The sequence below is a fragment of the Punica granatum genome, chromosome 2 (genome assembly GCF_007655135.1).
Source record: "Punica granatum isolate Tunisia-2019 chromosome 2, ASM765513v2, whole genome shotgun sequence".
Lineage (NCBI taxonomy): Eukaryota > Viridiplantae > Streptophyta > Magnoliopsida > Myrtales > Lythraceae > Punica > Punica granatum.
Window position 1 is genome coordinate 9270563 of NC_045128.1, and position 71773 is coordinate 9342335.

The 71773-nt window shown below is 36.7% G+C and overlaps 6 protein-coding genes across 11 annotated transcripts in view; 3 read left to right on the forward strand and 3 right to left on the reverse strand.

The window, feature by feature from the left end:
* Positions 1-682, forward strand: part of LOC116195678 (ubiquitin carboxyl-terminal hydrolase 23) — a 6431-nt gene extending 5749 nt beyond the window's left edge. The window contains exon 11 of the mRNA XM_031524975.1: positions 173-682. Within this exon, the coding sequence (XP_031380835.1) occupies positions 173-329 (157 nt within the window). The 3' untranslated portion in view covers positions 330-682. The remainder of the gene's footprint in view (positions 1-172) is intronic.
* A 15512-nt stretch (positions 683-16194) lies between these two features.
* On the forward strand, positions 16195-19599 carry LOC116197517 (probable LRR receptor-like serine/threonine-protein kinase At2g24230). The gene has a single exon (XM_031527685.1). It carries the CDS (start codon positions 16726-16728, stop codon positions 19300-19302), a length of 2577 nt encoding a protein of 858 aa, XP_031383545.1. The 5' UTR covers positions 16195-16725; the 3' UTR covers positions 19303-19599.
* A 2813-nt stretch (positions 19600-22412) lies between these two features.
* On the reverse strand, positions 22413-24139 carry LOC116198148 (60S ribosomal protein L6). The gene is made up of 4 exons (XM_031528500.1): positions 23827-24139; positions 23518-23624; positions 22906-23087; positions 22413-22801 (listed from the first exon to the last, which is right to left on the reverse strand). The coding sequence occupies exons 1-4, from the start codon at positions 24075-24077 to the stop codon at positions 22646-22648; spliced, it is 696 nt and encodes a 231-aa protein (XP_031384360.1). The 5' UTR covers positions 24078-24139; the 3' UTR covers positions 22413-22645.
* A 6390-nt stretch (positions 24140-30529) lies between these two features.
* On the forward strand, positions 30530-32840 carry LOC116195871 (eukaryotic translation initiation factor 5A-like). The gene is made up of 5 exons (XM_031525259.1): positions 30530-30774; positions 31390-31512; positions 31952-32008; positions 32219-32293; positions 32438-32840. Exons 1-5 carry the CDS (start codon positions 30652-30654, stop codon positions 32540-32542), a joined length of 483 nt encoding a protein of 160 aa, XP_031381119.1. The 5' UTR covers positions 30530-30651; the 3' UTR covers positions 32543-32840.
* A 311-nt stretch (positions 32841-33151) lies between these two features.
* LOC116195870 (probable purine permease 5) lies at positions 33152-36246 on the reverse strand. Of its 5 annotated transcripts, XM_031525254.1 has the most exons (3): positions 36113-36217; positions 34863-34941; positions 33152-34287 (listed from the first exon to the last, which is right to left on the reverse strand). In XM_031525254.1, the coding sequence occupies exons 2-3, from the start codon at positions 34870-34872 to the stop codon at positions 33194-33196; spliced, it is 1104 nt and encodes a 367-aa protein (XP_031381114.1). In that variant the 5' UTR covers positions 34873-34941; positions 36113-36217; the 3' UTR covers positions 33152-33193. The 5 variants fall into 5 exon arrangements, with proteins under 5 accessions (XP_031381114.1, XP_031381115.1, XP_031381118.1 ...); XM_031525255.1 differs by lacking the exon at positions 34863-34941 and having other exon boundaries at positions 36113-36246; XM_031525258.1 differs by lacking the exons at positions 34863-34941; positions 36113-36217 and adding an exon at positions 35983-36106.
* A 6260-nt stretch (positions 36247-42506) lies between these two features.
* On the reverse strand, positions 42507-48552 carry LOC116196241 (eukaryotic translation initiation factor 3 subunit A-like). Of its 2 annotated transcripts, XM_031525871.1 has the most exons (15): positions 48337-48552; positions 47830-47874; positions 47618-47683; positions 46964-47445; positions 46207-46422; positions 45737-46105; positions 45624-45653; positions 45268-45495; positions 44989-45150; positions 44640-44861; positions 44331-44534; positions 44038-44244; positions 43743-43823; positions 43283-43484; positions 42507-43180 (listed from the first exon to the last, which is right to left on the reverse strand). In XM_031525871.1, the coding sequence occupies exons 3-15, from the start codon at positions 47661-47663 to the stop codon at positions 42747-42749; spliced, it is 2883 nt and encodes a 960-aa protein (XP_031381731.1). In that variant the 5' UTR covers positions 47664-47683; positions 47830-47874; positions 48337-48552; the 3' UTR covers positions 42507-42746. The 2 variants fall into 2 exon arrangements, with proteins under 2 accessions (XP_031381731.1, XP_031381729.1); XM_031525869.1 differs by lacking the exon at positions 47830-47874 and having other exon boundaries at positions 48337-48551.
* Positions 48553-71773: the final 23221 nt, after the last annotated feature.

Consider the following 71773-nt stretch of genomic DNA (forward strand, 5'->3'; position numbering starts at 1 on the left):
CGCTGGATCATGCTGCTTGAGCCTTAAAATTCCATCCTATGTGTAAATAAATCTTTGAAACTGAGAAATTACTGCCAATGTTGGCGGGTGATTTTAGTTCGATTAGCTGCTTCTGAAGCAGAGCTTTTTTTTCCTGTTGATATCTGTCATAAATGTTTGCTGCCCTTTACAGGGACGAAGAATACGATCGAGGAAAAAGGAAGAAAGTAAGACACTCGAAGCATGATTTCGGTGGCCCGAACTACTTCCAGGAAATTGCATCACAGAAAATAAAGTCGAAGGAGGCGAGGTTCGACCAATTTGCTGGGAACCGACCTTTGAGGATATGAGGCAAACGAGGAAAGTAAATGCCCAATAAGAACCCATTTCCAGGTGTAGCTTCTGATCAAAGTGGATTTGTTGCTTATTCCTGTTTGTACGAGGCAGTGTTTGTCTTTTTCGAGTCTTAAATTTATCTCTATCCATGTTTTTTCATATGAGGCAGAGGTGAGTGTGTGGTGGGAATTATTATTATGTATTTTCACTTGTTTTTTTGTTAGTCTTTTTTTACTGAGAACAGAGTTTCCGTGTATTAGAGAAAATGTAGCGAGCCTTGGAGAATTATTGAAGACCAAGTGATCATTATTCTTTATGAGATTGGTGTAACATCAATGTCAGAATATCGAGCTGATGTTTCGATTGCCGGGTGGTTTTTGCGATGATTTCGAGTGATTTGCTAACTTAACATGGACGCTTGTATACCGATGCGACCTCCAGGTGTTCTGTTGTGCAACGGGTCATTGTACAACTGCGTGGAAGGCCCGATTCGGTCGAGCTGATGCCCATGTTTGATGTTTCTAATTTTCTTGAACTAACATGCCACCTTATGTACTGAAAATCTTCATTAGTTATACGACTTCTACCTTGTTATAAGGATAAAATGTGCATATACATATACATCTATATATACATACATACATATATATATATAGTTGCATGAAAAAGTTCAATATTGTGGTGATGGTTGAAATTGGTAAAATGTTGTGGGTGGAGAGGTTGATGAGTTCTTTTTTGCTGTATAAGGGAGTGATGATTTCATCTGATGAGAGGGTTGCCCGTGTCAAGGGAACATGATTGTTTGTGTCGACAAAATTATTAATAATTCCCCTTTTATAATTTGGGTTCCATATATTTTCAATCATTCGGGTCGAATACATTTTGGGTCATACTAACATCGAGGACAAGGTGGTCGAGGCTCGACTACTTTACTATATGTCGTATAATCAGTGAGAGTGCGACCTGCACTTCAAGATGTTTCACAGCAAAGATCGAGATTGACCTCTACCGTTAGGCCGGGATGACGCTTCGTCGGTCTGTCTTTGCCTTCAGTTACATGTCATATTTTTCTGTTATTTGTTAAGCTTCACAAACAGCTTCAGTCAAATGTTATGAAATTGAGAATTTTTTTTCATAATTTGAACATAATTTTATAGTTTAATAAATATGTACTCAGCCAATTGGGCTCCAACTGGATGGGAATCATCTGGAAAACTCATCCAACTAACTTAAGGAATCTATTCTCGTTTAGTGTACTTTAATATTGTCGAGCTTCAATCAACAATTTTGTCTCTTGCATGCATGAAATTTAATATTCACACTATATAAATCTACCATAATTTTGAGATGTCTCTTTTTTTTTTCTCTGAATACCTAATCCATGTGATAATTACAGAATAAATGTTTTAATTGTCGTCTCAGTAAATATAGAACTTCACATAATTTTGCGATTTTATTATCTCTGTGGTTTCTAATCAGGCATGCTGTAAGGTCACATTAGTCATAACAATGATAATTAATTATTGACTCAATTAAGGAAAGAATCAGGACAATTGACCTTTGCAAAAGCATACTGACTAGGTAGGTCCTGTGTTTACATGGCCACTGTCAATTGGAGACACAAAATCTAATGCAAAATTATGAGATTCTCCAACTAAGAAAAATGCATTATACATACTTACATCTATATATATATATATATACATTTTATTGTTAGTGGATAAAAAAATAACATTTATGTCATTCAATCTCCCCCATGGTCTTACCCACTAGCAATATAACTACCCCGTTGAGGACAAGCACATCCTCCCCATGGTCATGCAAATATCTTATAATATACAATTTAAGATAATTTGGTCCATTGATTATTAGCCTCATAGAGAATGACATTCTCACGCAATTAATATGGACAGAAACGTAAGTCAATCTTGACGCTATATATCTATATCTAGCGTTGCAGTGGTACCGTGATATTACAATAACTTGGTGTTGGATAAATTAAGTGCTTAAAAATTAAGCACTCAATTAGTTAAATAAAGAAATGTATTGGAAGAGAGAATGAATGATAATGATGAGAAAGTGTTGTGTGAGGAGAAAATAGTATCAATAAGTGAAAAAATAACTTATTTTATTAAGTTAAATTTTTTTACTTACTCATTAAGTGGTTTTTGACTAAATGAATAAGTAAATGACTAATTTTTTACCACTAAGTATGTGACTGTATCTTTTATATATAAGTGTGACCCATGCATCTTATAATGAAAATCGACATGATTTGACCGTGATTGAGTGAATTTCGACGCCAGAATTTTTTTCCTTCGAACAAATTAAGGAAGTTGTTTATTCCATCTTATATATGTGTCGGCTTCTATTGCCCTTTACGATTTTTCTAGGCTAAAAAATCTAAAATACTTCTATCCCAAATAATATGGCGAGGAAAGACAACAAATTTGTTGGAAACTAATATAAATGAGTATCACTACAACGCTATAGAATTCTTTATGAAAAAACTGGAAAGGTAAATAGATCGAACATAAAAGGTAAACAGTAAAATAAAATCAAACTTTCATGTTCGGTCGCTTTTCTCGTTACTATGTTCGGCCGATTTTATTTTCCAGCTTTTAATGAGAAAATTCTATGGGAAACGAATCCTATATCACAGTCCCCCAAACATAAATTGATTTATATGAAAAGATATATAAGAAAAACAACTAATTTAGTTGCTATAGAAATTGGAAGAAAAAAAGAAGAAGAGAACCTTAGATCATGAACTTCGATCTCCGTATATATTTTTTTGTCAATCGTCATGAGATATATTAAACAATTCATTAAAGTATCTCAAGTGAAACTAATACTTACATACAAGGGAAATATCCAATAAATTATATCAAAAATTATAATAATTGGATTTAAAGTGATAGAACATTTTCAACATCTTTAGTTTTTAGATGATTATTGTTATGAGCAATTATGCAGTGATTATTATGCATAAATGAGCTCTAAAAAAGATTTTACTTACACATTACATAAATTTTCAAAATTTTTGTTAAAAGTGTGAATAAATAATTGAAGTGATGTTTATGATTGTTTGGTAATAATTAATAAGTTCAGATCATATTCTACCGAAGGTTAATCGCACTTGAGCAAGTAGAGAGGTTATAATTCATTTGCATTGAATATGACACGAATAATATTATGTACATCTTTATATTTTATGTTCTTTAGTAAGACTTTATTTTATTTTAATTTTTTTCGTTACATAGTAAGACTTTATTTTTCTTCACGAGGAATTCTACAATAAGCTGGCAAAGCTATTAATTTCACTCGTCCTGATAAAATGGTTACATAAATAACCTTTCATTGAAGTTTAACTTTTGCCCAAGTATTTATCATTTTCTTATTTTATACCTGATATAATGACATTTAGATTTATTTATTCATATAACGAGAATTTATTTATCGTAGGTTCATATATGTGCTACTTTATATGTATAAATAACAAGAATTTATTTACCGTTATGTAACGTTGCAATAGATTTGAGACTAAAACTAAAGGTTGTGTTTTTTTGTGTTATTTTCGAAAACTCGCGCTAAAATTGAGAATTTGAGCAAATATCGTAATTTTTTTTATGTAATTAGCCCTAAAATTAATTATGAAACACAAATGAGTTGCTTCCCAGGTATTATACTGCTAACTCTTATGACCAAAATAATATTTTGAAATATTCTACAAATGAAATATATAAACTAAGAGGTAATTATGATATTATTTTTATTATTTCACTCCGTTGTGGTTTACAAGCAATTTACATGGATTGCACGGGTTATTTTCTCTAGGGTTGCGGATATTTAAATGGTGTGTTTGGTTTAAGAATTAAATAGAGTTGAATTTTGATTTTAATTGGGTTATAATGATTGTGTTGTTGAATTATGAGAAAAAGTATGCAAAGTAATGAATAGTTAAGAGAAAGTGATGATTGTGTTGTTGAATTGTTGAAAAAGTAATAAATAGTTGAGAGAATTTAGTATTAAAAATTATGGCAAATTACACAAAAAAACCTAAATTTTATAAAACGTCTCAGTTTTGTCCTAAATTTTATTTTGTAACAAAACAAACCATAAGTTTTCTAAATTGTATCAAAAATTACCTCTATTATAAATTCCGTCAATTTTGCATATGTGGACTGTTAACTTCAAACATAAATCAATAAACAAATAAGATAAGTTAAATAAAAAATTCAAATTTTTAAAAGTCTCAATTTCATCATAAATTTGGTTTGTAATGAAAAAAATCATATGTTTTTGCTCCTAAAGTCGGCCTCAGCTATCATCTCCTCTCATGGATCATTTCTGAGAAAATTTTAAAATACGTATTTTTTAAAATTATAAATCAAAATTTGAAACAAAACTGAGACTTTTCTAAAAACTTAAGTTATTTTTGTAAAGATAATAGAAGATGATCAGATAATGTGTAAATTTTGTGGGTCTCGTGAAGTCTACGTAGGCAAATAGACGGCAAACTTAACATAATGGTAGCGGGAGGTCAAATCCGAGACGATTCTCAAAACATGTGATTTTTTTTGTTACAAAATAAAATTTAGGATAAAACTGAGATGTTTTACAAAACTTATGTTTTTTTTGTATAATTTGCCTTAAAAATTAAATTGAGTATAATTGAATTGTATGTGGGTTTATATATGGGGCTCACCTTTTTGAATTGAAAGAGTTGATTTTTATTGTGTAGTGAGTAGAATTAAAGTTATAGTTAAAATCTTAAAATCAGATTGTAAAACCAAATGGAGGATTAGTCTTTCTCTCAGTTCTAATAAGGCCACGTTGCTTCTTCTATATATATATATATGTATATAATGTATAATATATGAACACTATTTTCTAAAACATTTATTTCCCTAAATCTTTAGTCCGTCGCAATCTCAGAATTACATTTTGTCCATCTATATTTTTATATTCCAATTAATTATCTAAAAGGTTGGTATGAACTCCTACGTCCATATATATAAATGATGGGATTAATTACTCCAGTGGTACTAAATATTTGTTCGATTTTTTGGTAACAATTTGATACAAAATGTTTCAATTTGTTTCAATTAAATACATTCCGTCAAGTGCCCTTCTAACACCGTTAGCTTCCGGTGACGTGGTAGATGATGTTTCAAATTGTATCCAACGTGGCATAAATTTTAAAATAAAAAATTCATTCTTTTAAATTTTAATTAAGCTAAGATAATAAAAAACTCCTGTGCCTAGTCCCCCTCTCTCTTGTTGTGCTCTCTCTCCACGAGTCCAGTGATTGTTCGAACTCCAAGTCCAGTGATCGTTGAAACTCTGAGTCCAGCGATCAGTCTGGTAACCCATCAATCGTCGGAGGCTAGCTGGAACCCTCTCTCTCATCCTTTTCCCACCTCCTCCGTCTCTCTCTCTTTTTAATTTTCACAATCCAGGGTGAGGGCGCCCTCGCTGGACCTCGAACGATGAGAGAGAGAGACGGAGGAGGTGGAAAAAGGATGAGAGAGAGGGTTCCGGCCAGCTTCCAACGATCGATGGGGTTGCCGGAGCGATCACTGGACTCGGAGTTTCGACGATCACTGGACTTGGAGTTCGAACAATTACTGGACTCGTGGAGAGAGAGCGCAGCAAGAGAGAGGGGGGACTGGACATAAGAGTTTTTTTTTTAATTATCTTAGCTTCATTAAATTTAAAAGAATGAATTTTTTATTTAAAATTTATGCCACGTCAGATACAATTTAAAATATCATATGCCACGTCACCGGAAGTTGACGGCATTAGAGGGGCACTTGACGGAATGTACTTAATTGAAACAAATTGGAACATGTCGTATCAAATTGTTACCAAAAATTCCTTTTGTACTAAAATGTTACATTGAGCAAACATTTTGCATCGCTGGAGTAATTAACTCATAAATGATGATACATCAATAATGTTCATTATGAAAAATCCATGTCATATTTACTGAAATCTTAAGCCTAAGTATAATGCCAAAAAATATGTATTTATTATAAATTTGTGCCAATGTGAGGGTAAAGAATTCAGCTGACAGGAATTGAAAATGATACTATAGGAGGTAATAATCAGAATTCATCTTTCAAAAGATTATTGATCAGTAAAAAAAAGTCATTCACGAAACTTGTGCGTATGATGATTTTGCTACCTAGATCGATACATAAGAGATATGCCAAATCATTCCTTCTTTTTTCTTTTTTTTTTCAGTGTTCAATATATTATATTAGGAAATTCTATGGATTCGACTAATTCAAGTTCAAGCCGATCAATCCACTAAGGGATAAAACCCTTTTAATTGTAAATTTGTTAAATTCATAAGACTCGATCTCAAAGTCTTATTAAGAGGAAATATGCACTTATTCACCTGAATTAACCAGGTTAGCTGAATGATTCCTTTTTATGGAAGACTAGCCGGGAATATATATATATATATATTCAGACAGACTGATTCTATATATTGTACGTAAAAGAAAACGTAAATAGCAAGGATCAATTAGTGTGTTTTTTCTTTTCTTTTATTTCTATTTCAGGTAATAATTATATTTTTTTTCCTTTCATCTAATATAAACCTCTGCAAATGCATGAGATCATTATTATCATATCCACTTGCTATGCAAAGTAGATTTCAATATCGCATCATGTCCCCTCATAATCGTTTCACCCACGACATGAATTTAAACAGGGAAATGGGGAAAAAGACTTCCAATAAAGAAAACATAGATGAAGGATCAAATTCCATATATATGAGAATCACGAAACTCTAGCTAAGCTTATAAGGGCAGTGCTTTACCAAGAGGAGTGAATTATGTACAAACAAAATTCCACGTACCCATTGTATTGTGCTCGTTGAGAAAATTCTAAATGATAATAATGTCGCAAAAAAAGAATCAATAAAATTGTTATCTATTTATATACATTACTCGGTATTTGCAAATCAATAGATCCCGACTAATTCAGGTTCGAGTCAAGTTGGCTCAAATAAGAGGTAAAACTCTTCCAATTATAAATTTTCTTCATTGACACAAGACTTAACCTGAACTTTCCTTAAAGGAAAGAAGTTTCGAACCACTTGAACTAATCCATATTAGTAATAAATGAGATTGTTATGATCAATAAAAAGAAGTACAACGATTCATTTAATCGGGTCGCTAATACTCTTTTTTTTTAATGAATAATACTCATTTATATACTTGTAATATGGGTCACGATTGTGGTCATTATTATGTATAAGGTTGCATATATTAATACACACACACATATCATAACATGTATGGTTAAGTCGTCATCGGCACTCCAAAGAGAACCATCCAAGTTTTGATAATGAAGGTTGATTTGGTGCTTTATACTGTGTACACTGTACATCTTTAATCTTAACCAAAAAAAAAAGGATTGAACTGATCTAATTATTCTGTCAAACCTTTTCATGCGAAAGCAAGTGATGACATCATTATGTGTATTAATGTAGCAACGTCCACTTGACTAGAAGAGCTGAACTGATACTTTATATATTTAGAGATAAACGGCAACTCTTTCGGACGTCGAAGAATTAAATTTTCTGCAGATATATAATTATAATGTACACCCAGCTGATATTTGCTAAAAAGTTAAAATAATTCAATACTTATTTTTACTGACATTAAGATATAATGTACTACCTAGATAAATTAATAAAAGTAAGGAAAAACTATACATTTGATCCTCTAAGTTTGATTACTTTTTTGTTTAAGTCATTTTTCTATTTTTTTTATCGTATACATCATATGCTTGTGAATGCTTTTTAATTTTAATTATTTGCATTTTTCTTGATTCGATTTCGTCCAATACCTTTAATTTTGTTTCTGTTTAGATCCTCTTATCAAAATAATTATTAAGAAAAAATTTAATTTTGATCCTCAAACTTTTTTTACTATTCTTTTTGTCCTAATTCTTGTTTGTTCATCAAATATTGCCTTAATGTTAAACTTCTTACCAACATGACATATATTGAAATAAAAATTACTTTTTCATTCCTTTTAGTCCACCAAAAATAATTAATTTTTAAAATTAAAAAAATTAATAATAAATTAAAATAAAATGTGAAGTATATGAATCTACTCGAAGCCTGAGGGATACGTAACCTCAACTTGGGTGGTGCTAACCATTAAACGAATGATGATAACTTGAGAAGGAGAGAGGCAATGGTAGGGGGCAATTGTCGAGTGCCACCGTCCTAGCAGAGGTCACCATAGGCCTATAGATCTATCAACGTTTCTTTTTATTATTGCGCTTTACGACATCATTCATTGTATCACGAGCATGATTGGTGGCTATCGAGGTACAATTGCTTCTATTTTTTTTCTATATTTTTCCATTTCTTTGCTTGCAAATTCGGGTACTAATGGTTCCAACGCAAATTGCACCTGCCAAGATTGCTTACAACTTAAACGGTCGCTCCCTCTCATTAACTCGAATAGGTTCATGATTTGGCTTTTATAATTTTAATTTATTTTAAGAATATTTTAACAATATTTTATTTCTAAAGTGTTGTGTGAGCATTTTTATGGAAAATTAAGCAGTAGAATTATAAGAATAAAACTTCTAATATTAAGAAAAAGATGAACTAAACAAAAGAATAGGATAAAAAAGTAGCTACAAAAGGTTAAGGACTAAAATTAAAAATTTCTCCAATAAAAATTTGATAAAATGATGAAAATAGAAAAGTAAGCAAATGAATTGGATGAAAATAAACCAAAAAAAAGGAAAAAAGGACTGTAATAGAAAAAATCAAAAACTATAGGATGTAAGCGATAAAAAAATAGAAAAAAGACTAAAATAGAAAAGCAACAAAACTTAAATGACGAAATGTATAATTTTCTCTTTATTTTAATTATTTCACAAATAGTGTAGCGTATGCCAGAAAGCAAATCCGCTCTTCACCACGGGGAAATAGATCGATATTATAAATATTATTATTATTTTTTATTTTCATGTATGTTTTATCTTTTGCATGACCACTGATTTTTTCATACTATTGGCTTTGATTAAACAGCTTTATATATGTCTTATTATTTATTAGTTTCATTACTCGTTAGCTTATATAATGCACATATTTTGGTGGCATAGACATAACGAAAAATTGTCCGGTTCACACTAAATATGTATAATATAGCCAAATTTATTCATTCAAAACTCAAACTCAAATTTAGTCATACTTATAGAACTTCCGATCCAATTATCCATGAGTCAATGTTCTCAATACCCACATGACACTGGAAGTGCTTTTTACTATTACAAGAGAAAAGTTAAAGTTTTTTCTTATGCACCATTTAATTAGCTGACAATAATATTACAAGTAAATATAAAAATTTATGCAAATCCAATTTTCTAGTTATGATAATAATCATGAAAATCATAAATTCTCAATTTACAATTTATTTTAGATTTTATATAAAATATCATAAGATGATTGTCACGTCCTGAATTACACATTCATTTTGCAAAGGTGAGATCTTGGATTTATATGTGCAATAACAGCTGATACTACCACTACTATTATTATTATTATTATTATTGTTGTTGTTGTTGTTGTTGTTAATGTTATTATTATTATTACTACTACTACTGTTATTGTTATTATTATTATTAATTAATTAATAATTAATTTATCAAATAAACTAATTAAAGCTTGCAGCATGGATAAGTACAATATATATATATAAGGAAAAGAATCGAAAAGAAGTTAGAAAAAAATAATGAGTTGACATGTGCTAATATGTGCAAGAGTTTTAGTTATATAAGATGAGATTTCTAGTTTCGTACTAGACTTGAAAACTCGAATCAATAATTACTACATGGGATGTCCTACTAATGTTCAAAAGCTAAATAAATTTGACAGGAAAAAGAGTTTCTTCACTGACTGTTTCACACTTTAGCTAGTGTTTGCTTCTTCATTTTCGATTGCGTTTTCTACCCCAATAGAGGAAATAATGATTTCAATAGATGTTGTATTATAATAATGTAATTATTTCTTTTCACAAACATGTCATGTACATATCTATATATTTCAATACAATATACCTCAAACATCAAGTTGAGGTTTCAGCTAAAATTCAATAATCTTTGATACCCCATGATTAATTAAAGTAATTAGGTCAATTTCTTTATATTTTTACGTATACATATTAGGGCAAGTGTTATAATATTTGCATTTATACGAACTCTTCTTACCTTATGATTAGCCCTATTATAAATATATACTAACTTCCCTACTACATTATTTTTCAACAATAAATTAAAGCTAAGGAACAATAAATTGTATAATAATATACTTTTTCTTTCGACCGTTTAACAATATACTTGTTAGTGGTATATATCAATTCCTCGAAAGCTATACAGTTTATTGTCTATATAGTATCAATTTGATTAAGAGAAACAAATAATGCTTTTAATTGGGACGGAGTTGGCAATCTACCTATAAATCTACCTATATTTTCAATTTTTTTTTCAGTGTGCACCACTTGATATAACTAAAAATTTTAAAAAGTCGTAATATAAATTTGAGCTAAGTCAGCTCACTAAAATACTATTCTAATCGTAATTTTTTTTTTAATTCAAAAGTTCAAACTCGAAATTTTATTTTAAAAAAACTGAGTTAATCACATCGGGATATATATGTCAATGTTTTTGGGGGAGAAAGTACGTATCCTGGAGTATTGAGTTCATTAGAGGCGTAACTTTTATTAAAAAAAAAAAAGAGTTCATTAATGGGACGGTTAAATTACTGGCGACTCCTCCCCCCCTCAATCAATGCAAATCATTAATGAAGCCCTCTCTCTCTCTCTCTCTCTCTCTATCATCAAGAGGACCACTGGCAGCCCGTGCATCCAGCTTGGTTCTTTTTTGTTTTTTGTTTTTTTTTAAGAGCGAGTAAAAAGTAATTAAGCTGAAGTCCAGCAAGAAGCAAAAGTTCATTCTTAGAAGGCACACCCAAAAAAAAATGAAGATATTGATGGCCATCTCGCTTCACAGAATATGATTAATTGTATACAAAACTTTTAACGTCTCTATATTGCATCAGAAAATATGCAACTAAGAATGTTGAGCAAATCCATATGGGCCTCGTTTGATACACGAATATGAATGTAGAGAAAAATAGTGATAACTACATTGAACTAGATATATGAAGGAGTGATCTATTTAATTGGATAAATTTAGTTTTAAAAATATCATTCTAGACATTGTATTTTTAAATATATAAAAATAAAAGAAAACATATGATGCATGTAAAATTGAATGGAAATGATGAAATGGATATCTCTTAAATTTTTTGAAGAAATGATCATTTCATCAAATTAAACGGAGTGAAAAGGAAGTGATTATAACTCATGAAAAATGTCACCATATAAGCAAAATGGAGTGAAAAGGAAGTGATTTTCGTTCCATTTAATTCTTGTTTATCGAATGGGACCATATATAAATAGAGTAAAATCATCTTCTACATATAATTGGTGGTATCATCATTATCTGTATATATCGCCTTAGCCATGTAATTATCCAGAGAATTACAACTCGTTAGCATGTTTTATAGTGGATGATGCTTGTACATATAGCGTTCATGTTATTGTTTACCTAAAAGAAATGCATTGCTATGACTAAAATAAGATATTATTAACAGAAATAAAGTTTAATTTACTCGATAATTTAAAAATAGTTCTCTGAGTTGAGAATCATTTCCGCTGTAATTTAAGTCTCAAATTCGCTCAAAATTCTGCAAAATATAACTTTTCATCGCAGATTAAGCAGGCAAAAGTTTATTTTCCACATTTTCTCTCTTTTCTTCCAATCTTTCCTGGTCATCGCACCTCCTTTCCCGTTTGAATTAGATTTATATCATGTAGATGCATCATAAACCTGCAAGGATGGTGTATTTGTTTATCTAATAAGTGATTATATCTACTGGTAATGTTCCTTCGTATCCGAAGTTTTTGGTATATTAATTAAAAGAAAATCTTCACCACTATGCGTCCCTTAGTGTGAAGGTAAATTAACACTTCCATGTATGGATGGGCGTCCAGGGGATATATAAGTATAATACGTACCATGCATCGATGGATGCATGTATAATTTTTTTTTTTAGTAATTCACCATATTGATATTTGATATTCTCAAAAAATTAAAACGCGTATAATTACAATCGAAATATCCATATTGATAGATGGACTTTCTCTTTATTTCTTGTTGAATCTTAGAAAAAAAATTATTATTCGTAATTTTTTTGGGTTATACGGAAGGTCTGTAATCCTAACACAATGAAATAAAAATTCTAATAATTAATAGTGGAGTATGGAAAGTCCCACAATGAATATTGAACTTAAAATCTTTTAATTACAAGACGAAAGTGCGCGTAATCATTGATACTCTTAATTAATTCATATGGCCTTGCAAGTTGCAACGTCTCGGGGAAGCTGGTTCTCTCGTTCATAACCAACATGCAATGTCACAATTAAAAGGATTAATCATTTATCAGGTGGCAATTATTACCCTCCCCCCATGCATTTTAATATTTATGAGTGTGCAAGATATACTGACTGGTGGAAGAGTGTGGGCTTGGTCCCACAACACAAACCTACGCCATGCATAATAGTAATATGAAATAATTTTGTGTAATATAATCTAATGTAATATATGTATATTTATACATGCCTACACATGATATAGACGATGGAGTCTAGCATGAGTCTAAATTATTACGTGAATGTGAAGATCTTCCCTTAAAAAGCTGGCTATAATTATATATTATAATAAATTTATAGGGATGAGGATTAAGACTATTTTTTAAAAAATAAGCGGTGAAAGGTGAATTATATAGTGAAGAATAATCAATCAATTATATGCTAAAAGACTATTTTTGATTAAACGAAAGCGGTTCGATTGTTGATTTCTTAACTTTTTGAAGCAAGACGGAAGCTCTCAACCTAGTGTCTATTGTCCGGGTTGTGTCCCTTACATCATGTTAAGTGGAGACATATAATTCAAGCTTGTTTTAATTTTATATCAAGCATGTTATATAAGATCTCAACTTCGGACCTTGTTTTATTTGAAGAAATAAAAGAAAAAAACATGAAATGAAAGGAAAATATCCCGATTTATGACTACTTTTATATGACCATGAAAATAGGAATGGGTGACTTGAAATCAAGACATCTCCACAATCAACCCACGCGGTTACCATCCGGTCTCTAGACCGTTGTGGTGGGGATTGACTAATTGACTTATAAGATTTCTAGCCGTAATAAAAGGGGCAAAAGGAAAGAAGAATTCCTTTTCTGGGGATATGAAGTTGGTTTGGTCTTTGGACACGTTTTCGGTTGACGTTTTATAGATGACCTTTTAACTAACCATAAAGTAAAAAGCACAAGCTTGTGGGATAATAATAATAATAATAATAATAATAATATACCATAGCCTACATCTGTTTTAAAAAAAAAGATTAATAATGAAAATACTAATACCATTTAGTAAAATTTAAAATGTATATGTTATACTTAATAGTTGTCGGATCAACTTTTAAAAATATGAATTTTGGTTGCTTCTTTGTGCATATTTTTTGGAGTTAATAACAAAAAAAAAGTATAAACTTTTCACATATAATTTTAGCATAAATTTTTTTCTTAAACTTTAAAATGCACAAACTTTCGATTTGACAACAATTATAGTATGGCTTCAAATTTTTCGTTAATTTGAACATAATCAAGGCCTCAAAGGGCTCCGGTGACCCCAATTGAAAGGGAGGGCGCCGACGACCCAAATCGAAGGATGATGGTTAGGGTCGTGGCTCCACTCGCTAGAATCGGGAGAATCTCCAATTTGAGGGTTTTCCCGTTTCGGGGGGTGGGAGCCTCGATTCCGGCTACCACCCCCCGATTGGGGTCGCCGGCGCCCTCCTCTTCGATTGGAGTCATCGACGCCCTCATCCCCGATTGGAGTCATCGGCGCCCTCTGTAACCTCGATTTAACGAAAAATTTGACGTCGAGATAGAATTGTTGTCAAATCGAAAATTTGTGGATTTTTAAGTTTATGAAACAAATTTCGTACTAAAATTGTTAAAATGTAAAAAGTTTGTATTTTTTCTGTTATTAACCCTATTTTTTGTTTTTCCACACCATATATAACTAATTGGGGCCTTTAGATTCCCTTGAATCTAATTCGGACAGTCCATTTTTGTAAGTTTTAAAATTTCAAAAACACCGTTGAAAAATCACGATCTGGCCCCTTTGTTATATAAAATGTGATTTTTGTCCATAATTCTTTCCGTTTGTAATTCGTTCAAATTTTAAACTTCATATTCGGAGTTTATACTAGTACATAAGCTTGCACTTATATGTGTAGGTTTCTGCTCTGCAATGAGGATTCTCAGTGTCGTAGAACATAAGCGATTTGTAAAGTCCATTGACAAATTGCATAGGATGGTTTCGTTTGATGGAGAAGCTACCATTTGCATTAACGATCCAAACAACCGACTCTTGAGTCATTGATTCAGTGTGTTTACGGGGCATCTAATTTACTGCAATATGATCATCTAAAATTCATGCCAGAGTGACTACCCAAAGAACAAATAAATGATACAAAAAGAAGAATAATAAATTAGTTCCTAAAAATTAAGTTAAACTTTAGAGTAGAATAGACCTAGATTCTAGGAAAATAGTTTATTTTTGAATGTTTGAAATGATATTAATTTTTCTTTTTATGGTTATACTACTAAGAACAAGCTCCAGTAGGAGCTTCACTTGAAAAAGGGGGAAAATGAAAAAGGAAAAATAAAAGAGAGGGGGGACAAGCTGGGCTTGGATTGCTGTCCTTAGCCACCACCAAAAGGTTCGCAGCGTGGTCACCAGAGACCTGGATGGGTGGGTGGTGGTCAGGAACAATATCCCCAACCCCGATTGGTCATGATCCTTAGATCCAAAAGAGGAAAAAGAAGAATTTAGATGGGTATTTTGGGCACCATTACCTGACATAACCCAACCATTCAGGTCGCTGGCATGAGGGCTATGGTTGATGATTGGTTTATGGTCAATGACGTGGCACTTCCTCATTGGTCTATGCGTGATGGCTAATTTATAATATTATTGAATATTTGTGGAATGAATATAAGAAAGTAAATAACGAAAATACTTAAAAAAAATTATGTAAAATGAACAGTTCATGTTAAATGAGAAGGTATCTAAGGGCTCATATTGGTTTTGTACGGTATGAAAAAAAATTAAATTATGCACGGTAGAATTTGGGATAAATTTTATAATTAAAAAAGAAAAATTTGCTGAGCAACTTGCAGTGATCGGAAATGCGAAATTGTCCCGTTAAGGAACTGCCCTACAAAACACGTTTCTTTTAAAGGAAAATGCGGATTCTATTAATTGGAATAAAAGGTAATTTGACCCCATAGAGTATTTTTCACTGTGTTGGTGATGGTTAGATACTTCAATAAAAATCAAGGAAAGTGGATAATCTTACCAATAGTTACCAAATTAAATCCTAAGAACGAATCAATCTTTAATAGCAGTACTTACTACCAAAGACAAACAATCTCGGACCACCACTTGGGACATTACCTGTGCACTGCCCCAAAAAAAGTAAAAATTAATTTGATCTTTTTAAGAAAGATTTGACTCACTTAAATAAATTAAAAAAGGAAAAAGATCCCCCCCAAAAGGAGGTAAGAGCAATTTCCATTAGATGAGAAAGGAAAGAACAGATAATTGACAGAGAGAACGAAAGGCATCATTGAATGTCCCACCCAACCTCACTGTGATAAATTCACCAACCCACCTCCATTTTTTCTATTCAATTCCCCCCCTCCCTCTCTCCCCTGATCAATTTAACCATCGGTGTCTCTCATTGTCTCGCTCCCTCCCCCAGCTTCTTGCCATTTTCACTCCCAAGATCTCCATTTTCAAGCCTTTCAATCAGCAGCTTGAAAAGGGGGGAGGAGTAGACTTTCATCCCAGTGATAGAGAGAGAGAGAGAGAGAGAGAGAGAGAGAGAGAGAGAGAGAGAGGCAAAAGGCAATTAGCTTTCCTTTGTCTTCTTTCTTGTCTGCAACCTGCAAAACCAGAACACCAGACAAGCTTGGCCTCACTATCCTTACATGGAAAACACTCCCCTGCTCTGCTCCCTCCAATATAACCACCCCAGTTCGCCACTTATCTGAACAGTCCCCACTACCCCTTTCTCACCCAGGATTTTCATTTTCGGGGCTCTCTGGGACTTCGCCAATGGCTGAAGATTTGGTTTTTCGCAGCAAAAATGAGGAATTTTGGGGGTTTTGAGTTGATTTGGTGAAGCCATCATCTGCTTTCTTCATCGAATCTTGAAGTTAGTTTCCCCAGATGGGTGTTCCTCCCTTGGGGTGCTGCATTCTGTTCTTGGCAGTGTTCATGTTCATCAGTCCTCTGGGCTCTTCTCAGTTGCCCAACACGGATGGCTTCTTTGTCTCTGATTTCTTCCAGAAGATGGGTCTCAGTCTCACGAGCTTCGGCTCCTCAGCCCCTGTTTGCTCATGGCGAGGTGTCTCCTGTGACGCCAATGGTGAGTTTGTGTTGCAGTTAAACGCCTCCAACTTCAACCTCTCCGGGTCAATCCCCGACACCACCATTGGTAAGCTCACCAAGCTCCAGTCTTTGGACCTCAGCGGTAACAGAATTACTGGGCTTCCTTCAGATTTCTGGAGCTTAGGCTCTCTGCAGAGTCTCAACCTCTCCAACAACTTGATATCGGGTTCTCTCCCCAGCAACGTTGGCAACTTCGGGTCACTCGAAAGCATCGATCTCTCGGGCAACAACTTCTCCGGCGAAATCCCGGAAGCTGTTAGCTCTCTGCGCAATCTCCAAGTCCTAAAACTTGATAGCAACGGGTTCGAGTCTGACCTCCCGTTTGGAATCCTGAGTTGTCGGTCTCTGGTGCTCCTGGACCTCTCCTCGAATCGCCTCTCCGGGTCTCTGCCCATGGGGTTCGGTTCGGCACTCCCAAAGCTGGAAACTTTAAACCTCGCAGGCAATGCGATCGAGGGACGAGACGCGGATTTATCGGGTATGAAGTCGATGAAATATCTGAATGTGTCTCGGAATTTATTTCGTGGATCGGTGATGGGCTTCCTCACGGGGACGTATGAAGTGGTTGATCTGAGCAGGAACCAGTTTTCGGGTCACACTGCTGAGTTACAATCCAACATAAGCTCCAACTGGTCTCGTTTGGTGTTTCTTGATTTGTCTGAGAATCAACTTAGTGGGGAGATTCTGCATAGTTTCAGTGAAGCCCAGAATCTCAGATACCTCAATTTAGCGGGCAACCGATTTACCCATCGGGAATTCCCCCGAGTTGAAGTTTTTTCGGGTTTAGAGTTCCTCAATTTATCGAAAGCTAATCTTATTGGTGAAATTCCTAGTGAGATATCGCAGCTGAGTAACTTGAAGTCACTTGATCTCTCTGATAACCATCTCACTGGGCGAATCCCGGTTTTGAGTATTCGAAGTCTCGAATCTCTTGATCTTTCAAGGAACAACTTGAGTGGAGAGATCCCACCTCCAATCGTGAAGAAGCTCCCTTATATGGAGAAGTACAATTTCTCCTTCAACAACTTGACCCTCTGTGCTAGTGATTTTAAGCCTGAGACCATCGAGAAGGCCTTCTTTGGGTCTACAAATAGCTGCCCGATAGCAGCAAACCCGGCACTGTTCCTAAAAAAAAATTCTAAGCATAAGGGGATGACTAAACTTGCCCTGGCATTGACCCTTTCTATTATGTGCTTGCTTCTGGGTTTACTGTTTCTCGTCTTCGGATGTCGGCGGAAGAACAAATCATGGGCTGTGAAGCAAGCCTCTTACAAGGAAGAGCAGCAAATCTCGGGCCCATTCTCATTCCAGACCGATTCCACGACTTGGGTGGCAGACGTCAAGCAAGCTACATCAGTTCCTGTAGTTATTTTTGAGAAGCCATTGTTGAACATAACATTTGCAGACCTCTTGTCTGCGACCTCTAACTTCGACAGGGGGACCCTCTTGGCAGAGGGGAAATTCGGACCTGTGTATAGGGGCTTCCTTCCTGGTGGGGTCCATGTGGCTGTGAAGGTGTTGGTCCATGGGTCCACGCTCACCGATCATGAGGCGGCCCGGGAGCTCGAGTACTTGGGGCGGATCAAGCACCCAAATCTTGTTCCCTTGACGGGGTACTGCCTTGCCGGGGAGCAGAGGATTGCAATTTACGATTACATGGAGAATGGAAACTTGCATAGCCTGCTGCACGACTTGCCCCTCGGGGTGAACCTGACCGAGGACTGGAGCAACGATACCTGGGAAGACGACTATGATGGTAATAATAGTGGGATCCGCAATGTGGGACCTGGTGGTATACTGATGACATGGAGGTTCCGCCATAGGGTTGCCTTGGGCACAGCCAGGGCACTGGCATTCCTCCACCACGGGTGCTTCCCCTCAATCATACACCGGGACGTGAAGGCAAGCAGCGTCTACCTTGATTACAATCTTGAACCGAGGTTGTCTGACTTTGGGCTCGCAAAGGTCTTCGGCAACGAATTAGATGAAGAGATTGCCCGTGGTTGCCCCGGGTATTTCCCGCCAGAATTCTCAGAGCCAGGAGAAACTCCGACCGCAAAGTCTGACGTTTACTGCTTTGGTGTTGTCCTGTTTGAGCTGATAACTGGAAAGAAGCCCGTGGGTGATGATTACCCTGAGGTGGATGCAAGTAACCTAGTGAGTTGGGTCAGAGGATTCGTCCGGAAGAGTCAAGGGTCGAGGGTCGTTGATCCAAAGATTCGGGATACAGGCCCTGATGATCAGATGGAGGAGGCTCTCAAGATTGGTTATCTCTGCACAGCAGATCACCCCTCAAAACGGCCGAGCATGCAGCAGGTAGTTGGTCTTCTAAAAGATATGGAACCAGTTAATTAGTTTAGACGTCTCGCGAAAAAAGAGAGAACAAATGAGTTTGATGTTGGTTAATTTGCTTGCTATGTTTCCATCGAGTTATTTGATTTGATGCTGCAATGGAGGGAATCTGTACAGTCCAATGCTTCCGAAATCTCTCCGATTCCGGGATTTCGAATCTCTTGCTTTTTGGCTTTTGCTGTCTTCCATTGTTAAAGCATCAAAGCTTTAATTTATGTGAACAGAAGATTGCTTCCCAGATAGAGTTTCACTAAGCAAGTTTTTTGTCTTCCTAAATGGTACTTTTCTCTCTTTGGAGTAGAAGTGTGATGTTGATTATTTGTCGGGTTTTCTGTATTCCATCGGGAGAACCTGCGAACGGCGTTGCAGAAAGTACAGTAAATTGAACTCGGAACTTCATCCGCTAAATGAGGTACACTTGCAGTGTGTTTTCTGTTAGAACTCGAAAAACTAAAGAGCGAGTTTATCTTTGGACCTTACCTGTGAGAGTAGGGATTCGATTTAAAGATCAGATGAGAAGCATCGTTACACTTATTGACTGCTCGACGAATCTTAGCTCATGTTTGCTGCAGTTCAATTCACTGACTAAGCATCAGAACACAAGAAGATCCGAATCATGTGATCACATACAGTGCGAGTAAAATAAGCCGACATTTTAGCAGATCAAGTATCACCGGATTGGCACCAAGTCAGCGATGAACCTGCAAGAAAGATGAACAAAATTATACGAGTTTCATGTGATCGGACTCCATTGCCCCGAACTACATTAGGTCGATATGCACCTAACTAACCAATCAATAGTAAATATCTGTTTTTTCTTTTTTTATATGAGTAAAAGGGGTCGGGGCGTCCAACGGAGCAACCCCTCATAGGGCAGTAATCATATGGGCCTGAATACCGCCGCAGAATGTCCTAGTTGAGCCATAACTACATCAAGACTCGAGAACTTAGGCTCGTCACTGCGAGAGTATCGGAAGAACAACATCCATTCCCAAGTCTATAGTCATAGTACTACTATTGCAAGCGAGTTCCACAACAAACAAGAAGCGTTTTCTCCTTGTATATGTTCCCACGGTGTCTATGGAAATACGTATGAATTTGGTTCTCCGGAATCTCCTTGAATAAATGATCTTCCTTTTCCATGGGGAGCCTTAGACCTTAGCTTAGTATGGTCCATGAAAGGGCTTCGCCCGCTGGACCACTTCTGCACCATTGATGAACATCAAAGCTTGAGTGCTTGCCTTGCCACATCTGAAAACGGGCGCTTTTAACGACTTGATCCGATCAGATCTACCCGATTATTCATGGGAATTTAATGTATCTACGATGTATCACATACACTCGATAATATCATTCTATACACAGATTTTAAGGTAAATTATTTGTAACCAAACCGATAAAGTTTAGGTAACTAGGGTGGCATAGGGTACGAGGAAGTCGGTTATAAGATTAATCATGAGCTAAGTTGTCAATTTGTATGAAAATTATGACCAAACTGTGACAGCTACCAAGTTTAAGTGATATAAAACAGCTTTATATCAATAATGGATGGGATATTTATAACAACGTTGAGATGCAACAAGAGAGACGGTATCAAATGATGTCACGTGATCTGTCACTATATGTTCTTCACGCCAGCAGGAGTTTCCTCCATTTGCACATGACTTGAGCGGCGGATAACACATTAAACATTTCTTCTTTTCTTCTTCTTTTTTTTTTTTTTTGCTTTTCCAAGAGAAAATCAGTTTAGTGCAGTGATATTTGCACCCGTCTTATAATCAAGAAATTTTTTATTTTGATTTTCATGAATTTCTTTTATACATTAAAAATTTATAATTGTTTATCCAATAATAATAATAATTAAAAGTTTAATTTTGTTGTCATCTCCTCGACCAAAGTAAAAAAAGGAGCTTTTGAAATTGGTTTTGTTATAATTTTTTTTTATCGTTTAGACCATGTTACATCTGAGTTAGAGATTAAGTACGGGGATATGCTTGACATTTTCCTCAAAGAAATTACTTATTTTGCGTTTGGTGAGATGTGATAGGAGCTATATTACGAATATATTACCTACGTAATTCGAACACTTTATTTTTTTTATTAGTAATTATAATTGCCAAACTGAATTGCAATATTCCCCTCCGTGCGTGAGTGATAATACTGCTACGTGATGCGAATTCATATTACTAAACTGCTCTCAAATATTCATCAAATGTTCAAAATCCCACCACTCTTTCTTCCGCAGCCATTGCTGCCGGCCCCTCACGTCTCTAGACTTCCGCCTCTGGCAAAACCACGATAACTCTCCCCGTTGCTCTCTTGGGCAGTGGTCCACCTAGATGAGCTCAATGAGGAGTTCGTCACGTCCCCTACTTCAAGACCCCGACACATTGTCGGCATGAGGTATGACCGGCCTAGAGCGGGGCAGGTACGATGCATGCGGTGATCATGTTGGTCCAGTCAAGATCGCTTTGAAGGGACCCCAGGGCCACCGGCTTGTTCATAATGTTCAATCCATGCGCTGCTGTGGTGCCCTGCGTTACCCCATCTCAGATGGTGGCTCTCATCACAGGTTTGTATCATCTCCGCCACCCTCATTTCAGGAACAGACCTCCCTAAGATCCCGAGCAACTTCTTCGAGCGGATTCCCACCCTCGACCGCAATGACAGCTTACTATAATCAAAATTTATCAGCTGTTTCGAGCTTGTCCCAGTCAATCGTATTTGGAAGATTTACAACGTTCGATCAATGTTCTCCTACAGCTTTGATAATTTCATCTGCTATATAATTCCCAATAATTGCATTGTGATGCAAAACATTTGAGATGAAAGATTTGTAGAAAAATGACATTTTCTCCTATGGACAGCACATAGATCTGCTCTGTTATTGATCGCAGCAAATCAAGAAGTGCCTGCTCTTCAGAACGAATTAACTATCGCCCGGGAAATGAATTTGATTCACGCGAAAAAATGTCCTCTAATTCTTAATTCCATAAACTACAGCAGCTCTATTTCATTCTACGTATTCATCTAGGACAATGATCTGAACCAACCATACATCTGTACATCCATTGACAGTAGATAAAGGCCTTCCCACTAATATACCAAAGCAGTAAAATCAGATGCCGTGGCTCATAAAATTGAAGCAACCTCATGTAATATCTCATTGGTACCAAAACAATCAATATTACTCCAAAAATGCATGAAACAAAAGGCAAAATGAAATCCCTCGGAGGGTTTCGCAAAACAAGAATTATACTACCCAGTGAGATTAAGAAGTGCAGACGCAAGATATGATCAGCACGACCCTTCGAAGCAAAGTATTCCTAACACTATCTTTTGGTGTCTAGAACACAAGTTCGTGGGGTTTCATGCCCGCCTTGAGAGAGAATCTAGCAGCCAAGTAGGTCTTCAAATCAGGGACACCTTCGATGGACGTTATCAACGGAGTGTCCACTGATTTCTGATCATCCTTCTTCTCCTGGGGAAGGACGTTCTTTTCCTGCATTTCATAATAAAAGGTTTATACATAAAGTTAAAGCATGCAAATCTAAGGAAAAGAATAATGAGATGAACAAAGAGACAATGTTGAATCATGAAGCTGACCTCTTTCTCTGCCTCGAAGAATTCACCCTCTCCCTTCTTCTTCTTCTTCTCAGCTTTCTTGCCGAAATACTTGTCATCAAACTTCTCAACATTAACCCCGGAGATGTCAACCTTGGTGGAAGTTGCAATCACATAGGACTGATTCACCCTTCTGAGAGGAACACCATTAACTTTGAAAGGACCTGCAATTACATGTTTCAGTTACAGCAAAGAATACCACCCAATAGGAGTCTGACAAAAACCATTTCTAGAAACAAATCTCGACAATCATGCGTAGTCATTAATGAGTCCCTCACTTATCCAGATTTATATACATGCATAATTCTGAAGTCACACTCACTTCCATCTCGGGAATCACAACTACTTGATGATGAAAAGTTTGAAGTTTTGGATTCAATCAATTGGATTCATAAGAAATTTTCAGATAAAGAACGAACAATAAAGCACGGACAGACGCGCATATCAGAAAGACATAGCATTTCTTCCGCATTTCACCATGAACCCACTGATTAATCTCTTGATAGTTCGGGATTCTAAAGCATTATTATCTATGCAAAAACAATAACAAGAGCAAAACCGAAACACCAAGCAACTGAAAGAAATGCTTCTTACCAGTGATTAGAAGCAATCCCGAAGGAAGCTGCTTCAAGAACACAACCCTCTTGCCCTTGAACCTCCCGGCAAGGATAATCAACACAGTACCCGGTGTAATACTAGCCCTAATCACAAATTACAGAGAAAGAATCATCGAAATTAACGCCCAATCTCGTCAAACATTAAGAACACTACAAAATCTAGAGCCAATTAAGCCGCTAGTCACAGAAAAACTCAAACTTTTACCACTGCCCAAAAGAGACAAAGACATGAATTCTCATTGCTTGAACGTGAAAAATCAATCAAGTGAGACCACGAGTGAGTAACCTGAGCTTGGTAGGCTTGGGCTTGCGCTTGTTAATGAGCGGCTTCTTCACGTCATCGGCCGGGTAGAACTTGGGCGGCTTCTCGCCGGCGGCGGCGGGTTTCGGCTTAGGGTCGTGGCGGGGAAACTGGCCGCCGTGCTTGGCCTTGATGGCCCACAGTCCCTTCTTGTGGTACATCTTTGACCTCGAGTACTTGCCGATCCCTCGGACCAGCTCCGGGTTTCTGCACACTCTCGGTGTCTTCGGCGCCATTGCTGCAGCTTCCCCTCTCTCACTCTCTCTCTGAGCAAATATGAAGCGTCCCGGCCGGTGCTTCGATGTATAAACCCTAGACCAGAAAGAAACCCTACCATGTTGGGGACGATGGGCTGTGGGCTTGATGATTGGGCTGTATTGGGCCGGAAGAATTTTTCTTTTTGGTAAACTGGCCGGAAGAATTTAAGTTTAGAAAAACAATTTGTGGCTTTCATTTTTTTCACAAAAAAAAAAAATTAAAGAATCCAAAGAAACTCCCCGAGGAAAAAACATGATATTAGGAAGTAGTTTATCTATTATCTGTTACTGTAATAACTAGTCTTCTCACCCGAGCATTGCACGTGTGTTTGCAATATGTATCATAGTAGATATTTTGTGAAATATATTATAAAAATAAAACGTAACGATGGTTTGTCATATTTATAAGTGCTATTCTATAAATTGTATTCAAGAATACATTATGACTAATTTTGCATCTTTAAGATTTTAGTAAACATTTTATAAATTGAATCTACAAATGTTAATGTAATTATAAATGTCATGAAAAATATAATAGTAATAGAATACTAGTTTTGATAGTTATTATATATAGCAAATAGTGGGTTGACGATGAAAAAATTATTGATGGAATATAGGCTGCGATCAGATGTAAAATAATGCAAGAGATGGGGGAATATTTCAAAATTGGAATTAAACATAATACGGAGAAGGAATTTAACTAAAATCCAACAATATTAAAATGATAAAATATAACTTTTTAATATTTTCTCAATTCATTTGTAGACGTTATTTTTTATTTTAGCAATTTAACTTATATTATCCTTCTTTGTCATGAGAATATTGCGTGAGTGATAATCTCTTCGTAATCGACATATCTATATATCTATATAATATATATAACTAGGCGATAATTGCATTGCACTGGAAATTCGGTGGAATATAAAGTCGAAATTTATTTTTTAAAATGTAAAATATTACAAGATTAAAAGTACAAAAATATATAATATCCTCCCTTCTAATTAGAATTGGTAGATTTAATTTTAAAGAAATATATCTATTTAAAAAATATATATATATAGTACTTAAATTAATTTTATTACCCTAAAAAACTTTTCGCATCTCGAAGTATCATTTTCAACTTTCGAGTAAAATTTTTCATTTTTAATAAATAATCTTGATCAGTAATTAATATGTATTAATAGTATGGACTAACTATTTTTCAATCCCATGCATTGCATGGGTCTAGTTACATATAGTGCTTCTTATGAACGGTAAGAATTTTCAATAATTAATTTCTAATTTTAAACAATAATTTTTAATACCTTAGAATTTAAATTAATTTTAAATGGATTAGTGACGATTTTTATAATAGTATTTTGCAACTTTCTCATTTACAATACTTAAACCTTTTGATAATTTTTTGAGTAAAAATGACTTTTAGTAACTTATACTTTAATTCTCGATGTGGAATTATATATATAACATGAAAACTTTGTTGTATTGATATAATGATTTATATTTTAAAAATTATAATATTTGTGTTTTAGTACATTTATAATATTTATGACACTCATTTATTACTTAATGTAGTTTGTTTTACTATATATAGATAATAACTAGATTAGAAACGATTTGTTGAACTTGATCTAATTGAAAAATATGGCAAAATCCGTTGAATGGAACTATAAGGACACTTGTCGTGGAGTTAAGGATTCCAGAGTCGAGTTTAGATGAAAAGTTCACGTCATGCGTTTCGGGTTATATTGTAATGATGATAAGATTGTAAAGCGAGGATTAATGGCGTGGCTCGAAATTTTTCAAAAGTTTAAATCCTTGGATTCTCATTGACTGAATCTTCACATATCCCATAACATTGATTAACTATTTTCATTTATTTCATGGTAAATATTTAATAGTCTACACCATTAATAAAACCATGAAAAAAATTCTACAAAATAATATAATATTAATTTAATCTAGGTGCAATTTAATAAAATTATTATCTATAATCTATTTATAATTTAATATAAAATAGTTTTAGACATTTATTAGAATCATCCAATTTGCTTGAAAATGGTACCCGACTATTTGGTCAAAATTTAAGTTTAAATTTAAAAAATATTCAAGAATGAAAAATTACAAGAATGAATTTGATTTAAATGAAAATAAAATAAATACATAAAAAATTAAAAAATTTCTAATAAGATAATTCATTGTATAATATAAAGAACAATTATCATTAACAATATTGAAAATAAATAAATGAAAATCAAATTTGATAAATAAATAATCCATTTTTATGTATTTCAATAGACTTGAAACAAAAATGAATTTGATTAAATAATTTTCATTAAATAAAGGTCAATAGGAATATTAATAAATGACATAAAAAATAAATTGTGGTATATTAGAAGTATATGCATAAATATAGGAATTTCAAATCAAAGCAATTTTAATGAAAATGTTATCCGGACCATGCAATGCATTCATTCAAATAATAGACTATGTAATTACTAAATTTTTATGAGTTCTAATTGAATCTTTAAACTCAGAAAGTGTTTTATTATGTTTAGAAGATGTAAAGTGAACTCAAATGAGCAAAATGCCTTTAATTTTATTTTATAAATTTAAAAGTTTTTTTAGAATTCATAAAGAATAAAAGTGATTATATTAGTTTTTGTTAAAGTAACTTTATTGACTTGATTTTACTATTCCCATTGTTAAAAAAAATTATAAATTTAGTGTTACTTAAATATAGATAAAGTACTTTAGTAGTTGGCAAGGAAAAGTATTTTAATAGAAATTACTCAATAAATTTAATATATTCTATTGAGATGTAATTTAAAGATTATCTGAGAGAAATAATAAACAAATTACCTATTTTTAAGACCACAGCTAATATAGTTAATAGTATAAATGACGATACATATTTTATAATAAAATATATTAATTTTTTTAATTATAATAATCCCGTGCAATGTGCGGACGAAGTGACTAGTTTAATGTAAGTACCAAATAATCTATATATAATATATAAAAGTTAAGGCGCAGAATATAAGTATTTGATTTGAGAACCCCTAGCTCTAGGTTAAACATCGTTAATGGCTTAAATTAGCCCATTCAATAACTCTCAACTCCTGGTTAAGTTGTCTCTTGAGTTGCTCCATTTGATGGAAATTCGACGTATCTTGATCGAGGTTCATGCATTTGGCATATATTGGTATTATATTCAACATATATTAGAAATATGTCTAAATAATTTGCGTGTAGTAATATATAATTAAAAAATTAAAACTTTCCTCAATAATCGGAAAGAACTACTCGTTCACTATGTATTTTTTCCTTACATCTCTACACAATATTTGCACTTTTCATAAGTACTTATACATGTTATAGAATTACGGTCTCTCTATACGTGTATCATTTGCTTTATCTGTCTAGAGTAAGTATTTGTTTATTATCATCATAATTTTACTTATTTGACTGATTTTTTATTTATATTCATTTATAAGTTATATATATATTTTTATCTATTTCTATTTAAGAGAAAAATAAAAAATCACGTAAAGCCTGGGTGTCAATTGGTTAGAGTAAATATATTAAATGAAAATTGATGAAAAATCTTGGTCTAAAAACTCGTTGTGATCAAAAGGTATTTTATTGAAATTTCATCACCCATGAGAATATTGGTCTAAGAACTTTCATTAATCGCAACACACCTTATCAACGTATATAAAAATACTCAATCCAATTAAAAGGTGAGCCTACCACTGGAATTAATCAATCCATCAACAATAATTTTTGCAGTATCATCGACAATTGACAAACTAGTAATAATATTGTAATTTTGGATAATTATTCTAATAATATTACTTTTTTATTATGCACTACCTGATATCCACAGTACTAATCTAAGTTTGAGGCCGATCTACTTGCTAAGAGGTAAAATATCTTAATCGTAAATATTTTCCATTCACAAAATTTAAATATTAGATCTTATTTAAGAAAAAAAAAAGGTGTTGAATCAAATAAACCAAACACGTTGATGAAATTGATGGTTCTATATATAGTTTATATTTCTCCAAATAGAAACAAATATAAAGTTGTGGTGAAAACTAGAAAGCAAAAACATTTTTTTTTTCTTGGAAGATAATTCAAACATTAAAATTCTTCATATTATATCCACCCTTCATTCATGGATGTTCTTTGGCACCAGAACACTATAGGCAATAGACAATAGAATAAGCATATAATTATAGCACCCGATGCTTTAGAATAAGAAATGTGGACCGTAAAAATGGAGGAGGCATGATATTCTTGTCCACCAATTTACTTCATATTAATTCGGTGTAATTTCGGAGTTAGAATAATTTCAAAAATCTCTCTAGATTGTTTGCAAACTAGACCTTTGCTCCGCACACCTCAAACGAAGACATAAGAGCCTGTTTTCAAAATAGGTTCTAATTGCTTTGTTGATACACGACGTGGTAGGCCTCTTCGACATGGGATTAATGGTTGAAAAGATCGAGTTAGTTCTTTATCCTCATAGGATATAAGCATAATTATTTTCTTTTACATATAGATAGTATAGATGTATATGTAATTTTATGTGCTTTTTTTTAGAATTTCGAAACTTCTTGTGAAATTCTCTTGTCAAAATTAATTTAACAAACCCAACTATTGAAGTAATGCATGTCCTAAATACATGGCATCTCTTATCAAAAAAAAAATATGGCATCAAGAATCTCATTCGAGAATAGCTATAGTAGAGACTAAATAAGAGACACATACACACACACACACACATATATACATATATTTGAAGAAGCCAAATTCTAGGAGCAAAATCCATCGAATGGGTCCACATTCGGCCTTATCCAATTTAATAAACAAAAAGGAGAAGAAAGAGGGAATAAATAAGAGATTTGTCGCAAAGCGGCTTGACGACGTGTAAAGGTACGACCCTCGCGTTGTCGTAGGGTCATATATATCAACAAAATTTATGTATATGCTATTTGTATCGAATCTTTAGTAGATATTTGATATGTAATTGATAGATTAGAATAAAATTCAACGATACAATTAATAAAAAGAGATATTCTTTGGCAGAAAATAATTCAAATAATATTATTCGAAAAGAGGCGTGTGTAGAATGTTCACCTTAATCCAATGATATCTATGCCCCACCTTTTGAAATTTGGACTTACTATGGAAATTTGCTCATCTTTTTTTTTTTTTTTTTTTTTAAATTTTAATTCCCATCTTTTTGCTAGATAGGTAGGAGATTGCTTATCGTGGATGTTGACAATGAGCTACCGAAAGTGATATACTTCATAGTCCATGTTTAAACCAACCATCTTCGGATGATAACTCGGATGCTTCATCATCACTAGCGACTTCATTTAATGGTTATATCAACTGATGAATTCTTTTATAGAGCATAATATCTAATATATTGGTTTCCCGCAACACTTTATTGTCACTTATTTAGAAAAGATTTATCGAGATGCGACATAAATATAATAATTGATGATTTTAATAAGCTTCGAGTGATAGAAAAGAGAAAAATTAAAGGGGAGGCTGGATATTGATACATATATTATCAAAATTTCAACAATTAAAAGAAAACTTAGTGTATGTTTATTTAGACTTAATTTTAAGGGCTGAAAATTTAATGTCTTAATAAAATAAGTGCTTAATTGATAAATGAAAAGGGTTTGGTTGGGTAAGAAATATGAGGGCTGAAAGTATATATGCATGATTGCCCAATACTTTAACTTATTTTCACTTTTGGTTCTAATTATTTTAAATGCCAGAAAATTAAATAAAAAATGACCCCAAAAAAAGATCGAACTGTGCCTATCTCAAATGGTTGCAATGGGGGCCCTGATCCCTGTCACCATCGCCCAGATGAGGTCATCGGCAACATCTGTGATCGCCGGCGATCATAATAGTGACGGTGGTGGGCGGGACCTGACGCTCAGTTGCCATCCCCCCACTTCTATCTACTCCAAATATGTTGAGTGAATTGTGATTTGCAAATCATGTAAAAGTTGAGGGGCATTGCTATAATAATTGTAAAGAGACAGGGGTGAGCGATTGAGTAGGAAAAAAAAAGAGTAGGTCTTGAGTTACTTATTAAGTGCTTTTTTTTACTTTAAATCTATTAACTTAAGTTACTTTTTTTTTTACTTATCAAATGAGCTGAATCTAATTAAGTTAATTTCAGCACTTAATGCGTTTTATCAAACACATTCTTAGTAAATCAATTATAATTTCACATTTGTCTTTTTTAAACAAGATATCAATTTGAATTTGTTAATGGAGAAGTTCATGATTGAGAGAATTTTATCTCTTAGTGCACAAATATGGCTCGAAGTTGAATTAATCTGGTCTGTTTTCAGATAAAAAAAAAGTTTTTAAAGAAAGAAAGAAAGGGAAAAAAAAAAGAAAAAGAAAAGGACAAATATTCTACCCTCACAATATTGAGGAGGCAGAGATCTTCTTTCTACAGAAGTCTCGCTTCCCCTCATTCTCCTTGCAGAGAGACACAGTGCGAGAGAGACCAGAGATGTCAGACGAAGAGAACCACTTCGAGTCGAAGGGTGACGCGGGAGCGTCGAAGACGTACCCCCAGCAAGCGGGAACTGTCCGCAAGAATGGCTACATCGTCATCAAGAATCGCCCCTGCAAGGTCCCACCCCCCTTCTTCGTTCGTTCGATTTGGGAAGTGTTTACCTTGCAGTATGTTTCGATGAGACATGTCGTCTGGTTCTTTGATGTTACTCATCCGTATCTTCCCGGGATGAGAGCAATGATTCTGATGACTTGCTTTGATCGATTGATATAATCAGAGCTTATTTGGTTGCAGAAAACTGGAAAAAGTTCCCAATTTTACGTTTCCTGCTGCTGGAAAACAACCAGATAGACGTTGATCAGACACTCTTTTGATGTTAATTATTTGATATTTATTATGTTAATTAGTATGAGAAAAAAATGATCTTTCTTCACTATCATGTTACAAGCTTACCAAATGAATTGATTAACGAAAGCCATGGCTTGTATCCATTTTGGATAGATGGGGCATGATGATTTTTCTAGCTTTCAGCTTGCAACTATGAAATCAATTCTCTTGGTTTGTCTCTGTTTTGCAAAATGTAAAAACCTGTTTCCTTGTTCTCGTTGAGGAAGACTTGATCTGTAGTGTGATCGGGTGTACCTTCTTTGCCTTATATTTATATCCTGGAAAAATGAAAACAGAACTCGGAAGCATCTTAAAAAACGCATCTTGTTTCTGGTGATGGAGCAGGTTGTGGAAGTCTCGACTTCGAAAACTGGCAAGCATGGACACGCAAAGTGCCACTTTGTAGGGATTGATATATTCAATGGGAAGAAACTCGAAGATATTGTTCCTTCATCCCATAACTGTGATGTAATGCTATTAGCCTCTTTCCCTTCATTTCGTTTATCCTATTGAGTAGTAGAGTACCTTTGGTTGTTGGGGAAGTTTTCCTGATTCTGTTTTCTGGTAAAACTAGTTCTTTTATTTCGGTATAATTCTCATTGCAAAACCGTGACTAGTGACGTTTTCAACTTTCACATTTGCGATATTTCTGCATCTATGGGGTATGGCCCTTATTATGGTTGGAAAGTCTGACGACCAGAATATTTAGTAAGCAGTGCTTCCTTTTCTCATTCAAATGTGATAACAGTTTCTTAAACTTTGTGCCTTTCCTTTTCTTGGTTGGAGTACTAAACATATCTTTCTGTTTAGAGTGCTAAACGTACGGAAGTCTTCAAAGGTTCTGCTGGCCCACAGGGTTATATCCTTTACCGTTCTCACAGTTTCTGATCAAATCTAACTTCTGCAGATTCCTCATGTTAATCGCACTGATTATCAGCTCATCGACATCTCTGAAGATGGCTTTGTAAGTGGCTATTGATTATATATGTGTGGATATGGTTCCGTTTCATATGATATGCTTAAACACAATAGACCAAGTATGATCGATCCCTTCAGACATTCATGGTTGGAATTACTGTCAAGTTCACATGTTTATGTACAAAGATCGTGTGGTTCCATGTCAATCGCACAATTTAGTCGCTCTTTCCTTGAACCCCTTCTTTTGGCTCTATAGGTGAGTCTTTTAACTGAGAATGGGAACACAAAGGATGACCTGAGGCTGCCAACTGATGATAATCTTCTTAGCCAGGTATCTCTTTCTCTGCTTTCTTACTTCTGTTAGCAAGTGATTGTATTTCCTGTATTCTTTATGGAATTTTCCATTTTCATTTTACTTCTTGGCTACTATAACTCATCAACCCGGATTTTTGTTTTGGCTTTTGACCATGTTCAGATTAAAGATGGGTTTGCTGAAGGAAAGGATCTCGTGGTCTCAGTCATGTCTGCAATGGGAGAGGAGCAGATTTGTGCTGTGAAGGACATCGGTCCAAAGAACTAGCAATGTATTTGCTAAAAGGAGTACAATTACAAATCACTATGCAATAGACTTGGGTTAGAGATCTTCAAATTCAGGATGCAGCTGAAGCTGAATGATAGGGGAGGAAGTTTACGATCCTCTTGAAGAGGGCTGCATCTTGCATCTGGAGGAGGAGATCAAACTGTTATGTGTCTCTCTATATGTGTATGTTAATGTTCGGTTTCCGATCCTATTATCGGGAATACCTTGTCTCTATTGAATGGAATAATATGTATGCCCAGTTACCATGAACTCTATTACTCGCTTTCTGTTTTATCTATTGCCCACATCTAACAGATTTGAGCAATGCAAAGTTCCATGAGATGCAAATCTTCGACATATGAAAATGATAGTATCATCAAATATTTTGGACAAGGAAATCTACAACCGTATCTTGTTCCCAGCAGATCAACTGATGAAGGCATGAATAGAAAGAGAGTGGTAAGAAATCTCCTACTGGATCAAACGGCCGCTACAAGGAGCACTGTAAGACGACTTCTCTGTCTCTTGACAAAAGGATTCTGTTTAAAACGTAGCATTTTCCGTATAGCAAGCACTTTGCTTCAACCGTTGAAGCTTGTAGGTCAGGAATGGTATGGTCTAAAACATATAACATGTATTATTGAGAGATGATCATGAAGAGGCCTTATTACTTACATTGGCATTGCCATAAATATAAGAACCAAAGCCCCAGAAGGTGATCACCAAGGAGAGAATCTTGAAACCGCTCATCGGGTCATGCAACAATATAACTGCTGCAATGCTCGTGAGAGGAACCCTAACTGCATTCAGCACTCCTGCCAGAACTGTTGAGGACAGAAACAGAACGGCCGTTGCACCGAGCACTCCTAGTTGAAAAGTTATGGCGCCCCATATTAGTACTTGTTTGTACGAGCTCTTCCCGTCCTTGAAAGTCTCTGCCTCATGGACCATCCCCTGGAAATCTCGGTTTATAAGGAGTCCAATGGTTGTAAATATGAAGGCAAAGAATGAGACCATAGCTTGTTGCTCTAATACAACATGGAAGGAAAGCCGACCAACGAGCTTGATAAAGACGAGCTCTGAGAGTGCGAAAATTAGCCCGTGCAGTGCAGACCCCATAATGTCCCAAAAAAATCCTAGGATGTACTGACTGGAAGTTACATTCCCATATCGGTCAGAGCTTGAATCCAGGGCTATTATAGCCATTGCTGCTGTTATAATAATGATCCCATTGACCATTGATGCATTTAGCTTGTTCTTGGCAATGAGATACCCAAACAGGGCAGAGAAAACCAGGGATGAAGAAGCGAGGAGAGAGGCCGTAGAGGCTGGCAGATAAGCATATGCATAGGCATACATGAGATTATCAGCCGCACTCAAGAAACCCAGCAAAACATAGGAGGTTGTGAGCTTTAACGTTAAAGGGGTCGGGGAAGTTTTACAGACGAAGTAGGTTGGCAGCAAGATTAGGGCAGATATCGGCCACCCAGCAACAGCCACCCATGAGATGATCCACTTGCTCGTGCCACCATCGGAGTAGTAGACACGGGAGAGGAGGGAAGAGGCGGGGAACGCCACAAGCATAGATAGGGAGCTTAGGAGGAGGAGGATCCAGTGGGACATTGGTTTGCTCTTGTACCCTTCCCATAAGGTTGTCCTGAGGGTGATGACTCGAGCCCAAAAGGGAGAATGTGAACGGGAAGTAGAAGGAGAAGGTTCTGATTGTCCTTCTTCCATGCTTGCACCTGATAATCACCAAATATAGTTAGGGTGACGGTCACATAATATAAACTGGCAGAAACAGTCACATGACCATATACTAAGAAACATATACTGATGTTTTTTTTTCTCTAACATGCTGCTATATAGCTAAGTATCCCAGTGCATACTAAGTTGCAAACAATAAAAATATGGAAGGAGGCTTGTTTTAACTACTTTGGCGCTACTTGGACATAAGAGAAGAATTTTTATATTGGGCTGAGAATAGCAAGCTGGCTGAAAGCTGTTGTTAACTCAATTCAACCTTAAGAAAAACCAGTTGTATGGACAACCGCAATGACTGGAAGGAAAAGTAACTGTTAACAGTTGATTTGGAATCTATAAAAGGGCCCTCTTATTTTGAACTTGAAGCTGCTCTGGGATTAGCAGCAACTGCAATGCAAGAATACAGGGCGAGCTCATTCTCCATAGTCGATTTCATACAATCTAACGGATACTTGTGGCGTTACAGTAAAGCTAGTAAACACAAGATTATTTCTCTTGAAGATAGGAATAGGATGAGAAGGGCGTCTTGAGAAGAATGATGAATGGATCGCCTTACCTTTAGACATTATTACCTGATCTAATAGTCAGATGAGACAACCAAGATCAGCCATATCTAGTCTTGTAAAATGCGTCTGCTGAAAGTTCCCAGCCAATTCATCCGATGTTGTATAAGACTTATTATACAATCATGAAGGCAAAATCTATTCACTATAAGCATTTCTTGCAGAGCCATGTAACCAAATAACAAAAAGCAAGGCAAACTTTTTGCCATGAGCATTTCTTGTAGTTCCGTTTCACCCAATAACAAAAAAAAAAAAAAAAGAAGGCAAGAGCAGCAACAAAATATTCTTCTAAAAAGTAGGATTTGATGCTTAGACCTCTATCATTGTAGCCTAGAACTATCAGACACTTCATATGAGACAGTAATACTGATTACTGACGATATAATTCCCATGTTACTTCTAAACAAAATATTTTCTCCAAATCACTTCAAAGCCAATGATTAATAACTCAAACCTCATCGAAACAGCTATTGCTTCGTTCTGTGCTGATAAAATGGGCATCTGTAAAATCACATTAGATGTATGAAACAATGTCTAACGCTGTCAAAAGGTTTGAGGTTATGAGGAGTTCAAAACGAACAATGAATAGCTCTAGATTGGAAATCTTCATGGTAGACCAAAATATAGAAGCTGCATTTTCGACTTCAGTATGCCAAAGAGTCTTTAATACTTCTATTTTGAAGTGTAAACTTATAATTCAATCTCCCCTCCCCACTGCTTTTTTTTTTTGGGCTAAATATCTTCTCCCCACTGTTCAGAACACAAAATAACAGTTCTCATATGCGGGTGTGAAATTAATCTCAGCCAGTAGATAGAGCATGCGTCGTGGTGTCACCCAAAAAAGAAAAGTCACCTTACATTTTTCTCATTTTCCAGGATGAAAAAATGAAAACAGCAGACATTTTCTATCCCTCTCAAGCATTTCCGTTCGTTTCCCTCAGGATACTCTGCCAGAACTATGAAACAGCAACCTTGTCCCAACATAGGAAGAGAACAGAATACCAAGCTGCCCATAATTTTCAATATCTGGGGACAAACACTGATTGCACAATCAATTAATCAGCTTGAACCCCACGATTAAGCAAACCCCAGAACACAAAATTCCCACACTACCTTCCCATGAAGTCAGACAAGCACTTAATAATCAACTGAATTACAGAGGATTATTGGACAGGAACATGACACATCCGAGGTCATCGCAACAAGAAAAGCAGAGCCAATTTGAAGCCAGAAGAAGACTTACATGAGAATTGGCAGTAGTGTTCAGTGCCAAAGGAAGATAAAAGGAAATTGTTCTAACAATAAATGGTGTATGTGTCCTGCTCTTGTTGGCGCGCATTCTGTGCGGCATTATGGGCCATGCCACTGACTCTTTTCAATATAATAATGTAAGTAAAATAGGTAGGTTGGTGAGTCTATATTGTCTATATTTTATTGAGTAAACTAACAATTTGGCCATAAGGGGTTGATATTTTATCAAATTAGACCTTAAGAAATTTTTTACATTAAATTAGACATTAATAGATCAAGTGTACACCATACGACCCATTTCGTCTGCCTGTCGTCCAATAGTGAACGAAAACATCTGATGTGACATTATTTTTTATTTTTTTACATCAATTTTGATATTGATGTATATTATATTGCCCATTCCATCAGAGGATTCCATCGAGTTGACGGAATATGCAATATGATGTACATTTAATATGTAAAGGTCAAAGTTAATGTATTTTTTTTTTGAAATCAGATTTAATGTAACATCGATTTTTTGAGAGGTAAATTGTTAATTTACTCATATTTTATTTATTTATATTTACTGTTATGTTATCATACCATTAAGAAGAAAAGTTAATTGCAATTCGCCCCAGAACTTTCTTTCTGCCTCAGATTTTGTCTCATTATTTTCTTTTAGCCACTTCTCATATTGGTCCCTTCGAACTACTTCTTGAAATAATACTTCAAGCGGCGGTTGCCAACTAGGATGATAAAACAGAAATATTTTCCCTTTTGTAACAATATATATTGGATGATTCTTGTTTTGGGTTGATACGGCTCTTGGGGAATATTACATTAAACGAATTACTTTTCTAAATTTATTTTGTCATATCTCATTCAACTGTACTACACTTTTTTTTTCAATTGTCACAGTTCAATACAAGCTTGTTTAATAAAAATATCTCGTCGTTTTAAATATTTTTTGTTGATTCTATTATAATATTGAAATTTGGGGAGAAAAATAAGACAGAGAGTAAAGTTTGAGGGGTAAAATGAAAATAAGGCCTACAAAGACAAAGTTATCTGCGTTTCTTGTTTTTCAAGGTTTAAGAAAAAGGCACTTATAAAAAAAAAAAGGTCGAAGAAAAGCATACGATATGATCAGTTGACGTATGACTTTATTATGGCTTTGTTTTAATTCTTTCATTTTGTTTTCTCATGATAGGTCATTATAACTTGCGTGATATTGCGGGGTCAAAAATTGTAGTTAATAATCAACTAAAAAGATGAAAATTAAGATAGTGCGATCTTTCACTTTTATTGAGACCTCATTTTATTGGAAAATAAACAGTTAAAAAGGTTATATATGGTTAAGAAATTCCCTTTCGCTTATAGTGCAAATTTGCATCTTCAATTAGAATTAAAAAATGAAATATATGTCTCTTGATTTAACTATTACTGTCTAAAATGTATGAAAATATTATTCTCTGTATTTATAACACGTCTAAAATAAAAAAAAATTCACTATTTTAGTTATTATAATCAAATTGTATTTCACAATTTAATAAATTTATATACATTAAAATGAAGGTCTAGAGAAATAGATTTCAATATAAGAAGTATATATGTTATGGATTATAATAACATTGAATGGTATGCGATGGATATATTTATTGTTACACATGCTTGAAAAAAGTTATATTACGTTTTTGAATAACATTGAAATTATATCTAGTGGTTATATACGTTAGTACAAATATATGGAAAAACATATTAGAATATAAAATGAACGATTGTACATAAATATCTTTGCAAAATGTAAAGAACATATAGAGTTTCCTTAGTTATTTTGGATGACAATCATAAAAGAGGAAAAGAAATCAATAAAAAATTTAGTCTAAAATAAGAGGGGATTTTTTTTCTTTAAAGAATACGAATCAAGAAAGATGCAAGTTCCTAACAGGTTCTATAAGGAACCTTTTTCGGTAATAATAAAAAATCGAGCTAGAAATTTAAAAGAAAATATATGCGCAGCAATATATATCTGCCACCCGGAATCTCATAAATGTTTTATTTTAAAGAAAACTATAGAAATTACCAACGTTGCTTGGTTTATGTGGTTTGGTGTCTATTCTCTTTAACAAGTTCTTTGGGTTCGAGTTTCGTAAATAAAATAAATTTACGATTTTAAAAGTTTTACTCCTTAATGACCGGTTCTTCTTAAACCCAAATGAATTGGGTCTATTAAATTTCCAATATAATATGATGCATAAAAAATGATAAAAGAATGCAATTAAAAAATTAAAGTTAAAAAAAAGTTGGGGGTGGGTCTCGCGACCTATGGGAGGGGTTTTCATATCTTTGTATTATTGGAACACTTGTTATTACGATCCACGAAATTCTATTAGTTCCAAATTGGTTGGATAAACCAATGCCTTTTTTTAACAAAATAGGCCATGAGCCAAAAAAAAAAAAGAACAGAGAAAATAAAGGAGCGAGAGAAGTTTCGACGATAAGAATCAAATTTGAAACCTCTCCCTTCGATGAGAGAGTAGACCCGAATGGGGCTACCCTTCAGGCCACCTCTCCCTCTCGAGTCAGTTACAAATGTACCATTAAGGTTTTGTTGTTTCGAGGAAAGAATTTTAGGGGAAAGTGATTTCCTCATTTTCCTATTTTTATTAATACAAAAGTCATTGGTCAACACAAAAATTATTTTTCTTTGACGAGAAACGCATGACAAAATTTTCAAAAGTAAATTCGTTTAAAAATGAGGAAATTTATTTTCCTTGTTCACACTCTCTCTCTATTCACCTGTCACTTTTTTTTAGTGTAAACTCCGATATCCAAAAGTTCAATTGGGCCCGACTAATTCAGTCAAACAGCCACTAATGGATAAAACTCTCACAGCATGAATTTTCTGCATTCACAAGGACTCGAACCCTTGACCTTGTCTGCATTCGCAAGGACTTGAACCCGTGACTTTACTTAAGCGAAACAAGCGCCAAACTACTTAAATCAACCCATGTTGGTTATTCACCCAACACTTTTTTCTTTCTCTCTCTTCCTTTCTAGCTTTATATTTCAATACACTACCAAACATAAGAAAATAAATTACTTTTTGAGAATTCATTTTCAACGGATTTAATTTTCCTTAAGAACTTATTGTGCTTGAAACAAATAGAGTCTAGTATCTCATTAGTAAACGTTTAGGATTTGTTTTTGCAAAGTGAAATTTTTAAGACTTTCAAAAACTGAAGAGTATACGGGCAATTAGGTCCTTGAGAGATGGGTTTTACATCACTTGAATCATTCACTCTTTTTTACATCACTTGGATCCTTGAGAGATGAAATTTGCATCAGTTAGATTCCTCGTTACATTAATTAGGTCCCTCATCACATCAATTATGTCCCTTGCTTAAGAAAATACATTAGTTATGTACCTCGTCTCATCAGTTAGGTATCTCAAATAACAATTGCGTCCCTCACTTTTGGAGTCGAGTCCCTCAGAGATGGTGAGGTGCTTCCATCCAACATCCATTAAGTTGGAAAGGATCGAATATATGTAGGTAATGAGACTATTTGGGGGGTTAATAAGACTATTTGGGGTGCTAGAGTAGGTAAAACCGTACTCATTATGGAATTGATCAACAACATTGCTAAAGCTCATGGGGGTGTATCTGTATCTGGCGGAGTAGGTGAACGTACTCGTGAAGGAAATAATCTTTATATGGAAATGAGGGAATCTGGAGTAATTAATGAAAAAAGGGTTAATAACAAAAAAAATCACAAACTTTTCACATTTTAACAATTCTAGTACGACGTCAAATTTTCTATTAATTTGGACGGAAATTGTTGATGTGTAGGTCGAGTGGGTCTCTGGCACCCTTTGTGGTCGCCGACGACCCCAATCGAGGGGGTGGTGGCCGGCGACAAAGCCCCCATCGCCCTTCCTCCTCGATTTTGCCTTTTTTTTCCTTTTTTATTTTTTATTTCTGAAAATAATTTTATTATTAAAAAAGTATAGTGGGTCCCACTCGACCTACACGTCAGCAATTTTCGTCTGTACTAGAATTATTATCAAATCTAAAGTTTATGCATTTTTAGGTTAATGAAAATTGTTCGTGCTAAAATTATTAAAATATGAAAATTTTGTGTTTTTATTGATTATTAACCCATGAAAAAAATATTTCGAAAGTGTCTAGTCTATGGTCAAACGAATAAACCTCCGGGAGCTCATGTCACAGTTGCTTTGACTGCCCTATCGATGACCTTGCATTGGGTGGTGGTTGTCGGGATCAAAGCCACCACCGCCCCCTCCCTCTCTGATCCCATTGTTTTCTCCTTTTTTATTTTTTTATTTTTAAAAAATTGGCAATCCCGCCTTGGACAATGGTGGTCGGGATCGAAGCCACCACCGTCCCCTCCCTCTCTGATCTCATTGTTCTCTCCTCTCTTTTTTTTAAAAAATTATTTATTTTATTTTCAATAATTGTAAAAAATAATATAAGACTGGGGTCAAAGTGTAAAAGAGGTAAATATTGGGCTGGAAGATAAATATAAAACTATAAATATTCAACCCTTCACTTGCAAAAAAAAATTAATTAAGCACTTATTTGATTAAATACTTAAAATTTGAGCACTTAACTTTCAACACTTAATTTTAAGTCCAAATAAACACACATAAATTCCACTTTTATGTCCATTCTAATATTTTATTTCTGTGCACACCGCTTATGCCGATACCTGACGTTGTCATCTTGTCATCTTCCTGTCTCTAGCCAAATTAGATCTGCATATACTACACACATACATTTATACACTAACCACTGAATTTGAAGCATATGTGTGTCATTCAGGTAAAAAAAAAAAAAAAATTTTAAAAAGAAAGAAAAAAGCATATGTATGTCTGCATAAAGCTCTTAGTGAGGTCTCCCAGTTTGGTCCTTTATCTCGAGCAAGTACTAGATAGGCTGTGGATCAAACCAAAGTCTCTTATCGAGACAGATGCAAATTCGGCTCCTATAACTTGGAGAGTCTGATCAAAGATATGAATAAATGCTTGAATAGCTAGTTTCCTAACAAATTCAGATATCAGATCCCCCTGCAGTCGCCTTCCTAGGGCGAAATAAGAGATCGTTGTGGACAATGTTGGACTAATCAGACACACCATACTTCAGTTGGAAACAAGTTTCCTGTTATAAGAATATCGAAAGTGCAGTTAAGTACTTTTAGTCATGCTCGACACATAATCCAGTCTCGTTTTTTGCACTATCCTTTTACTCCACGAGACGATAGACCTTACAACCAACGGACACAAAGATCTCTCTAGCCACCGTATTCTATGTCATCAAGTGAAGATATGGACCCAAACTAATCTATATATATCGAATTATCAACATCCTAAAATGGGAGAGCTTCGATTTTCAATCCTTAATATATCAATCGATTCACAGGAAAACCTTTAGGATTTTGTCAAACTTGGAGATTATGATTTCTATGACGAGTGAACAAGAAGAGACTTGGACATACTACCTAAAACATTAGTCTAGAAGATTTTCCTAAAGCAAAACCTCGTAAATAATAGCGTTTGGTAATGAAGTGAAAATTAACTCTACTCCATTCAAAATATTAATGTATATATTTAAATAGAATTGTAATGATGGTTAGGAAAAAATGTATGTGAGAATTTATTGTTAAATATGTGGAGTTGTAATGACGGTTCGGTTCAGTTTGATTATTTCATAGCTTGATCTAGTCTAGTTTTGATTTTTCATTGCTATTTTTAGTGAAATTAATTTTCCTCACTTTTTCAGTTCCACCATCGTAGATAGGAACCGAATAACGAGTTCGGTCCGGGTTCTTCGGTTATCAGTTCGGTTCTGGAACCAAACTAGTATCGTTACGTATTACAGTTCGATTTCGGGTTCTATCTTTTAGAACCCAAACCGAACTGAAAGCTCAGTTACTTTCAGATCTTGGGCTCCGTCCAGTTGGCTGACTTCCGAAGGTGAGGGATTGGAGCCCACATTTTCGCTTCTGACTTCATAGGCTGGTAGTGGTTGGATTTTGTGATCGGATTTTGTGTTCCGGTGGCCGGTATGACGACTTCATGCCCTGCCTGCCACCAACAGAATAAACAGGTTAGAACAGGTCCTGATAATGTTGTTACTGCTGCTGCTTATATCATCGTCTAGTTTGGGCAATTTGGGTTTTCGTGGTGGGGACTTTCGACAGGTTTCTATTCATTCAAGAGTGTAGAGGAACTTGTCTTAGTTATACCCCCGATTTAGAGCTCTTTACTCTCATCGGGCAGCAGCTTTAGTTTAGAGAGATGATGATTTGAATTTTCTGTAGTATTAAATCAACTTGGTTTTTAGTTGCATTGACAATAACATTCCGACTTCTTTTAGGGAGAGAGATTTAAAACAAACATTAGTAAGTCTTTTTGTTTAGAAGAAAAAGAATACAATTGAGGTTCGAATTCCGACCACTTCGCATTCAGGACAGAAGACAAAATTCCTACATAATCAAATATCAGACAAAACCACGTAGTAACCTCTTCAATCCCCAATGGGAACACCGTGTAACCGTTCAATGCCATCGGCAGCAGCCCTTAAAGAATTATTGAATCACATCCTTGCAGCAATTTCATTCCAACTTCAGCGCTCCCCACGTGGTGGGATCCTCGAAGACGACCAGCTGGACCTCGAGGAGCTGCCCCCAAAGGATGTTCTGTGGTCATCGCCACTGCGCCACCTGTCACCATCCGGGGGAGCGCGGTCATCCTGCCTGCCACCGCCCCAGCGGTCAGGCTCTGGCGGTGGGGCTGTACTCTCCCCACTGCCCCGCCGGAACTTGGGCACGTACTTGCCCGGGGCTGGAGCAGCAGCAGCAGCAGCAGCAGGAGGCTCAACAGGACGGGCCCCGACAGGTGGCTCGAAGGGCCTAGTGGGTTCAGCTGTCCTTCCCAAAACAGCCTCTTTCTCTAGCCTTGCCTTTTCCTCGAGCTCCCTTTCTCTCTGCCTTTGTTTCTCAGCAATCTCATCCAATTTGGCCTTTCTCTCGGCCTCTTCCTTCTTCCGCCTCTCTTCCTCTGCAAAAGTTAGATATGGAGCATAAACGGTGAGCTCACTCATATTTATAGTGTCACAGAAAGAGAAGCATGTAAAGGGATTGATATTCAGAGTGCGTGTACCTTCAATCCTGCGAGCTTCGGCTTCCCGTGCCTCCCTTTCACGCCTCTTCTGCTCTTCGATCAAGAAGAACTTGCGCTTTCTCAGGATTTCCCTCTCCTGTTTACGAGCTTGGAGCTCTTGCCTGATTTGCTCCTCTCTCTGAGCTCTCAATCTGTCATAATCTACCTGCCTACGCTTCATGACTCTTTCCTGGAATATCACCTGAAGCAAATGACAAAAGAAACCAAAAGTTTTTTACTCCAAGTTGATATGTAAATATCCATAGGTGTATTGTACCTTATGGATGGTAGTATCTGGTCTCAAAACATGCCATGGGTAGATTTGAAATTCACAATTTTAAAAAGCTGAAGTGCCCATTAAGTCAATAACAAGAATCAGCAAATATATCTAAAATCCCAGAAAAAAAATGACTAGATTAACGGATGTCAATGTGTTACAATACGTATAAGGGCCTCGGACCTTGTTCTCAGCCATGCGGGCCAGCCTGTTCTTTTCCTTAAGGTCCCCATCATGGCGCTGTCTGCTGAGCTCAATTTCTTGCTGAAACACCAGATATAACCATGAAACAAGGTCAACAAAAATTGGTGATAACAAAACCTATTGTCAAACTTCAAACAATTACTCTATTTTTGACAATTATATGGGGTTTATCGTTGCTTATCCCAATTTATGTATACACCACAGTTTGCGATATATCATCCCTGAAATTGCAAGTAGAGATGATGAAATTTCCACATTCAAGAAAGAAAACCACCTGCTGCTCACGTTCATGAAGCTCCTGCTCCTTCACCAAGTGCTCTTTGAAAGCAGCCTCAATTAAAGGAGTGGACTCCTCTCTCTTCGCTCTCTCAAGGTAATCCATTGTCTTAACCAGTTTTTGCAACTTCTTCTCCATCTCCTGACGCTCTCTCAGTTGCTCAGTCCTAGCAAGCTCCATCACTGATTGTTTCGTCACTTTCTCCTGAGCAAATGCACAAATTTAATGTTCAGGTCGCTCAGCTCATATAAACAAGCAGCAAACATATTCAAAATGCATCTTCAACTCACTCCTTCCAGAATTGGTTTCTTCCCCTTTCTTTTCCCTTTAACAGCTTCCTGAAGTAGAGCTTGTGCTTCTTGGAGTTCTCTTTCTTCTATCTCCCTAAGAATCCTTTGGTTCTTCCTTTGCTCATATTCAGATGCAAGTCTCTTTTGTTCCGCCTCTTCAGTTATCTTTTGCATTTTCAACCTCCTAGACTCCTCCTCGCGTTCCTTTATAAAATTCAAAAGGAAACACATACATTAAAAATTAAAATAAATTAATATGTACACCCTACACGATTAACCAGAGGAGACAACGAACTACTCGGTACATACCATTTCCAAAAGCTGGCGTTCATGCTCTTCCTTGCGTTTCTCAATAATAGACTTCCTGGCAAGGAGTCTCTTGTGCTCTCTGTCAACAGTCTCCGCAAGGCTTGGCAAGATATCACCAAGTTTTGACCCCTTCTTTCTAGGAGGATCAATCATTGCCCTCACTCTATTTAAATTTTCAGCAAGAACAGCAAGGTGATCTCTCAGGACATCTGAATCAAGACCCTGACAGATGTGAGCAAGGAAAAACCCGATCAACTCAAAGGCCACATAATGAAATATAGCCAGTTCAAATCATCCACACTAATGAAACACAAGCATATGCTCACAGCTTAAGGCTTCAAACACTAACCTTATCTCCAAATAGAACTACTCCTTTGGCATGATCAATTTTCAATGCCAAAAACTTGTGCTTAACTGCATCCACAGATATCTTCTCCACAACTAAGAGATTGAAAAATGGGATAAGCTGTGCCAAACTCTCAATTTTCATTGTCCGATAAACCTGAGACACCTGTAAAATAGAACAGAAAAGAGAAGAAAACTCAAAATTGTTTCATTTATCAAAAAGAGGTTGAGGTAGAGAAAACCGTATAGTCACAAAAATAGACACTAGCCAACGATTAAGCACCTGCTGAAGCACCCTCAAGGTGGCAATTTTTTCCAAGGCAGGAACATATTGGGACAACTGCACCTCAGGGATAGAAGAAGCTGACGCAAGCCTACCCCCAAGTTTAGAGATCTTGGTCAGTAAGGGCTGAACCTTCATGGCAAGATCCAAAGGCAAGAACTCATGTTCCAGAAGATGGTAAAGATCTTTCACTTCCTGAGTTGCACAGTTAAGTACACCTTTTGCAACCTATATATTCAGAGCATATAAGAATTGCATAATCAGCCGATGCATTAATGATAAGAAAAAAATCATGAGGGACCACCCAGTGCAAAGACTTATGCAGCCAAGTATCAACTGAGGTCAAGTTTTCTCACCAGTTCAGCAAGGAGAGATGACCGTGAAAGCTGGAGGAAGAAAAGCAGGTCAGAATAGCTAAAACAGGGAAGAATTACCAAAATGCAAAGAAATTCAAGACCGCTCAAGTTACCGTTTCTCTACTCTCCACTTTGGGGTCCACATTGAACCCAATAAGGTCCGCCATCCTGAGGTTACGCTCTTTCTCATTTTCAAGTTCTAAGTGTGATGCTCTATGAGAATGATCGTAAGGGACCACAGAAAGTGCAGCCAAAACAACAGATGACGCAATCAATTGCAGGTCTTTTTGGCTCAAGTTCTTATTAAAATTTTTCTGAATATTAAAGAGCTTCAACCAGGCATAAGCATGATAAAGATGGCTGGATGAGATTCGGAAAATCTCAGTCAACTTTGCATAATAAACCACCATAAGGGATGCCTTGGGCGTCTTCTTAACCATGCACATTAAACCATAGATATCCTCAACAGAACGAAAAGCTTCCTGCAGGAAAAGGAATCAATATTTCTCAAATACAGCAATTTGAGAAACCGTACCAAATTCAATTTTGAGAATGAAAGATAATGCTCAGAGTTGATAGATACCTGCCACATTTCAAGTTCAGTAGCAACCTTCAACTGCTCAAATCTTGTATCAAGATAAAGCTGCAGACTCTCTGGAGCAGATAAGTCAGGTCGGTCCCTTTGATCGCGGTACTTGTTTAGATTAGCCAAATGATTTCTAATAATTTCACACAGCCTACGGAACTCGGTTGTCCGTTTGTACTGCTTGCAGAATTGAAATGCTCGATGTGCGGTCATCTGTGCAATAACAAGAAATTTCAAGGATCTCACTCAACTGGAGGCACCATTAGAAGATAATGCAGTGACTTCACGGGGTCAAAATTGTTTCTGACAATTATTGAAATCTGAAAACATCTTCACACAATCTATCATTTGCAACTCTTCTTGTACTTTAAAAGCTAAAGAAGAGGACTTCATTAAACACACCACCATCATACACAAAGTACATATAAAAAGTGAAACAAGAACATACATATCATGTACAAAATATATCAAGAAAAACACATGATATACAGCATACACTAGACATCATGGAACATCCTATCCAAAATCATTTTACAGTAAAAGCCTCTCCTGATGTCCAGAGAAAATACTGCAGGCAGCACAAAGACTTCCTATCCAATAGTCAAGAATAGATGCCTGCTTTAATCTAAAATGTTAAGTTTGGCGTCACGGGTACCATCTCATGCCCATGCCCAAACAGAGCATCCAGCAGAGCTGTCTGAAAATGCCAATCAACCAATGGTATCATACTGTAAGTTTTTAAGAGAGAAATTACCGCATAGAGAGCTTCCAACTTGGAGTTGTTCCTCAATATCTCAAGCACTGTTCTATAAGTTTCCCACAGAAACTTGAACCAAGGTGTAACCAACTCCCGATCAGAACGATCTTTTCCTTTTTCTCCGCTAACATAACTCAGCATCAGATCCTCTGGTCGTTTATCTGCCTCGAGGTCATCAACGTCGAGAGCTTCTTCCAAAGCCTCAGCCTGACTGCGAGCCTGCTCTGCTTTCTCGGTCGAGAGATGCATGAAATGCTTAATGACTTCTTCGAGAGAGGTAACATTTACTTGCTGGCACACAATCCGGTATTGGATGAGGCCATCCTTGGCAAACCTCCCTCTTCTCATGTCAACACAAAGCTCGATGTACTTGAACATGATCCGCTCGAGGGTCTTCTGCCATGCTCGGGACCTCTTTGAGGTGATAATATCATGAAGTGCTTGCAAAGCATCTTGCTTTTGCCCAACATTTATCAATTCTGTATTGATACAATACTTCCAGTCAGTTCAGCCCAAAAACTGGTTATATAAGATCAACAAACCGATGTGATTCTGCAGAACTAAGACTACTGCATAATTTCAAAGTACCAGAAAATGAGTATTTAAGAAGCTGTCAGCTGAGAATATATTATGAAACCTCAAAAAACTCACCTTCAGCTCGCTTCAATGCGTTCTCAGGTTTCACAAACGAAGACATTATTCAATTCAGCTCACAGCCTGGTCAAATATGGAAAAATATATTTCATCACCATGGTCAATACATAAATCCCTGTCTAGAACCACGAAAGAACATGTGCACACGCATGACAATGCCATAAGTTCGGAAAATCCTAAATTGATATATTTTTTAACCGGACGATTACACTCTTCCAATGTCCACCCCCTGCCCAGCGAAGGTCGGGTCGGACCTGGCCAATAAAAAAGGGGAAAAAAAAAACAAGAGCTGCTTAAATGAAATTTACAAGAAAAGCACAAAGCCTGTTCATCCCAAATTCCGAGTAGCTCAGTGCTCGAATTCAACATCTAACCCAAATCAAAGCTGAACCAAACCAATCCATCCAAATAAAAAATGAACGTGAACAAATTCAAATACGAGATCGATTTCTTCCTGACATTTCGGACTCTCTATTCATAATCGACCAGACCGACAACCACGCTACCGGCTAATAAAACAGCTAATCAACAATGGAATGACTAAATTACACAGTGTGAGGGCAGAGGAGCAGCAGCAGCGTCGGGCTCGGTAGTGAGCACACGGCAACTCAACGTCCACTGGGACGCAACAGCTGGTTGGGCTCGCGAGGAGCCGCAACAGCTCGCCGGTGAGAAGGAAGAGAACGAGACTGAGCAAGATGGAGGCAGATACTTACGGAGGTGGTGAGTGGCGAGGCGGACCGGCCGAGCGCTAGCGCGAGCACGAGCAGAAGAAAGCAGCTGTATTGCGGCTCGCCGCCGGATTCAAACCCTAAAATCGCAAGGACAAGAGGCAAGGAACGACTAGGTTACCGTCTGACTAAACCTTTTTTTTTTTTTTTAACCGTTCAAGGGGCCGTTTGGTTCATGTAAATTGAAAGGGAACGGGGAATTGGACTTGGAATGATCTTTGATGTGTGTTTTGAGGGGAATGGGAAACGATACAATCAAGAGAGAGTCATATCCACAGATAGAACCATTTTTAAAATTTTATAATCACGTCAAATGGTTATAAAATAACGATGATCGCATCATAACACGTAAAATAGGAAGATTTCATTTATTATATAGGATATATGGGATAGGATATCCTCACCAATGACAGAAAAACTTAGTCCAAGGTATATACATTTCAATTAATACATCAATCAACTGTTAAATCTAAAAGAGCATACTAACAATTTAGTCCATGAGTTATCGAGTTTACATCACTTGATTCTCGAGTTATTTTTTTCAACCCCTTGGATCCTTGAGTTATCAATTTTACATTAAGTAGGTCTCTATATTCATCAATTAGGTTTCTATGTTCATCAATTAGGTCCCTAACTAAGTGAGATACATCATTTTGGTCCTTGAAAGATTGATTTTACATCAGTTGGGTCCCTAACAGATTTGATTTTATATCAATTAGGTCCCTGACTAACGGATGTTAGGGACGTAAATGATGTAATGGAATTTCAACCCTATCTTCCCCAACAGAATTGCAACGTCCAGTGCCATTCGTTAAATCCCATAAGGAAAATGTGACGTGACAATCGGACAACGTTAAAATTATATTATTTTAATTATATTTTATCAAAATGACACTGTTTTTTTATTTTTTCAAAAATTAAAATTTTCTTCTTTTTTTCACTGAAAAGCTGACATTTAAGCCCTTCCCTTCCCTCTCTGTTTAGGGCTGAAGAGACATACTAAGGAGGGCTCCCCTATTGGCCATCACCCCTTTGGTCAAGGTGATTGGACTCCAATGACCTCGCTCAAGGAGGCCATGGCTTGCGCCCCTCCCCATGGTTTGGCCCCTTCCCCATCTCTCTTTCTTGTAACTCTTGCCTTCTAATCTGAGAACCTGATATGAAGTCTCTTTTCTCAACCTTGATTGGAAGGTACTGTCCCTAATCGGCAAAATTCGACCTTGTTTATAGGGCTTTATCATGGCCAACGGTGGTAATCGAGAAGACATTGGCGACGCAATTAATCAAGGCTCTGGTGGAGGATGGTGACGAAGATCTCTTGTTTGTAGATTATTGATGCTTGCCGTGCTGATGAGAGGTTGAAGCCCTTGTTGAAGCTCAATGCGTCGAGCGGTATGGTTGAGGATCAATTGCTGACTCAATTAAGCCAGGTATATGTTGGATAAATCAATAAACTTTCATTTGACTAAGGGAGGAGCCTCAAATCTTCGACGGAAAGCCAAGGAAACTCATGGTGGAGCGGAGAGGGGGCAAAGAAGGAAGAAGTTGTGTTTTGGCAGAGCTGACTACGGATGGATTGTCGGAGATGGAGGCCCGCCGACTATGTACCGCCTGAGATGGTGACCTGTGGCGCTGGTGACTGAAGATGAAGGGCTCGCGATGGCCGGTGGAGCCTTCGTTTCCCCAATCGGTCTTCCCACAATAGAAAGAACAATTCTCTTTTCCAATAAAACACCAAAACGATGTCGTTTTGGTAAAATATAGTTAAAATAATGTATTTTAAATGTCATATGGTTGCCATGTCACCACGGGATTTAAAGAAAGTACAAATGGTGGATGTAGAGACCAAATTGATGTAGCATTTAATCTGATTTAACACCATCAACCTCTTAATTTAACGGAAGGACCTAACTAATATAGTAAAAGAACTTACATAGCGTTTGCTAACGAAATTAAGTTTGATTTAATTTAATTTAGTTTGATTTGAGGATATAAAGACAAAAGTAGTTGAAAAAAGTATGTGAGATAATTTGAAAAAGATAATAAAAAAATAATGATTGTGTTGTTCAATTAATATAACAAAAGGATTAAATTGAGGTGCCGGGGACTTCAGGGACTTAATTGATGTAGCAATGGACCTTTTTGATGTAGCAAAGGACCTATGAGATGAAGCAAATGACTGACTTGATGTAGCAAAAGGACCTAAGTGATGTAAAAGGATTTAACTGATGCAAATTTCATAACTCAAGAATCTAAGTAATGGAAAAAATAACTCGTGGACCCAAGTGATGTAAACCCAATAACTCAGGGACCAAATTGTTAGTTTACTCAATCTAAAACAATAATTGATAAACTTTATGGAATAACTAATATAACTTGAAATATCGAGCTACTTATAACATATTTTTTGAATTATTGTTTTATATATCCTAATTTAGTCACATTTGTATGTGCTTAAAAACTTAGCTAATTAAATTAATTTTTTAGTGCTTTTGTCCACATGATTGAATATCTTCGAAATTAAATATAAATAAATTTATTGTTGAATATGAAATTCACCTTGTTGACCTATAAAAGGGGAGAACTAAAGAAATGATCCTATAAGTTTGCCTTTTTTATGTTAAGTCCTGTAAGTTTTATTTTGGCATTTTCAGTCTTAAATGTTTGCTTCATTAGATACTTATGGTCCAAATCGTAACTGACTATTAACCAATGTTGACGTGAATATAAACAGCGTTAGATCTTTTTCATTTGTATATAAAATGCCTATGTGAAAATTAAAAGAATTACAATGATGGTCCTATAAGTTTTTCATTTTTCGAACTTGAGTATTATAAGTTCAATTTTGGAAAAAGCAATCCTAAATCATTTCAAAATGTGAAAATCTTGGTCCATTTCGTAGACGGCCATTAATGGATGATAACGTGGACTTAACGCCGTGAAAAAACTTACAGTTGACAGTTAATATGGCACATGTGGAACAACCATCGCACGCCACTTTAGAAAATTCTTAAAGATTTTAAAAGAAACATAAAAATTAGAAATGAAAATTTAAAAATTGAAAAAGATTAATCAAAATTAAATAAAATTTTAAAAATTTTAAAATATCTTTTTTAATTTTAAAAAATTAAAATAACTAAAAGTTTTAGAAAAATAGAAGAAAATTTCAAAAAATTGAATAAATTAATAAAATTAATAGAAAATTTTAAAAAAATAAAAAAAAATAAGAATTCAAAAAAATTCATAAATTTCATAAAATGTTCAAAAAAATTAAAAGATTCAGAAAAAAATTAAACAAAAAATAGCAAGCTAGGAAAATAATAAATAAGAAAATTAATATTAAAAATAACTATATAATTTTTTTTTTAAAAAAAGTGGATGATAATTTTCAAACTCGTCGAAGAATAAAAATGGGATGGGTAGTTATTAAGATATCAAATAGGGTGAGGTTGTCTGAGGCTTTGGCCAGAAGGCCCCCATTTTTGATCCTTTCATCCTCCCGGTCTGTTTCTTTCAAAGAGAACAAGAGGGAAGGATCGAATCAGGGGCTGGGCTCCCCCTTTCGTTCATAGCTGCCTCCAACTACCTCATTGGGAAAGGGGAGTGACTTGAAGATGTCTCTCGATCTGGCTTTTTCCTTTTCTATTTCTCTGCTCGAAATGGAAAGACAAGGGGGAAGGAAGTACCATATTAGAGAGCCCTTCCAACTACCATTCCTTTCCGCATCTGTCATTCCGTCCTTTATCTCTCTATTTTGAACAGAGAAATAAGGTGGCAAAAGACCAGATCAAGGGAGTCATTTAAGCCACCCCTCCCTCTTGGTCACCTCACCGTAGGGAGGGGTGGCCAAACTAGCCCTCCCTTTTCGATATCTCAGCAATTACGTAGACTTTTCTCATTCGTTGATAAATTTAAAAATGATCTTCCTCGTTTTTTAATATTATATAGTTGTTTTTGAAGATTGTAATAATTTTCCTATTCAATATTTCCTTAACTTTCAATTTTTAAATTTTTTTTTCTGAAATTTTGATTTTTTCAGCTTTTATGAACTTTTCGTAATTTTTAAACTTTTATTTTAATTTTTATGAATTTTCATTTATTTTCTTATTTTTGAAAAAAATTTAGAATTTTTTTTGTAATTTTGATTAATTTTACTTAATTTAATGTAGTTTTTCTTCTATTTTTATAAAACTTTTAAAATTTTTTAAAAAAATTTAAATTTTTTTGAAAAATTTACTTCTTTTATTTTAAAAAAATTAGATTTTTTTTTTATTTTTATTTAATGTTGGTTAATTTTATTCAACTTTTAGATTTTTTTCTACTTTATATTTTTTTTTATAAATATTTATGGTGATTGATCCACGTGTGTCATATTAACAGCCAGCTGTAACCTTTTTTACGGTGTTAAGTCCACATTATTGCCTGTTAACGGCCGATACAAAATTAACCAAAATTGTTATACTTTGAAACAATTTAGCTTTTTTTTTTTGCAAAGCTGAACTTATAGGAGTCAAGTACAAAAAATAGAAAACTTTTAAGACAATCGATGTCATTATTTTAATCTTCACGTAGGTATTTTAAATACTAGTAGAAAAGATTTAATGTCTTTTACGTTCGCGTCAGCACCAGTTAACAGTCATTTGTGATTTGGACTATAAGTGTTTAACGGAGTGAATAGTTAAGACTGGAAAAGCCAAAATGAAACTTATGGGACTCGATGTCAAAAAAGGAAAAACTTATAGGACCATTGTTGTGATTCTTCCCATATAAAGGGTACCATTGATGAAAAAGCAATTTATTTAAAAGTAAAACTAAATTGGGAAACTTAAAAGAATAGGTCCTTAGAACTCTATTAGCACTTTGAAATATTAAATCATTAAAATCCACAAGCTAATTCTTATTTTTAATATATAGATTTTCTTTCAAAAGAAATTAAAAAATATGTTACTTTAATTTTATGAATGACATGTGGAGGCTTGAAGAACTCTTTCTTGAACCTAATACTAGATTAATTCACCAGTGCGATGCATAGGGCCAAAGTCTTTAAACAATAATTTTTAGATTTAATTTACTCTTATTAATGTTATATTATAAAAATTACACAAACTTATAATCAAAACCATTATCATAATTATAATTCATATAAATTTAATGATACAATTATTTTTAGCAAAATTTTGAGTAGTGAATGAGGAAATAAAGGCATATTGACATATCAAAGTAAAAGATAATCCCTTATAAAAGAATTTTTATAAAAGATGGTGAAATTTAGGAAATTAAAAATAAAAAACCAAAATGAAAATAAAATTAGAAAAATTAATATCTATTTTGTATAAAAAAATATTTGATTCTGATGTAAACGTAAATAAAAATAATATTTGTCAATTGAAAACCTCATTTTTAGTGAAAAATACTAAAAACCATGAAGTGTATTTGAAGTGTTTGTAGTAACTGATATTTAGAGTGTAGATTAGTGTTACAATTATAAACATAAATATGTAATAATAAGGAAGCATGTTCCTCTTAAAGACTCTATTACATAATTAATATTCTTTATACTACCTGACCATTTGGAAAAATAATTTCTTTCTTTTTAATTGTGAACAAAAAAAAGAGAAATGAGTTTTAGAATATTTTATAGTAAAAATATTATTTTGTCAGTTGAAATACTTCTTTTTAGTGGAAAATACTAAATATCATGAAGTATATTTGAAACGTTTGTATTAACTGTTATTTAGAGTGCAAATATGTAATAATAAGGAAACATGTTCCTCAGATTATCTCTAGCCATAGTTTTTTATTTGAGTCTCTAAAGTGAGTCCATCGTTGCCACATAGTTACCACATTATTCAGAGATACACTCAACAAAAAGAGAAACTCACAACTTCAATCATAGTCTCTACTTTTTAGTCTCTAAAGTAGGTCCCACATTTGAATTAAAAAAAAAAGAGAGAGCAAAAGCTGCCGCGTAAGGCCCAAAGGCTACCACACGGTAGCCGCCTGTTGGTCTCTCATTTGAGAGACGTCGCAGCGCGGAGCATCTCTCCTTCTCTATCGATAGTATTAAAGACTCTATAATGAATATTCTTTATTATATATATATATATATACACACATATGTACATATGTACCATACTACCCAACTATTTGGAAAAAAATTTTCTTTTTTTTTATTTATGAACAAAGAAAAGAGAAATGAATTTTAGAATATTTTATTATAAAATTTTTATGGTTGAACATGGCTAAAGGAAAGTTGTCCCTCATAACTCTCCTTTAGCTTAATGTATATATATTTATTTTTTATTTTTTATTTTTTATTTCTAAAATTACATAATATTTTTTAAAAGTAAGAAAGGATTTACATGAATTGTTTACATAACATGATGACCTCATAGGAAATCCAACGTCTTAAGAAAAGATTCAAAAGTTATAGTCCTAATTTGCATTTTGTTAAAAAAATAATTATTGGTCAAATAAGTCAAATGGAGTCCAAGTGCCTATTTTTAAAATAAATGGAGTTATGTGCTATTCCTCTAAGCCTCAAGGGAGGTGAGTGCGTTTTACCCTTTGTTAGGATCTCGATTTTCGGACGTTAATCACGTGTAGACCACGAGTCTCGAGTGACCTATAAAAAGGGAAAGAATAGGAGGGAATCTCGATTTCCCTCATCGATACTTTAATGAGGATATATCAAAGAAAGGTAGAAGAATTTAACTTAGGGTTTACGGGTACCTGAAAAGGTATTTATAGGAGTCCCGAGATATCTGTATCGGGATATCGTAATCAGTTTGATGTCTCAAGGTGGGCCTGTGATGGTAAGTCGAGCCAGATGAGTCAAGCTAATTTTCTGGTCCCTGACATAACCCTCCACTCCCGGGAGCTCAAGAGGTCATGGGGGTGGATCAAAGTCACGTGCCGTTATTATCACATTGTAAGCGATGCGTTTGTCTTAAGAGATCTTCCTCTGGGTTATGAGCAACGCCTTTACTTCGAGTAGGTTTCTTATCACGTTATGGGCGATGGCCTCGTTACGAGAGGTCTTTAGGCGTCGTGTTATGAGCGATGACCTCATTATGAGAGGTCTTTAGGCATCGCCTTATGAGTGATGGTCTCATTATGAGAGGTCTTTAGGCATCGCGTTATGAGCGATGGCCTCATTATGAGAGGTCTTTAGGCATCGCGTTATGAGCGAAAATCTCGTTATGAAATGGTTTTAAACATCGCGTGATAAGTGAAGACCTCATTATGAGAGGGTTTTAAACATCGCGTTATAAGCGAAGACCTCGTTATGAGAGGGTTCTAAACATCACGTCAGCAAGTGAAGGTTGAAATAGATCATGATCTTGTATATGCCACGCAATGAATGCTGAAATTTCCTTTAAGAGTCAGATAATCATAACATAAATGAAAGCATCTTAAGTACTAAAAATAAACTTCCTAAAAGAATAGAAATCACAAGTATTAAAAAATTTCCCTTTTTATGGGATATTTCAAGGAATAACTCCGCTTGCAAAGTCCTTGCAAAATTTGCCGCGTTCTGAGTGGTATTGATCAGGCTCCTCGCGCCGCCAGGGACTCCAACCGTGGCGGGGGCTTCGAGCTCTGTCTTCGCGGCCTCCCTTTCGAATAAATGACCTTAAGTGGCTAGCTTGAATAAGCCTTTCTATGTCCACTTTGAGCGTCTTGTAATCCTCGGTGTCGTGGCCCCAAGCTTTATGGTACCTGCAACAACTATTTGAATCATTACCTATATCTTCCTTCTTCTTCACCTGTGGAGGTATCCAAATACCAAGCCGCTCAATCTCATTAAGAACAACCGCTTTTGGTGCATTGAGAGGCATAAATTTCTCAATCCAAGACGACTGCTTTCGTCCTTCGCTATCATCTTCTTTCGGGTGATCTTTCCTTTCCTCACCTACGTGCTCTTTCTTCTTCCAAACGGAAGCAGACTCTTTGACAACCATGAATTTTCTTGCACAAGCAAATATATCAGCGAAGCTATTAAGTGATGTGATGATCAGACTCTTCGTGAGGTCTTTACTCCTTAAGCCTCTTTGAAAGGTTGCCATCGCATCGCGTTGAGTCAGGCCTTCCACCTCAATCAAAGCTTTGAAGAACCTATCATACCAGTCGCGAAGGGATTCTCTTTCCCTTTACTGAAGGGAAAACAACTCAGTGACACTCCTCTTCCCTCGGCGCATGCTCGCGAACCTCTCTAGGAATAACCCTTTCAACCGCTTGAAAGTCATTATCGAACTAGGTTACAGAGAATGGAACCAGTCTGCTGCATTGCCAGTGAGAGGTCCGAGGAATAGGAGACATTGTGCTTGTTCTGACACTCCACTTCCCAAGAGAGAAGCTGTGTATCGATGAACATGGTTCACTAGGTCCGTCTTCCCATCGTATAAGGCAATCTGAGGCGGAGTGAATTTACAAGACACTTTAGCGCGAAGGATCTCCCCGTAGAGGGGTGAATTAGAGTCCTCCTCGAGGGGCTGGAACCCCGGTTGTCGTCACTCTATGGCCCACATGACTTTGTCTACCTGTTGTGCTACCATGTATTGGATATCTTTTAGCGGGAGCGCCGGAGCCGATCCAGGAGGAATTGTGAACAGCGAGGGCATATCACTAGGCACCTTCTCGGAGTCCACTTCGAGAGGGGCTTTGGGCCGACATTTGGAGGAGACAACATCCTCTTCTATGCTTGGCTTAGCCTTTGGTTAGACGTTGCATGTCTTTCCAGGTTAGCCTGAGGGTCTTGAGAGATTATGATGATTGCTTCCACAACTGTTCTTACATCAAGTGCTAGTTGATCCAGTTGGACCACATTTGGGTCATGTTGTGGTGATGGTGGATCTTGATGAGCCGATTGCATTAGGTTACTTCTTGCAGCCCGTCGTGGATGGTTTGGAGCCCCCCGAGACCTAGCCGGGTGGTTTGCCGCATCTTGCTGCGAAGCCCCCCGAGTCCTATCGTTTCCGACTTGAGAATTTGCGGCACTCTTGGTCAGAACCATTGTTTCTTATTAATTTGATGAAAAACAACCGATATGATGACTTATCGTGTCGTTTCTCATAGATGACGCCAATGTTAGGATCTCGGTTTTCAGACTTTAATCGTGTGCAGACCACGAGCCTCGAGTAACCTGCAAAAAGGGGAAGAATGGAAGGAAATCCCAATTTCCCTCTCCAATGCTTAAATGAGAATGTATCGAAGGAAGGTAGAAGAATTGAACTTATGGTTTAGAATTACCTAGAGAGGTATTTATAGGAGTCCCGAGATATATGTATTGGAATATCATAATTGGTTTGTGTATCAAGGTGGACCCGTGATGGTAAGTCGAGCCAAATGAGTCGGTCAATTTTCTAGTTCCTAACACCCTTTAATATTTTTTTGTATCATTTACTGTTGTAATCTATTATCTATCTACCTATACTAGAGTAACATACCGGCAATACGCGCGGTGAGAATCATAAATAATTGAAGATATAACATGCATAGTTGCACAAACAAAAGCATAACTAAAGGAACCTATGGAAGAATATCGGCGGCCTTTTAGCCAAGTAGTCTTGGGAGGTTTCTCGCCACAATCACATGAAGTGCTTAGGGGTTGTAGCACAATGTAGTTTTTTTTTTACCCGATCCGAAAGTTTTGCTCCTCTTACTCAAAACCCAGATCAAATACATAATCCACCACATAAAATATTATGAGCTCAGAAGCTCAACGGAAAGAGGCATACAAGCCCAGATGATACATTGGCTAGGCACGCAGGCCTAGAGACGTGAAGTAGCCTAAACTAAGAGTGAATAATAAAAGGGCGGATGAACATAGAAAAAAAGAAGAAGGCAGAAACACTATTGCGGGATCCCCTAATTTCTTGCTTTGTTTGGATTGTAAGTTAAAAAATTTTAATTTTAACTTTAACTCAACACACTACACAACAAAAACACACGTTTCTCAAGTCAAATTTATAATCCTCTCTCATTTGTCTTTTTCACAATCAAAATCAAAGTTACTTTAACTCTGAAACCAAACGCACCATTAGCAATTCCTTGTGGTCTGCAGTAATAGCTTTCTTCATAATGTCCTTGATCCCACATAGACTATTTGACCGTAACTCTTTTTATAAGCAAAATGGTAAGCAAGAGTGATGACTATATTGTCACCATCCCTAAGCAATGTTCGGGCTTTCGTGTTCAACTACGAATATATCATATGAATTGAATAACCAGAGCCAGCACTGATACCGTTAGCATAACACCACCAAAAGCCTGATATAGTTCATAGACTTCCAAATCATCTTTGAGAATATGCATATATCTAAAGCTTTTCCAGAGATATGCATATATCAAAAGCCTAATATTGTTCATAGACTTCCAGATTATCTTTGAGAATATGCATATATCTAAAACATTTCCAAAGATAAAAAGTAATTTTTCATGAGTAAGAATATTTTTTTAATGAAACTAATAATAGAAAAAAAGAAGAAGAGAAATTGTTAGATCGGAATGAGAAAAGAACAAAACGAATGCAAAAGGGGGGTGGTGCCGTGGTGGAGGGAGAGAGAGGGGGGATAGACAAAGGGAGGAGGAGTGAAAATAGGGAAGGGAGAAAATAAGAGCTTGTTTGGATTGGAAACATTTTCCAACTCAACTCCATCCATATGGCTATGCGACAAAATTGGATTGAAATTTGTTTGCTGTGGGACCTAATTTCTTCTGTCGGTGGGTCAAAGTGGCATTTACCAATTTTCTGCCCACAAATGACCGTTGGACCGAAGAACGACAGAAGCCGTGAAGATCCCGTTCCCAGTGTCCTTAGGGTTGCATAGCATCAACAAAATTGGTTGCAATAATCTGAAATCGAGCGCGGAAGAAGCCGATTGGTAAGTGGGTTCCTTCAATTTCATCGATTACTCACCTCCATACCTTCAATTTCATCGATTTCTCACTTCCACTCCATCAATGGCGTCGATTGCAGACACTGTTCGTCCGTGATGAGCAGAGGATTGTCTTCACAGTGATCAGATCGAATTTTGTCAGGAATTATTCGATTTTCTTCTGTGCATCAGCACGCTTCTCTGACATCTCGCACATCTTGCAAAGTTGTAGGGGCCCCTCGACGTGCTTTGTTCTCGGCTGAATTTACCGATTTAAGCAGCGGTAGACGCGAATCCCAGCCGAAGCATTCCTCAGTTCAGGTATGTTCGCTCGCATCTATCTCCAAGTGCTCTGTTGTCGTTCTTCTTCGTTGAATGCTTGTTCGTGGGCTGAGCTGCATGCTGCTGAAAATTTCCACTCTGATGTTTGTTAGCTCATTGCTGCGATGCACTTGATGACTGATTGCTGCTGATGTTTATTAGGCCATTAAATTCTGCGATTTTTGAAAGCTTCAACTCGTGACTGTGATTGCGGTTTCTGTCTGCACTTATACGACTATGTCTCTGTTCTTATAGGAAATTTCAATCAAAACATGCTTCAGATATGGCACAAGACATGCACGAATGATAATGTATATTTGAAATTGCATGTTATACTATACTGTGTGTTCTCTACAAGTAATATTAGGTAAACTAAACAATGAAATGTTGATTAATTAAACGTTTGATAACTTGCTATGAGGCTCAGACATGTTGATGTGTTTTTGCTGGTTCGAAAAGCATCTGTTCTGCTGAGAAATTGTCTGAGAGAACGATCTGCAAGTCAGTGAAATTTCAGCTTGCAAGCGTCAGTCTGAGGACTTTTATTGCTTTTGTTATATGGAGTTATAATACTTGCTAAAATTGTGAGGTGTTTATGATCAATTTGTTGCGAAAAACACCATAGAAGTTCGTATCTTGACTGATACCCTACTACTGCCCTTTCTTTTTAAACAATGAAATAGGTTCATGGATTTACGCGAGATGGCAGTCACTATAAGTGCTCTGTTTCTGCATTGTTTTTCTGATGCGAACTGTTGTTTGGCTGTTATTCATTCTGTTTTGCATGTTATTTGTTGAGGTTTTGCTACAACAACTGCATGCAGCATGGCTCAAAAAGGGGGAAATATTATCGAATGGAGTGATGAAATGGACTTAGCTTTCCTAAACGTACTGCTTGAGAAGATGAGAAGAACACACACTACAATATGGAAAATTAGCACTTGGAAAGAGATCACAGATGAAATGATCAACCTTTTTCCCGAAAAGCATCTATTCTTGCAGAAGGTGAAGGACAAGTATCAAAGAATGAAGACAAATTTCACCCGATTTTCTAAAATAGTAAAGTATACAGGCGTCGGATGGGATGCAGACACAAACACCATCACCGCCGACTTAGATGTTTGGGATATGTTTATAAAGGTACATGCTTGTTTCTTTGTTTGTTCGGCTTCTACTGTTGTTTCCAGCATATATCATTGATCTCCTTCGATCATGTCGTTGTTCTTGGTACAGAAGAATAGGGCGTACAAGACTTTTCGGAGTAAGGGCTGCAAGCACTACGATATGCAGAAGCAATTGTTTAGTTCTTCCGTGGCCACCAGTGTTCTTCGCATATCCTCGACCGATCCACCACCAACTTTAGAGGAAGAATGGCGGTTGAATGCGAAATTCTTATCTAGGGGGAAGGGAAAGCAGAAACACCATGTCGATCTCGAAGAAGGATCCGACAAGAGTGACGACCCCGTCCATGTCGCAGAGCCCATTTTAACCGAGTCTCGACGTCGAGTGCCGAAAAGATCACTGTGCGCACCCGAAATTTCGTCTTGTTGAGGCATGCATGCGAGCGCCTATGCAACGCAGCTTGGGAGTGTCTACCTTCCCGGGGACGCGCGACGGACGCACGTGAGAAGGAGTCGCTACTACCTATTTACGACCCGAAGGTCGAGGGCCGGTGAGTCGCCCGGGTCTAGGGGTATGGATACACCTAGTATGCTAAGGCAATGATCTTGTACGGAATCGAAAATTCCGAATTCGGGGGTTCTATTACGTGTGGGCCTATATCCCACACGCCTTTTCGGTACTCTAGCTTGCTAGGCTTGTCATTTTATTTATTTACCGCATGATTTAGGGTTGCACTCGACTCGCCCGTTTTGACATCATAAATTCGAAGAGACACTTGAACCGTCCACTCCCCGACCGGGATTATTACATGAATAAATATACATCATAAACCCTTATATTGTTCTCTCAAATAAATAAAAGACAAGTTACAATGATTAAATCCCGGTCGGTTCGCATTCGGCCGTTATTTCACTCATGCTCACTGTATGGTTTTGAAAAAGACTTAAAATTAAATTAAATGCGCACTCGGTGTATGGGGGCATTGGACCCCGTGATCGAAGGTTATGGGCATTGGACCCAGTGTGAATCGAGTCCTAAAGGATCGGGCTCGATCCGCATAGCAAACAAGTGCAAAAAATGTAACAAGCAAGCTCAAATAAACAAACAATGGGGTTTCTTGTTATAGCCGAATTTACGTGAATTAACTGATTATTAACCGGGGTATATTGGCATACAAATCCTACCTTAAAACAAACAAAAGGGATGATGGATAAGGCATGTAGCATTCAGCATTATTTTGACGGACCCGACAGACATGATGTCCATAGTCAAGTCTCGAATGTGTGGGTTATTTTTAGATTATTCTATATTGTGACAATATGGCTTTTACGGATTAAGAGTATTTTCACCTAAAACCCAAAAATCTGACCCTCTACTTGACTATTGCCCATGTTTGATTATGCCGAGTTTGTGATTAATTTGTTTTCCCATGTTTTGACCAATTCTATGCACAAACCTACGCTAGGGTTACGGCAGGACAAAAACCGGTAGTTATGCCCTTGAATCGGTAAATATGTGCGTGTATGAAAATCAAGATTACGTTGCACGTATCTCGGTGCTTTTGAAATCGTGAATTTGAAAAGGGCATGGCTAACGGTTCTTGAACTGTCGACGTGATTACAGATTGTTAATCGGTTCATACAATTTATTTAAAGAAGTCAAGTGATTTAATTTAGCCAAATTTAACGTCCCGATTATCCCGTATGTAGAATTTTAGGTTAATTAAAAAAATTTACCGAATGCTTTAATCTACGGATTTCGAGTCGTCGGAAATAGCCATTAGTTGACGCCCGGTAAACTCTAATTTCCGACATTATCACGTTGTATACATATAATTACAAAAATAAAATATTTAAATGGGGCACATACATTGTCGGTGGGTGATCCAAGTAGGAAAGAGTCGGATATTTTTAGAAAGAATTGAACGATTTTAAAAGAGCAGGGACTGATTTGAAAATTCGAATGAAGATTCGGGGACCGATTTGAAAATTCTGAAAAAAATTGGGGACTGATTTGAAAATTCTAAAAAAATGGGAACTGTGTAAAAATTACTGAAAATGTCCTAGGACTTATTTGAAATGAATTTGAAAATCTGGACTGATCTGAAAACAAAAAATGGCCCCAGGACTAAACTGAAACAACTTGGAAAGTTCCTTGGCGAGAATTGAAAAATTCTGGGAATTTCAGGACTGATTGGAAAATATTAAAATGACTGGGACTTGATTCAAAATAATTTTTGAAATTCGGGGCAGAACTGAAAAGGGTGAAAAATGGTCCCGGGACTAAACTGAAACAATTTGAAAAGTTCTTTGGGATGTTTAGAGAAATTCTAAAATATCCAAGGACTGATTGGAAAATAGTAAAATGACCGGGACTTGATTGAAAATAATTTTAGAGTTTAGAGTAGATCTAAAATAAAAATAAAAAAATAAAATGCTTCCTCTGGACTGAAATGTGACAAAACGGAAAGTTCGTAAAATCGAGTTCGGGACAAATCCGATCACCCACGCGACCCAAGAACACTCATTTCACATTATATCCATCAAGCAAGCATTAATATTTAGGAAAGGAGCCCTAATCATGCCGCTAAGTAGAGAATTTACCTAGTTTGAAAAGAACGGGGGCAGTTATGTAAATAGAAGAAATTTCGGATGAATTGGGCTGCTGAGAGATTGGCCGAATTGGGCCTGACTGGGCCGATGGGTTGGACTGGGCCGATGTGGGCGGACTGGGCCGAAATGGGCTGTTGACTGGACCGGGCCGAACTTGGCCGAGATCCGGGCTGGATTAAGGCCGAATTGGGCCGCAAGGCTGGGCTGGGCCGATGGCGCGAGCTGGGCTGCTGGCGGCGTGCCTGTTCAACCCGGAGATCTAGACCCGATTAGTAGGAAAAAAAAACGAAAAATGGAGAGAAGGAGAGGGATAGTCTGGGCGGCCGTGTAGTGGCTGGTCGTGACGGCTTCCGACTCCGATGAGGGTTCCCTGTGATCCGCTGGAGGCTTGCGTGATAGGGGAGGCTCGGGTCTGTCCGTGTGAAGGAGGAGCCGAGGAGAGGAATCGGATCCTGTGGTTCGGTCCGAGATTTTAATCGGGAAAAACTGCGGCGTCCGAGCTGGGGGGACCACGGGAGTTGGGGGCCGAGAAACCCGAGCTGAGAGACGAGCACCAACTGAGGGAGAGTGTCGTGAGGGAAAGCGTGATCTGAGCTACCCTTTTTCTTTTTTCGGATCCAAGCTCCCGGGAGAGAGAGAGAGCGAGAAAGAGAGCTCTGTTTTTTTTTCTTGTCCCCCCACTGCGGCTAGGGTTTTGCCAGGAAGAAGAAGAAGGAAACGGAACGGAGATCGGGCGATATTTTCGCCGGAAATTTGCAAAAGCGGGAACGAAAATCCCGATTTTTCGGTTGCAGGGACCAAAAATGAAAGGAAGGAAAAAGGAAGGACGAAAGAGGAAGAAAAGGAAAAGAAGTGGGCGGGAAGGAAAGAAATGGAAAGTCAAACTGGTCGTTTGACCTTCGACTTTTTTTTTTGTGGAGCAACGGTCGGTCAGACCAGCTCTAACCGACCCTGCCCATCCGTCCTGTCGGTCAGACCGGCTCTGATCGGTTCTGACCGACTTGACCCTTTCTTTCTTTTTCTTTTTCTTTTTTTTATCTTTTTTTTTCGAATTCGACTCGCGTACAAAATTGAAAATTATGTCTTCTTGATCGGACGTCGGAAAAATGATTCGAGACTGCCATCGTGCTAAGAAAAATTCGTTGATCGATATTATGCAATGAAATTATTTTCAATCTCGAATTTTGTCCCGAAATTTTGAAAATTGACGTCGATGTACGCGAAATTCGAAAACGTCCCAAATGGTATTATTTTTGAAAAAAATCATAAAATTGGTGTTAAATTAAGAAAATTTGTTATTTTCAAAACTTCGTGAATGCTCAAGTAATTAATCAGAAATACTTCCCTCACGGTTGGCAAAATGATGATTTTGCATCTCTAGAGCCGGAGGACCAAAATTGGGTGCTACAATCGCAAAGCAAGAGCTCACAAATGCAGGAGTGCATGGACATATTCAGGGGGAGTTTCACGAAGAACCAACAGGACATCCCACCGTCGGGAAAGAAAAGCAAGTCCATATCGAGCCTCGAGAAACCCGAGAAGAATAGCATCGAGAAGCCCTCAATGAGTTGGCTAAATTGGAATCGAGAATCCCTCAATCCTTGTTTGTGAAAGCGGGCAAAGCACTCCTTGATCCGGGCTCCCAAAGGCTTTTCATGTGGTTCAAGGAGGAGTCACGAATGGAATGGATATTGCAGCTGGAGCATCCTTGAAGCAAGCGTGATCAGATCTTTTTTTTTTCGTGGCATCAAAAAACAACGTTTTTAAAATTTTCTGACTGAACTCGTACTGCTGATGTTTGTTATGTGTGTTTGGTTATGCTGATGCGTTTTTATTTTATGTGTGTGTTGCATGTTAGTGTGTTATGATTATAATTGAGTTGTTTCACTGTTAACGATTTATTCATGAATTCATTTCCACAGTTATAGGCGATCATTTGGCGAACAATATGTCTCGTTATGGCACGTCTTCAGACAATGACAATAACCCCGGAGACAACGAGAATGAACGTATGCAACGTATGTTCTACTCCTTGATGATGCATTATGATCAGATGGAAGATCCCGTTCCACAGAACTTGCCGTGTAGAAATTCTGCACTTCAAGGACGATAGTATATTGTTGAACTATTAGGGAGTGACGTCCGGTGCTTCGAAAGTTTCAGAATGGAACCACACGTGTTTAGAAATCTATGCGACACATTGCGGTTGCGCTGTGGCATCACAGATACTAGAAAAGGTATTACCGTGGAAGAGCAAGTCGGCATGTTCATGTTGGTTATTTCACATAATATGAGATTTTCAATGGTGGCTAAAAGGTTTCAACATTCGAAGGAAACGGTTTCACGAGTTATCAAACAAATTGCACGCGGAATGCAAGAATTATCTGCCGATTTTATAACACCGCGGAACGTTATTGTCCAGCCGAAAATTGAAAATGATGAAAGGTTGCGCTTCTTTAGGGTATGTTATCTACTAATTTCATATTGTATAGAACTGTATTCGGTATAATATGTGAGTTAGATATAATTATGCGTTTTTTCATGCAGCATTGTATTGGAGCTATCGATGGAACTCATGTCGATGCATGCATGCCACATGCGAACAGAGTACCTTATCGCGATCGTAATGCCGATATATCACAAAATGTATTGGCTGCTTGTACACACGACATGATGTTCACATACGTGATGACGGGTTGGGAGGGTTCAACACACAATTCAAGAATATTTGCTGACGCTGCGTCACTTGATCGCTTTCCAGCACCGCGTGGTCGTGAGTATTTGCTTTTACCTTTATAATTTTCAATGAAATTGCTTGCCGAAATTCGTTATCTTTAATTTTCCTTTTGTTCTTTTGCGGGACAATATTATGTTGTCGATGTAGGGTTTTCAAATATACCGGAATATTTGGCTCCATATAAGGGAGAACGGTATCACCGGAGCGATTTCCCTAATCATTATTCGCCAACATCGGAAAAAGAGCTATTCAACCAGCGCCATGCGTCAATGCGTAATGTTATCGAACGTTGCTTCGGTATTTTGAAAAAGAGATTCGCAATTATGCGCACCCGAATTTCGTCTCGTCGGGGCACGCATGCGCATGCCTAAATGCAACGCGGCTTGAGAGTTTTGTAAAATTCGAAAATTTTATTACGATAAAATTCGATAATTACAAATGAATTTCCTTACATATAAAGGATATAAAAAAATTTACAAATTCGATCGGACGAGTAAAATCCCGATAAAATGCTACGATCCACCGCCACTTTTAACCTGAAAAGCACTGAGAATATATTTGTGGGGTGAGCTTGATGCCCAGTGAGCAACCACAACCTAAACTAGCCGGATCATAGCATGAGTCTAATAATATCATAAAAATATTGTCGAGACTTCCAGAACTCAGATCATCCCTGTGCCCCTTTCCAACTCCCGACCACAGTGGCGGCTCCACACTGGCAGTCTCTCTGCTCCAGGTAGCCATTTCCTACTGCTTGGCTTATGACTAGCTCAGGGCGCCACAGGACTCACCGACTCCCATCAATCTCATTTACCCAACTGAATACCTCACTTCTCATTTCCAAATATCATAATCAATTAAATAAAAATACATGCATGATCCGCGATATTGATATGACCATGACAATGTAGTTCTAAAAATATCGACATAAGGATAATAAAAGTACTAATTTAAGAATAGGTTACTCACCTTAACAAGTCCCCTGAACATCAAACTATGGAAACCGATTGTTCACTATTTTTCTAAAAATTTCTCTCGTGTTTCTCTCGGATTTTCTCTCAAACGACTGCAACTTGAAATTGAATGAAGTGACCATGAATTGAACGAGCACCAATTTATATTGAAGAAGAATGGCGGTGGGAAAAAGCAAATGGATCAAGATGGAATTGAGTTGGACATGTGGAAAGGCAAGGGTGAAGGAGAATTTAACACATGGAAAGCAAATTGCAAGCTTATCTCAAGAATTGTACCATAAATCAATTAATAAATTTAGTGTGAAATTGCACGTGAATGGACATTACAAAATTTGGGATGTTACAAGTATCCACCTTCCCGGGGACGCGCGACGGACGCAAGTGAGAAGGAGTCGTCACTACCTGTTTACGACCCGAAGGTCGAGGGCCAGTGAGTCGCCCGGGTCTAGGGGTATGGATACACCTAGTATGCTAAGGCAATGGTCTTGTACGGAACCGGAAATTCTGAATTCGGGGATTCTATTATGTGTGGGCCTATATCCCATACGCGCTTTCGGTACTCTAGTTTGCTAGGCTTGCCATTTTATTTATTCACCGCATGATTTAGGGTTACACTCGACTTGCCCGTTTTGACATCGTAAATTCGAAGAGACACTTGAACCGTCCACTCTCCGACCGGGATTATTACATGAATAAATATACATCATAAACCCTTACATTGTTCTCTCAAGTAAATGAAAGACAAGCTACAAAGAGTAAATCCCGATTGGTTTGCATTCGGCCATTATTTCACTCATGCTCACCGTATGGTTTTGGAAAAGACCGAAAATTAAATTAAATACGTACTCGGTGTATAGGGGCATTGGACCCCGTGATCGACGGTTATGGGTGTTGGACCCAGTGTGAATCGAGTCCTAAAGGATTGAGCTCGATCCGCATAAAAAACAAGTGCAAAAATGTAACAAGCAAGCTCAAATAAACAAACAATGGGGTTTCTTATTATCGCCGAATTTACGTGAATTAACTGATTATTAACCGGGGTATCTTGACATACAAATTCTACCTTAAAACAAACAAAAGGGATGATGGATAGGGTATGTAGCATTCGGCATTATTTTAACGGACCCAACAGACATGATGTCTGTAGTCAAGTCCTGAATGTGTGGGTTATTTTTAAATTATTTTGTATCATGACAATATGGCTTTTACAGATTAAGAGTATTTTCACCTAAAACCCGAAACTTAACCCTCTACTTGACTATTTGCCCATGTTTGATTACGCCGAGTTTTTGATTAATTTGTTTTCCCATGTTTTGACCAATTCTATGCACAAACCTACGCTAGGGTTACGGCAGGACAAGAACCAGTAGTCATGCCCTGGAATCGGTAAATATGTGTGTGCATGAAAATCAATATTACGTTGCACGTATCTCGGTGCTTTTGAAATTGTGAATTTGAAAAGGGCATGGCTAACAGTTCTTGAACTGTCGGCGTGATTATAGATTGTTAATCGGTTCGTACAATTTATTTAAAGAAGTCAAATGATTTAATTTAGCCAAGTTTAACGTCCCCATTATCCCGTATGTAGAATTTTAGGTTAATTAGAAATTTGCCGAATGCTTTAGTCTACGGATTTCGAGTCGTCGGAATAGTCATTAATTGACCGCCCGATAAACTCTAATTTCCGACCGTCTTGAAATTTAAAATTTTGATTTTAGGCCGAGTTTGCATGATTAAACCGATTCATATGAGGTTTCGATTAAAATGAGAAAATAAAGCGTTTAAACACGGATCAAGAGCACATTATCACGTCAAGCACGATAAACACACATATTTTTACATAATCGGTGCCGCCATGATCACGATAAGCACATACAAATATACGCAAATATAATATTTAATGGAATCGATAAAACGACACCGACTCATGGAAGCGAGAAAACATAAAGAACACACATTGTCATGTTATATACATATAATTATTGAAATAAAATTATTTGAGCGGGGCACACCCGTCGAGAATCCAAGTAGAAAAGGATTGGGTATCTTTAGAAAATGTCCAGGGACTGAATTGAATAATTTTAAAAGAACAAGGACTGATTTGAAAATTCGGATAAAGTTCGGGGCACTGATTTGAAAATTATGGAAAAATTCAGGACTGTGTAAAAATTACTGAAAATGTCCCAGGATTTTTTTGAAATGAATTTGAAAGTTCGGGCTAATCTGAAAAGTGAAAAATACCCCAGGGACTGAACTGAAACAACATGAAAAGTTCTCGTAATAGGTTTAGAAATTCTGAAAAATTCAGAGACCGATTGGAAAATGGTAAAAATGGTAAAAATGGCTGGGACTTGACTGAAAGAGATTTTAAAATACGGGGCAGATCTGAAAAGGGCGGAAAATAGCACCGGGACTAAACTGAAACAATTCGAAAAGTTCCTTGGGATGATTAAAAAATTCTGGAAAATTCCAGAACTGATTGGAAAATAATAAAAATGGCTAGGACTTGGTTGAAAATAATTCTAAAATTCGGGACAGATCTGAGAAAATAAAAATGCGTCGTTTGGACTGAAATTTGACAAACAGAAAGTTTGTAAAATCGAGTTCGGGAAAAATTCGATCACCCACGCTACCCAATAACGCTCATTTCATATCATATTCATCCAAGCAAACATTAATATTCAAAAATGGAGCCTTAAACATGCCACTAAGTCGAGGATTTACCTAGCTTGGAAGTTGGGGGGCAGTTCTGTAAATAAAAAAATTCGCCGGGTCTGTTGGGCTGCTGGGAGAGTGGGCCGAACTGGGCCGATGGGCTGGACTAGGCGAACCGAGCCGAACTGGGCGGAAGGAACTGTTCTGAGATCTGGATTTAATTGGGCCGAGTTGGGCTGGACTCGGACTGGGCCGAGATCTGGATCTAATTAGGTCGAATTGGGCTGGATCCGGACTGGCCGAGCTGGGCTGCTGGAAGACCGGGCTGGGCCGCCGCACGCCGTCTGGACCGATCCGCCACCTATGCTGATTCGGAAAAAATGGGAACCGATCCGGTTAGCCGGAAAACGAAACAAAGAGGGAGAAGGGGAAGGGCACGTCGGTTCGCCGGAGGAGGCAGGGGATTTCGGCGTCCGTGTCGAAGGAGTTCCGGAGGAACCGTGGTCGTGAGGGGCTCGAACCGAGGGGCGCGGGTTTCCGAGCTAGGGGATAGAGACGAGCCAAGGGAGACAATCGAGCCGCCGGTTTTCCTCGCGTGCGAGCTGAGGGAGAGTCGAGGGAATCTCCGAGTTGTGGGCGTTCGGAGGTCGAGCCGTGGGGGAATTATGGGTTCCGTTCGGATGTTCACGAGCTCATTTTTTTGGATTCGAGACCGCCCGAGAGAGAGAGAGGGAGGGAGCTCTAGTTTTTTTTTTTTTCCGTGCCGTCCTCCTGCTAGGGTTTCCCCAAGAAGAAGAAGAAGGAAATCGAAATCGGCAAGATTTTTGCCGGAGATTAGAAGATTTGATCCTCAGAAGAAGGAAAGAAAGAAAAAAAAAAGAAAAACAAGGAAAGAAGAAGAAGAACAGGAAGGAAGAAGCTGGGGGAAGGGGTGCAGGGAAAGTCAAACTTTGACTTTCCCTTTTTTTTGTTTTGTTTGGGGCAACGGTCAGTCAGATCAACTCTGACCGACCCTGCCCATCTGTCTTGTCGGTTAGATCGGCTCTGACAGACTTGACCTTTTTTTTTTGAAATTCCAAAAAATTTAACGCGCGTAGAAATCAATATTCTTGTCTTTGCAATTGGATGACCAAAAAACTGATCCGAGACCGGCATTGTGTTTAGAAAAATTTACGGATCAATGTTATGCAATAAAATATTTTCCGGCCTTGAGTTTTCTTCTTGGATTTGAAAATTGACGTCGACGCGCGCGAAATAACACCCCGTAAAAATATTTTTATAAAATTGATGTTAAATTGGAAAAATGTCGTTTTTTCAAAGGCCATGAATGCTCGAGCAATTTGCTAGAAATACTTCCCTCATACGGGGTGACAAAGTGACGACTTGTGGACCGAAATGGGGTGCTGACAGCAATACTGACTGCCATGACGAACTTCAAACCGTATACTCAAGGACAACTTGTCCTTACTTGTTTTGTTTTGCATAATTTTATATGCCGTAATAATTATCATGACAGATTATTTATAGAGTACGGCGATGCGTGGGCGGATTACGATGAATTTCGCAATCCACCACAACAACACGGAGTTAGAGTTGATGTGGACATGAGTAGCGCGGAAATGAATGTAGTACGCGACTGTATCGCTAATCGGTTATGGTGTGCGGAGCGAGGAGGGCAATGACATACACTGAGGTGTTTGTATTTGAAATTAATAATAATTATTGTTATGATTCATCCTTGTTGCAGTTTGATTTTTGTATGCATGCGTTTTTTTTTTCATGCGTACAATTACCCGATTGTTGCGGCACGTTCACCCGAAAAAAGTCAAAGGGAGATAAAGCAAAAAAAAAAAATTTCCCTCAAAGGCAACCGCTTGCTGTGTATTCCGTGGCCTTCTGAGGTCAACTCATGTGGAAGAATTCCTTGGAAGGAATTGTCATGGGTATGGCCCCCGCCATATTCACTTATTTCAATCATATTTTGTCATTTTATGAAATAAGTTGAGTTGAGTTGGACAAAATTTCCAATCCAAACACACCCTAAAGGAGGCGGCGGGAAGTCGGTTGCTGAAAAAAGAGTTGAAATTACCGACTGACTCTCCATTCATTCAATAATTACCA

Excerpts from the sequence above, each read along its gene's own strand:
- LOC116196241 (XM_031525871.1), bottom strand. The coding sequence starts at position 47,663 with ATGTCTTCGTTTGTGAAACCTGAGAACGCATTGAAGCGAGCTGAAG. Across the intron at positions 43,824-44,037 it reads TTCATGAACGTGAGCAGCAG|CAAGAAATTGAGCTCAGCAG; the intron begins GTGGTTTTCTTT and ends CTGGTGTTTCAG. Across the intron at positions 43,181-43,282 it reads CGAAGCTCGCAGGATTGAAG|AGGAAGAGAGGCGGAAGAAG; the intron begins GTACACGCACTC and ends TAACTTTTGCAG.
- LOC116198148 (XM_031528500.1), bottom strand. The coding sequence starts at position 24,077 with ATGGCGCCGAAGACACCGAGAGTGTGCAGAAACCCGGAGCTGGTCCGA. Across the intron at positions 23,625-23,826 it reads CCCAAGCCTACCAAGCTCAG|GGCTAGTATTACACCGGGTA; the intron begins GTTACTCACTCG and ends ATTTGTGATTAG. Across the intron at positions 22,802-22,905 it reads TCTTCGAGGCAGAGAAAGAG|GAAAAGAACGTCCTTCCCCA; the intron begins GTCAGCTTCATG and ends TATGAAATGCAG.
- LOC116195871 (XM_031525259.1), top strand. The coding sequence starts at position 30,652 with ATGTCAGACGAAGAGAACCACTTCGAGTCGAAGGGTGACGCGGGAGCG. Across the intron at positions 31,513-31,951 it reads CTTCATCCCATAACTGTGAT|ATTCCTCATGTTAATCGCAC; the intron begins GTAATGCTATTA and ends TAACTTCTGCAG. Across the intron at positions 32,294-32,437 it reads ATGATAATCTTCTTAGCCAG|ATTAAAGATGGGTTTGCTGA; the intron begins GTATCTCTTTCT and ends GACCATGTTCAG.
- LOC116197517 (XM_031527685.1), top strand. The coding sequence starts at position 16,726 with ATGGGTGTTCCTCCCTTGGGGTGCTGCATTCTGTTCTTGGCAGTGTTC.